The 69093-nt window shown below is 44.3% G+C and overlaps 5 protein-coding genes and 1 non-coding gene across 9 annotated transcripts; 2 read left to right on the top strand and 4 right to left on the bottom strand.

The window, feature by feature from the left end:
* Positions 1–9388: 9388 nt before the first annotated feature.
* On the bottom strand, positions 9389–10378 carry MAS1 (MAS1 proto-oncogene, G protein-coupled receptor). The gene has a single exon (XM_072857956.1). The coding sequence runs from the start codon at positions 10376–10378 to the stop codon at positions 9389–9391; it is 990 nt and encodes a 329-aa protein (XP_072714057.1).
* Positions 10379–34684: 24306 nt separating this feature from the next.
* PNLDC1 (PARN like ribonuclease domain containing exonuclease 1) lies at positions 34685–46829 on the bottom strand. Of its 3 annotated transcripts, none has more exons than XM_072856198.1 (19): positions 46712–46829; positions 46106–46163; positions 45916–45989; positions 44924–44957; positions 44678–44801; positions 43868–43956; positions 43474–43574; positions 42045–42124; positions 40909–41046; positions 39910–39979; positions 39620–39705; positions 39337–39392; positions 38193–38257; positions 37267–37320; positions 37008–37050; positions 36336–36435; positions 35662–35837; positions 35391–35489; positions 34685–34824 (listed from the first exon to the last, which is right to left on the bottom strand). In XM_072856198.1, the coding sequence occupies exons 1-19, from the start codon at positions 46785–46787 to the stop codon at positions 34752–34754; spliced, it is 1596 nt and encodes a 531-aa protein (XP_072712299.1). In that variant the 5' UTR covers positions 46788–46829; the 3' UTR covers positions 34685–34751. The 3 variants fall into 3 exon arrangements, with proteins under 3 accessions (XP_072712299.1, XP_072712301.1, XP_072712302.1); XM_072856200.1 differs by lacking the exon at positions 46712–46829 and adding an exon at positions 46579–46695; XM_072856201.1 differs by lacking the exon at positions 46712–46829 and having other exon boundaries at positions 44678–44751; positions 46106–46627.
* A 1029-nt stretch (positions 46830–47858) lies between these two features.
* On the bottom strand, positions 47859–51240 carry MRPL18 (mitochondrial ribosomal protein L18). 2 transcript variants are annotated; one of them, XM_072856204.1, is made up of 5 exons: positions 50476–51240; positions 49584–49764; positions 48328–48562; positions 48207–48251; positions 47859–48061 (listed from the first exon to the last, which is right to left on the bottom strand). In XM_072856204.1, exons 1-5 carry the CDS (start codon positions 50537–50539, stop codon positions 47990–47992), a joined length of 597 nt encoding a protein of 198 aa, XP_072712305.1. In that variant the 5' UTR covers positions 50540–51240; the 3' UTR covers positions 47859–47989. The 2 variants fall into 2 exon arrangements, with proteins under 2 accessions (XP_072712305.1, XP_072712306.1); XM_072856205.1 differs by lacking the exon at positions 48207–48251 and having other exon boundaries at positions 50476–51227.
* Positions 51241–51574: 334 nt separating this feature from the next.
* On the top strand, positions 51575–60801 carry TCP1 (t-complex 1). Its single transcript, XM_072856197.1, has 12 exons — positions 51575–51736; positions 53313–53398; positions 54143–54271; positions 54874–54971; positions 55287–55397; positions 56088–56269; positions 56901–57027; positions 57359–57534; positions 58320–58443; positions 59598–59790; positions 60104–60267; positions 60507–60801. Exons 1-12 carry the CDS (start codon positions 51664–51666, stop codon positions 60718–60720), a joined length of 1677 nt encoding a protein of 558 aa, XP_072712298.1. The 5' UTR covers positions 51575–51663; the 3' UTR covers positions 60721–60801.
* Positions 52610–52745, top strand: LOC140650418 (small nucleolar RNA SNORA29). The gene has a single exon (XR_012041985.1). It is a non-coding gene; the product is annotated as a small nucleolar RNA SNORA29 (small nucleolar RNA).
* A 186-nt stretch (positions 60802–60987) lies between the features above and the next one.
* Positions 60988–68855, bottom strand: ACAT2 (acetyl-CoA acetyltransferase 2). The gene is made up of 9 exons (XM_072856203.1): positions 68689–68855; positions 68410–68544; positions 67015–67196; positions 65991–66108; positions 65078–65221; positions 64019–64141; positions 63109–63263; positions 61829–61939; positions 60988–61224 (listed from the first exon to the last, which is right to left on the bottom strand). The coding sequence occupies exons 1-9, from the start codon at positions 68735–68737 to the stop codon at positions 61057–61059; spliced, it is 1185 nt and encodes a 394-aa protein (XP_072712304.1). The 5' UTR covers positions 68738–68855; the 3' UTR covers positions 60988–61056.
* Positions 68856–69093: the final 238 nt, after the last annotated feature.

Genomic DNA, 69093 nt, shown 5'->3' with positions numbered 1-69093 from the left:
AGACAACAAAAAATACTTCTTCAAATACAGTAGCAGCAAAAGGAGAGCTAAGGAGAATCTCCAGCCCCTAGTAGATGGGGGAGGGAACACAGTGACCGAGGATGAGGAAGAGGCTGAGGTACTTAATGCCTTCTTTGCCTCAGTCTTTAATAGCAGGGCCAATTGTTCTCTGGGTACCCAGCCCCCAGAGTTGGAAGACAGGGACGGGGACCAGAATGGAGCCCCCATAATCCAGGGGGAAATGGTTAGTGACCTGCTGCACCACTTAGACACTCACAAGTCTATGGGGCCGGATGGGATCCACCCGAGAGTACTGAAGGAACTGGCAGAAGTGCTCACCAAGCCCCTTTCCATCATTTACCAGCAGTCCTGGCTAACCAGGGAGGTCCCAGCTGACTGGAGATTAGCAAATGGGACACCCCTCTTCAAGAAGGGTCAGAAGGAGGACCCGGGGAACTACAGGCCTGTCAGCCTGACCTCGGTACCAGGGAAGCTGATGGAGCAGATCATCCTGAGTGCTATCACATGGCATGTAGAGGATAACCAAGGGATCAAGCCCAGCCAGCATGGGTTTAGGAAAGGCAGGTCCTGCTTGACCAACCTGTTCTCCTTCTATGACAAGGTGACCTGCCTGGATGAGGGGAAGGCTGTGGATGTTGTCTATCTAGACTTCAGTAAAGCCTTTGACACGGTTTCCCACAGCATTCTCCTGGAGAAACTGGCTGCTCATGGCTTGGACGGGTGTACTCTTCGCTGGGTAAAGAACTGGCTGGACGGCTGGGCCCAAAGAGTGGTGGTGAATGGAGTTAAATCCAGTTGGCGGCTGGTCACAAGTGGCGTCCCCCAGGGCTCTGTGCTGGGGCCAGTTCTGTTTAATATCTTTATCAGTGGTCTGGACGAGGGGATCGAGTGCACCCTCAGTAAGTTTGCGGATGACACCAAGTTGTGCGGGAGTGTTGATCTGCTTGAGGGTAGGAAGGGTCTACAGAGGGACCTGGACAGGCTGGATCGATGGGCCAAGGCCAATTGTATGAGGTTCAACAAGGCCAAGTGCAAGGTCCTGCACTTGGGTCACAACAACCCCATGCAATGCTACAGGCTTGGGGAAGAGTGGCTGGAAAGCTGCCCAGTGGAAAAGGACCTGGGGGTGTTGGTTGACAGCCGACTGAATATGAGCCAGCAGTGTGCCCAGGTGGCCAAGAAAGCCAATGGCATCCTGGCTTGTATCAAAAATAGTGTGGCCAGCAGGAGTAGGGAAGTGATTGCCCCCCTGTACTCGGCACTGGTGAGGCCGCACCTTGAATACTGTGTTCAGTTTTGGGCCCCTCACTACAAGAGAGACATTGAGGTGCTGGAGCGTGTCCAGAGAAGGGCAACGAAGCTGGTGAAGGGTCTAGAGCACAAGTCTTATGGGGAGCGGCTGAGGGACCTGGGGCTGTTTAGCCTGGAGAAAAGGAGGCTGAGGGGAGACCTTATCGCTCTCTACAACTGCCTGAAAGGAGGCTGTAGAGAGGTGGGGGTCGGTCTGTTCTCCCAGGTAACAAGTGATAGGACAAGAGGAAATGGCCTCAAGTTGCACCAGGGGAGGTTTAGACTGGATATTAGGAAATTTTACTTCACTGTAAGGGTTATCAAGCATTGGAAGAGGCTGCCCAGGGAAGTGGTTGAGTCCCCATCCCTGGAGGTATTTAAAAGACATTTGGATGAGGTGCTTAGGGACATGGTGTAGTGGTGGTCTTGGTAGTGTTAGGTTTACGGTTGGACTCGATGATCTTAAAGGTCTTTTCCAACCTATATAATTCTGTGATTCTGTGATTCTCATGTACTAACATGAAATTTAAAGATATGATACATGTTATCATGGGGAAGGAAATTTTACAGTTCACACTTAACTTAAGTGAATAAAAACTGTGGTGGAAAATTTACTAGTGATAAATATTGATATTTCCAGACAGTTATTTCCTTAGCATTTGAAATAAAGTAATATTAGGAAATATCATGTATGTTCTCTCCCAAAATAGGGTGGAAGGTTTGTGCCATACAAGAGAGAAAATAGTTTTCTCTGTGTATTATTTGCCTTAACTTTCATCTTCACAGTGTTCTAATGTGCACTCGAGCCTCAGAGCATGTGCTCTGAAAAAGGTAGTGGAGGACCTGCTGCTTTCTGACATGCTAGCACTAATTAATCTTTGAAGCCTTCAGTAAAACTACTTGGAGTGATTTTCTGCATCTTTTCTTCTTGCCGCTCCACATGAAGCAATGATGAGGAGACTGACACTGTGTTTGATGATGGGCAGCAGTACTGAAAGCTTGTTCAGTCTGTCTGGAAGTGTTTTGTTATCCTAATGCTACAGGAGGTATGTGATCTCATGAGCATGGCCAAGAGAGGAAGGTAATGGCTGCAGTCACTGAAGAGACAGGATGGGACGCATCCGATCTCTGCAGAATTTTACAAGTCTTATGCTGAAGATGAAACTGGAGGGAAGTACGAGTGGAGTACACAGTAGGAAACTCAGGATGGATAGAAAGATGAGAGATGCATGGCATATATTGCACTGTGACTGCCCAAGGACTTAAAATAGCCGTGCTGTAGGCTTAAAGTCTTCTGCTATAGGGATTAAACAAGGGAGAACCCACAGGCTGGCACACGCAGTGGCTGAATGATGCTTTGGGAGGTGACATCAAATCCAGACAGGGAAAAGTACAGATAAAAGTTTCTCAATGCTGAAGGCTGCTAAGAAACAGAGGCCAGTGTTGTGCTCAAAAAGATATATGCTAACACATAAATGAACCAAAAGAGAGCTGATAATAAAGAATATAGCTAGTGAATAGAGCTATTTTTACGGAGGACCTCAGCCATGCCAAGGTTAGCAATAGAGACGTTGTTCCTTGCTCCGACACTGGTCTGACTGGCCCAACCTGTCCCCTGGCTAGGGGCAGGTCCCTTCCAGGCCAAGCCCAGGGAAAAAATTATCAGAATTAGCCAAAACAAAAATTGTTGGTTGTATATATTTATTTTCACCAAAATAATTACACTTTGCTGTAGTATGTAATTTAATATCTTCAGTGACCTTAGAGTAATAAAGAGAACTTTTTTCCTATAAATAATATAAAAAAGTTGTATCTGAAACACATATGTCACTCTCTGAGTCAAAAAATAAATCCAGATAGACCAAAGACAACATAGAATATAAAACACCCTCCTCCAATGCATTTAAGCAAATGTTTTTTTCTTCTGAGATAGAACAGTGACACCAGGGTGTTCAATCCATCTTCTGCATGTAGCTGTTAAAAGTTTTACATCTCTTCATAGACTCCTTATACATAAAAACACTTGCTACTATAAATATTTTATTTTATTCTTTATGTCAACAATTGTTACCTTTTATCATTAATATTTATTTGCTATAATGTCCAATTGTCAAGGCCCATATTTGTCATAAAGTAAATACTTAATGGGATAAATAAATACTTAAAGTTACTCCTATTCCAGAGACACTTTGTGTCCAGCTCTAAAAAAAAAACCAAACCAAAATTAGTTGCTTAGTATCACTTCTTGCTTAGTGGTGTTAGAATGATAGAATCCAAGTAAGAATTTAGTTGTCCTACCCTTGAGGACAATCCTTCAGGGTGACATGAAATACTAAGGTACAGACTATAGAGGAAAGATTACAAGTAGACAGTGTTAGTGGTGGAATAATTATAGCAAGTTGAAGAAAGTTCAGGATAAAAATCACTATAACAAATTAACATGTTAGTATAGATTTCAAACCTATGGACTAAAATTCCAGTTGGAATAAGAAAAATACATTTTTTCTATTTTCTGTATCACTGACTGCCCAGCCAAGCTGCTGGTGGCCATCAAAGATGCTGTGGAGGCAGAGCACAGGGCAGTAATGTGAGGCAGGGGCTACCCCATGGTAGAGTGACTGTCATGCCAGAGCATGGGGCCAAGGCAACTGTTTCAGGTAGTCAATGACTCTCCATGGAGCTGCTGGCGCAGGGGCCGGTGAGGAGAAAAGCATCCCCTGACTTGATTTGACTGAGTAGCATATAGGACCTGGTTCAAAATACCACTGTGAAAACACTGCTGGGCAGTAGCTGCTATAATACATTCAGATCCTTGCAGGAGCAACCAAATTGTGTACAGTTGCACTCAATGTCAAGAAGGGAGCTCCTTAAAAGTGAGGAGATTTTTTTTAAAAAGGAAGCTGAGGGGGAAATAGCTGTTGGGAGGTACAACAGAGATCTGTTAAATCACAAGTGGCACAGAAAGGCTGGCCGGAGCAGATTGTTCATGTTTTTTCCAATACAAGAATTAGGGGCATTAAAAGATCTAGGAAGTGGCAGCTCAAAACAACGTAAAGGAGGATATTTTTCAGGAAACATTTAATTAAGCTGTGAAACAGAGCGTTGAAGACACAAAAAACCTTGTATGGCCTCCCCTGGAGGCCAGATGTATTTGTTGAAGAGAAATCCATTGAAAGTTACCAAATACAAAGATTTCTCGACCAGGAAGTCTCTGAGCTGAAAACTGTTGAAGACTTGAAGAGAATGAGAAGGAAATGTGATAGGTGTTTGCCCCGTTTCTTCTCCTCTGTAGGCATTCACTTGTGACCACTGCTGGAGATAGGATTTGGGGCCAGATGGACACTGCCACATCCATTCCCTCTCCTTTCCTACCCTCCATATTTCTGAAACAACTAAACAACTAAAGCAAGGATTCTAGAAGTATTTACTATACCAGCAGCAGGCCCAGTCTTGTGCATTTAATGAGGCAAGAGTCCAGTTTGGAAAAAAAAAAAAGTTGTCATCATATAATTAAAAATTGAATTATTATGTGCAAGGCAGAAGGATTAGAATCATGCAGGCTATCTCATCTCAGTACCTCTTCTCTGAATTCAGAGTTTTGCACCTACAGTACTTTTCTTTGAATGTGGATCCTGGTGCTTCATCCTTTAGGCTTGCAGGAGTCAACTGGAAAAGCAAAATAATTCCATGTGGACATCACATAAGTGTCCAGGCAACCAAATGGAAACCAAACTGGCCTTCCTGTTGTGTAGGTAGCTGGAAGCTCCGAGTAGTGGATTTTAATAAATGATTTCTATGTGGAGTTAGGAAGGGAGGCAGCAAAGCACACACATGGCAGGCAGCATTTTATGGCAGCTACACTTAAGCTCACACCAATTTTCTGCTTTCCTTTGACCTAGGTACCATCTGAGAATACCCTCTGCTGATCGGTATCATCACGGCAATATCAGCAGGCCATGAATGGCACTGCTTGAACTAAAGGAGTAACTGAAAGCCACAGGCAGCAGCTGTCCTTTCTGCTGGAAACCAGGCAGTGCTGGGGGAGGAGAGGTGGGCACTCAGCTGGGTCTCACCCTGATACCCTCTGGGGGTGCACCCAAGGGGTGCACACCCCACCACAAGGACTGGAGTACACAGCCCAGGTCTAGCATAACAGGCTAAGGGCTGCGGGTATTTGCAGTTCAAGAAAGCAGTGCAGGGAAAGAATTTCAGAATGTAGAGGATGACAGTCAGCTAAGGATTCAAATGGTCTCTCTGGGCACCATCTCATCAGGCATCCATGATACAGGGAACTCAAGGAGTCATATGCGATCTCTTGTACTGAACCTCTCTGCTCACAAAACCCAGTGTGTGGATCACCCTCCCCCTGAGACTTGCAGGGCGGGAGGACTTGGGAAGGAGTCTCTCCCAGGTGCATACAGAGCCAAGCATCACAGGCTCCTGCAGAATGAAATTACCTAGGACCTTGCTGGAAATCTATCTAGGATTTTTTGGAGGACTCTGCAATTGAACTGTCCCTCCTATCCTCCCCCAGAAGGTGACCTGAGGCATTATACCAGGAAATGCTGTGCACTTGCAGATTGTTCTCATGCTAGGAAAATGAGCAAGGGGAGGTTTTGTTCTACATCAGCAACTAGTACAACTGGGAAGTATTTCAGCTTCCCTTAGAGGATTTTCCAGGCTAAGCTACAGGCTAGAAGTAAACCGGGCAGTATGTTCTTTCTCACCCCTCTGCCCGTCACAAGGATCATTCACAAAGTCTGCGAGTTATAGAGGAAAGCTGCTGCATAAACTCATCACATCATTTTGGACCTGAACCCGTACAGCAACCTGCCCCATGTTATCCTCTCCACCCAGGGAGTCGCTATGACAGCAAAAAAACTCTGTGCAGTGCCAAGGGAGGTGACTTCCCTCTCTGCATTTCTGACCACACTTTTATATCCCACAACATTAATTAGTATCAAGTAGAACAGAAGTGTGGTAAAGAGAGTTTTAATAAAGTAAGCACTACACTAGGCATTTCTTCCATGAACTATATTACTATAAAGTAAGCACTATACTAGGCATTTCTTCCTTGTCTTGACTGCACAGCAAAATTGAGTCCTCATTGCCCTGGACATTATAAGAGATAACCAAGAGATAGCTGCTGTTCTGAAGTATCTATAGTGTAAATGTGAAGGCACAACACTGGAAACAAAATAATGTAATCCTCATTTTATAGGCAGGAAAGGGAGGGACAGAAAAATTAGATGCCAAGACTGCATTAAAACAGAACCCACATCTCTCAACTCCATGGCTATTACTTTACCCACAAGATAATCTTTCCTGTTGTGCACCACAGCAAAGTGCTTATTAACACCACCTGATCCACACAGGGTTATTTCACCCTCTCCCACAGGTGCACCTCGATTTTTAAAATGCAGGCTGGTGGAGAATCACATTCTTGTTGTGCAACAAATGAAGTGTCACATTTTCCTTGGGTTTTTTTTGAATCATGGAATAATGTGCTTATCAGTTCCCCTTGTACTGCAGCCTGTCTGCACAGAGAAGAGTCATCAGGCGCTGTGATAAAGAACATCCCTAAGATATTTTTATCTGTGGACTGGGAAATATTAATCATTTTTCAGCTACTAGCTGTTCACTCTTATTCATCCTTCTGGATGTTCATCTCATGATGAATGTTAATTTTGTCTGCTCTGTGAACTGATCTATGGACAGTTGTTCAAATTCTGAAACATTTGAGGGCATGGCCAGACATAGGTGAAAAGAAGTAAGAAGCTAAAAGTCCTAGTGCACCTATTCAGCTCACGAGCACTCAAATTACCCTGCTGTGTATTATTGCCTCTTCAGATCTGCTGCCCTGGCTGCATGCATAGTGATCCTTAACCCAGAACTGTCATAATAATCTGGGTATGTTTAAGCACTGTAAATAATATGCCTTGTCTCACCTGAATCACTTTGAGAGAGCTGCGTTACATGTGGGGTTACAGTGGAAGCATGTTTTGAACATGCTTCCTGCAGATTTGCTCCTCTCTCTGGTTTTCCATGTGATTATTGTAAAGGGTCTTGAGGTATGGGTTGGGAATGGCTTTAGAGAAGAGTCTGGGTTTTTTCCTGGGCTAGATCTCCCCTAGTATTCAAGTTTATGGCATTTATCAGTGTTGACAAATTCCCCGACAGTCCCCCAGCCCCCAGCAGGTGCATGCACACACATGCCACATGTATATGGACATCCCACATACTCATTCCCCATGACCCACCCAGGGTGTCCACAGCCCTGCTTGCTGTATCCTGCACTCACCATCAGCAACGGGAAGCTGCTCTGCTGATTTTTCATTCCAGCAGTACAGTAGATGACTGCCCAAAGAGAGAAGCAGACTGCACTCATCTACTACCTGAAGCAGGAGAGGTGATTGACCTGGGACTAGAGTTTCAAAGAGAAAAACTGGGACAAATAGAGGAGCTGTCATAGATAAAGGTTTCGATGGAGTAAGGGAATTAGGAAGATATAAGGGTAACCTCTTCCTTTTCCTGAGTCTTTTCTGCGGTGACACCCTGCAACACTTCAATGTAAGGAGAAAAGGGCACGTGCGTAGAAGAAATATTTGTCCTTCTGAGATCTCTTCTCTATGTGAATTCCCATCCAATCCTCGGTCTTAACCTACCATCTTCCTTATTCCAGGACTGGCAATCTGTCAACAAAGGAGGGGTAGGTTGTATTTTTCTTTCCCCAGTTAGCTATTAAGTGTGCCAATGGAAACTTGGCGGGAAGCTGAAGATGCTGCTTCTGCCTGTGGCAGGAGGTCTCAGTTCCTGCTGAATTTGGAGCTCCGTGGGGGCCAGAAGCAAATGCATCTCCCAGACACCTCTTTGAAAGTGCCACAGCTCTCTGACTGCCCAGACCCCGCACAGTCTGTGTCTGTGTGATAAACGTGACCTAGTCCTGTCCCCTCCTTGCTGTTGTCTTCCTCTCTTCTCTGCAGCTTGGCTATAGTTGGGCAAGTGGCCCTGGGAATTAAACTCCACAAAATACCACCCCTGGTACCCTGGCATACAAGAGAAGGAGGCAGTCAGCTGGAACAGTGTAGCCCCAGTCGTACACTGTGTGAGGCACCTTTCTTTTTTTCTGTTCATCCAAAACTGGTAGTTATAAAACAGAGAGACCACATGGGGAATATATCTTTTCCAGAGAACAGCTAAGTACTGAATACGTGGCTGGGACAGCAGGTGTTGGGACTGACTTTCTCATAGACTCCTTGAATAACTAAACCTACAGGAACACTGACATTTTGGGGATAAGCCAGCCCCACCCTTCATAATTAGGGCAAAAGCCCTCTGCGAGTTGACAACATCCCTATGTTGCCAGCTACTCCTGTGTGTCAGGTACAGAATTATCCAAGGACCCACAGAAATAATGATGTCACTGGAAATTACGACACATATACTTTGAAAAGAGGCTCTGAAGGAGCCCCTTAACCAGAGAGGAACTTGACCATTTAGTGTATGCTTAAATGTCTTGCTAGACCAAAGCTACACTGTATGTTTGTGGGTATGTATGGGGACTTACTCTCATACGTGGATTTCTTCTTCTGTTCCCCCCGGGGAGCAGCTCTTTTGCGCACTTAAACAAGCTGGAAACAGTTGAAACTAAATCCCAGTATGTAACGTGAATCCTGCATTTAGAGGGTTTGACTTTTAAAAATGCGAATACACACAGGCCCTGATGACTTCAATAGCATTTATGGGTGCTCAGTGCTTGTATAAATGTCACACTATTTATAACATATTTCTGTGTCCTTTTTTTATATTCTCTGTTGGCCTGTCTCTTTTCCACTGTGGTATCTTTGACTGACATAGTCACATCAGGATGTAGCATGTGTTTGAATAATTAAGAAAATACAAATAAAAGTTATCTTTATTCTAGTCCATATTTTTCCATTGCTCAACCACCAAAGATAACAGTATCATTTCACCACTGCTTTTTACATTCTATGGAAGAAAAATACTTTTAGTTTTGCAGTGGTTTATTAAACCTTCCAAGTCCAATTATTTGCCCCTAGAGTCTCCCCCCTAAGCTTTAGAAAATTGTTTCAGCTATATCCAAACTCATGCCAACTTCCTGGCTTCTCGGCCGCAACCCATCAGCAAGTGCTCTACTAAGAACCACTTTGAGGCTTTCCTTGAACCTCTTCTTCTTGCTGCTTCCTACAAAGAAGTAAACAAGGGGGTTGATGCTACTGTTAACAGTGGAGAGAACAACGGTGACGTGGTTCTGCTGGCTGAGCAAAGACGACCAGTGGTGGTAATTCAGAAGATACAACAGCCTCATAGGCATGGCAAAGATGAGGAAGACAATGACTGTGGCCACAATGATGATGTAGAGCTTTGACGAATGAGGTCTCAGGGAGTTACGATGAATCCTGATAACCAAGATCAGGCTGGACAGAATCATTAGAGGAATGAAGATCATGAAAGTCAGGATCCATGTGAAGATGAGCAGTGCTTGGCAATGGTTGTCATCGTCGAATTGTTCCTTTGTTGAATCATCTTTGCATGTTAAGTATTCGGCTACTGTCATCAGAAAAGACAGAGTCCACAGAATTGCACACACAATTGCCGATTGGTGCTGTGACCGGTGGCATCGGTACCAGATGGGGTAAACAATAGACAGACACCTCTCAATACTGATGGCTGTCAGGAGATAGAGACCAGTATTATATCCAAGAAGGAAGACAATAGATAGTGTGGTGGTTATATAATAGTAAAAACCATATGCGAATCCAAAACCAGCAATGTACTCAATTGACAGAATAAATGTACAAAGCAGTAAGGAGATGTCAGCAATGGACAGGTGTGTGATGTACGCAGTGAATGGGTTTCTTTTGATCTGGAAGCAGAGGCACCAGAGGACAATTCCATTTTCACAAAAACCCAGGAAGGAGATGATCATAATTACCCAAAGTGGGGTCAATATCTCCCAGACCCTTTCCTGTGTAGAAATGTTTCTGTGCATTGAGATGTTCTCTGTGCCTTCGCTGGGATGAAACGTTATGTTTGACTCATCCATGGGGAAAGCTCAAGTTTGGATAGCACAGCTCTTCCTTCTGTAAATATGTATAAAAATATACTGTGAGCATTGTGTGCTCCTCCCCTCCCCTTTTTCTTTCATTTTGTGGACTCTCATTTTCTGGTCATATCTGAAAGCCTTAGCAAAAGGAAAACCAGCTTTGATATACTGATGCTACCTGAAACCCAGCTGGAACTACTCTTGGCAATGCTAAAGATTGCTAAGCCCATCGTGCTAGCAGAGGTCCTGAGCTTTCTTCTCTATGGGGTTCAGCATACAAGTCCTAAACCACAGCTAAAGAGATACCCTCAAAGAGCTCTTGGACAAGCAACGTCTTCATCACATTGCAAAGTTTCATGATATAGTGGTCACAGATAGCATTGGTGGTTCTTGTTAGAGCCCTAGATTGTTCCCAGACAGGTCTATTCATCTCCCATTGAAGCTAATGACATTAATCTTAAGTTAAACATATGTATTTCAAGTGAATTTGTTTCATAAGTTTTTTGTTTTAAAAAATAAAAATTATACCAATAGCTCTTTTCCAGGAAGGGCTTTAATTAAGTAAGTAAAAAGATGTAGTTACTCAGCATTGTATTCCCTCCGAGTACAGAGGTGGAGGGAAAGCAAAATGCCACTGTTTTGAGACAGTAATTTTTGACCAGCTTTAAGTGTCATTTATCATAGCATAACATAATTTAACCATGTTTACACACTCTGAACACTTAGCACAACTGCAATATCCTGCAAACATTACAAATCCAACCCATCGCAAGGAGAAGTAGTTGTTCAGGTTCCCTGTCATTGTTATAATGGTTATAACTGTTGTTTTGCTGAGTTATGGAACAAGTTCTCCTTTTGTATGTCTTCTATCTCATGACAGAGACTTAGTAGCATTGGCTTCAGCTGATTTTCATATGAATATTTCATGCCCCCTTCCCTGTTAACTTCCCACAGCCCCTGTGATGATAGAGAGTCACATTCAGGACCATTGCTGATTTACGATGTTAACAGGCGCTAACTGTTGGCAATAAGCTTGCCGAGCTGACTTGGTTCACCCATATAAGCAGCCTTGTTCATTAACATGCCATAATGGGAATTTACGCATATCGTCAAGCAGTTAAGAACATCAAATGCAAACTAAAGAAGTTTTACTGGGGCTAACTTTTGCAATGATTATTTAAACAGAGCCATTCACCCCAGTCATAAATTTTCTCTCATGAGCCCTGGGTTTCGTGGGTTCAAAAGAGCTTCTTAAGACACAATATCACAGTCTAAAAAAGAGCATTCAGTAAACAACCTGGGAAGCCTCAGGGCTTGCTGGCATTTAAACCTGCACAAAAATGTTAATGATGATCCCACCTGGATGTTGGCCATGCCACCATCTGAGACTCAGTCAAAGGGAACAAACAATATAGCTGTAAATGTGGTAGAGAAGTGAGTGTGAATGCAATAAGTAAATGCAGTGACCAGAATGAATGGCAAGCCTCCCAAAAGCAGTGTTCTGCAAAAACCGCAGAGGGAAGGTGCTCAGACACTGTGCTGCTGGAAGTGTAGTAAAGCTTCACAGGAGAAACGGACAGGAGAAGCTATCTACTTCAAGTGTTAAAACAAATAGGAAAGGGAAAAAAGAACAGTACGAAAAGACTCAATAAAGTTCTTCATTCATATGTCTGTATAAATGGGGTATTTCTGTCTGGAGAGTAAAACTAAGAGGAAAAAGTTCTGTACTTACTAAGGTCATTCCCACGTGAGAGCATTCAGAGACGAGAATGGAAAGAGTCCTCTCCTTCCAGATACATCCATGGTCTGTTCAGATTTCCCTGAAGCTGTTGAAGAACTTCTTTGAAGAAGCTGAAGATTACCTTCTCCAACCATTTGCCTTTGGTAAGGAGGGGGAGCAAATAGTGACTGTGACCATGACTCCCTCAAAAAGAAGTGTGCAGTTCTCCCATTGCTCCAAATGTCTGAGGCATGCCAAGCAAAGGGCCCCAGGCTCATCATCTGAGGCTGTGCTTCAAATGGCATCACTCAGTAACTGGTAAGCCATCTAGCTGAAAGCCTGGGAGTTAACTCTTGTGGGAACTGAATGGCAGTATATGGAAAGTTGTGCTGAGCTGCTACAATACCAAGAGACATAGTTTAAACAAACAAACACAAAGTGAGTAGGAAATCTATTTGGGGATGATAAGATCTGAAGAAGGAAAAATCTCAAATTTAGAACTGTGCCACCAAATGCCATGTAAAATAATACAAGATGATTCGTAAATTTGTCTTATATTTTTTAATACGAGAAAACAAGAAAGCAAGAAAGACAGGGAGAATGAAAGAGAAGAAAGACAGAAAGAAAGAGAAAAAAGTAGGTGGGAAAAAAGAGAAGGAAAGGAAGGAGAGGAGAACTAATTCACAGAATGAAGAAAACAGGCAGAAAGGAAGAAACTACAGAGCAAAGAAAATAGCCACATCGTTGTGGTAGTCTCATACATCCATTCCTCTTGGTAAAAACTGTATGTTGAGATTATTCTACCAAAAAAATCCCAGCCATGCAAAGTGAAAATCTGTTCTTGAGATTTAAACAGTCTCCCCTGAAAAGTTCAAACTGGCCTAGGAGCAGATAAACTCTTTGAAAAGTCCCCTGAGGATGGCCCCTGCTTTTGCCCCAAGTATTAGGTTGTTTTTATATTCAAATATTAGCAGAACAAACATTCTTAGCCAAAAAAGGAGAGAGTTTGCTTGGTCTTCTTTAGATGTTTCACTAAAACTACCAAATCCCCAAACGGGAGGAACTACTAACTAGTGTGAGAAATAAATGACCCCAAAGGGAGGGTCAGAATAAAGTTAGGAAAGAAACAGAGTGAAATAAAAACAACTTCTAATTGCTTTTGTTGGCTTAAGCTGTAATCCACCTTACGTTCAACAGCTATGGGACGAAAAATTTCAAGCTACCTCTGAAAAAGATAAAAAACTGTTCCTTTCCCAAATGAGATACGCGTATGAGTAATGAGAAGGGTCATTGTAGGAACACATTAACATGTCAAGATTGAGCAGGTACTTGGGTTCATAGCCCACTCAGTCTGCTGCGCAAACGCAATCCAAAATCAGGGGTGCCCTGCCCCAGTGTCTCCACGGGGCGGGTGGTTTGTGACACCTCTCTCACGCACACAGCACCTCCTTCATGACTGCTCCCTGGGGCACCATCGATCATCATCTACGTGGCCAGGGCAGCAGAGTGAAACCTGGTCTTGGGGGGAATAGATCACAAACACAGCTTATCCTTGGCGACTTCAGGAGTAACAGGAAGGTTGAATAGCACAGGGGGACCCCATGCCTGCTGACCACTGGAGTGTTTGTATCAGATGCTGCCAAGAGATGGAGCAGCTATTTCTGAAGCAGTTTAATTATTCAGATATTGAACAAGGGGACTACAATAACAAAGCATGGAACCCCAACAGATCTTGGGACTAGAAATTAGTATCAACAATAAAGACACGATGGACAACATAGATACTCTGTTAATTTAAATCTAAACTGAATATACAGCAAGATGTGGCATGAATGATAATTTATCCTAAAAAATTTTTCTCATACACTAACCTGGTGGGACGGAGCAGCCTTGCAGTGGATGTAAATTGAATGTACTAACACTTTCAAATATCCTGTATGTACGAAGCTAGCAGTGTTACCTTTTTATCATTTTGCTATGAGCCTTTGAATAATTTCATGTTCTTATATCTCCAATTTCTGGAAGCAGAAGGCAACCTGCAAAGACCAAACTCAACAACCTAGGATTTATAAACCAAATTAGAGGGGTTTATGTGGTTGATACAGGTGCCAGTATATAAAAGAGCCTCTGTGTCCCTGGGGGTCAGATCTCCTAATTATATACTTACAGGAGCCATGACAAAAACCCCTAAGGGATGAGCTTTGGCAATACTTTCAGGCAGTGCCATTTTTCCTGATGGTCATTGAGTCATTACTACTTTCCAGCTGAAATTCATTCTATAATTATTCATCTCAAACAAACGTTAGGAGTTGGGCTTAGGTTTCAGAGGAGTGTGGACTGAAGAGCTGGGCTCAAACAACTAACAGAGGGGCACACCGGAAAACTGAGGGGTTGTAAGATGACCAAAGCCCAAACAGAGGGCTCTAGGGTGCTAGGGAGAGCAAACAGAGGACTCTGGGACACACTGGGGACAAATGCATGGGTCTTAGGTGTCTTAAGATCCATTAAGGCTCACAGATACTAGAAGAGCCAGAATGACTTATGGTTACTCCTCAATAGGTGATATGAGAATATCGTTAAAGTAGGAGTTAGGCTTAGGGTAAACCTTAGGGTTAAGGTTACACTAACCCAACACCCACCACAGAACTTGCCAGACATCTTTATCCTACTCGTACCAGCCATCATCCTAGCGTATGCTCAGTTCCCGAAAGGGTGGTAATTGGTGGGTTGTGTTTTTTGGACAACAGGCGTGAGAGCTGGCTTTATTGTTGGCTTCTGCAAAGCAAGGTGAAAGTATGTGTCACCAGCTAGTTTTGAGGCCAGCAGGGATCATCTGTTCATAGTTGAAAGGAAGGTTATGGTAGGAGTTAAGATTCAAGAAAACAGAAGATAAAGACTAAGAAGACTAAATCCAGAATCAGGGTTAGGATGAAGACTCCTTGGTGGCTGGTCAGTTGTTATAAGGCCGGTTGTAAAATCCTGTTAATGGCAATCATAGGGTTGTGGTTTTATGAGAACAGTATGGAACAGCAGGCTCCAAAAGCAAGGATTGCTGCTTAATCCTGAAATCCTACTGAGAGATTTTGACAACTAAAGTTGGTAGGGGTGAATTAATCATATTTTTTTCTGGGTGGATAAGACCCACTGCATGTTGTTTATGAAAGTGGATTTAGGGCCTGTGGCAGAGGGCCTGACAACTAGGTGTACTCTGAGAACCTCTGAAGAGCCTTACCTGAGGTAAGAGTAGGGCAGCTAGTGAGAGATGGGCAGTTCATGGTTACTGTTGGGACCATACAGGCCCCTAAAATAGTTTGGTAAAGCTATTTTTAGATTACTTTTCTATTCTTTGTTAGAGATGGTTTTGGATGATTCATGCATTTTAGGTTCTGCTCTGAAATGGCTGATGAGAAAAGGGTAGTTAATAGCGGCTAGAAAGCGAGGGGTAGACGGGCCCAAAAACGGTGTGCAGGGCTCTGGAAATCTCTGGAAGCAAAGTGAGGTGTCTGGCCCATTGCCGCGTTGCCCAGACCGGTGGCTGGTTAAAGGAATTGTTTACATCTAACTTGGTGGACTGACTGTCGTGTGAGCATGGGAGGATTCGGAGATGTTCCTGCTCCTGACTGAGCCGTGCCTCCTTCTTTCCCGCCTGCCCAGCTGCGGGCGGCATGCCAGGGCCCGGCACCCAGGGGCCATGCCAGTGCAGGAGGAGCAGAGCTCCAGCTCCGCAGGGCCAGGGTGAGGTGTGGGCTGCCCGGGCACCTTTCTGCTGGGGGGGAGGGCAACTCCAGGCTGACTCCACTTGTGCAGCCCCACAACCAGAGGGGAAATTGGCCAGTTTGGGTATGTGTTCCCGCTCTCTGCCTCCCTCCCACCAGGTCATGGACAGGGAGGAACCTGGGCCTTAATGAAGTACAGGGCAGCTGTCTTCTTTCTTCACAAACCAGCCTCTCATCTTTCTGTACTCTGATCCACTCTTGGTTATGCTACGCCTATCCGAGTCTTTGGTCATTAGCAGTCAGTCCCCTGCAAAGCCTCACCAGCATGTTGTTCCGTATCTCCCTCTTCATGAGAAATCACCATGAGTCTTTCACAAAACCTTGCTTAGTCAGACAGCTCCTATCTTCAGCCACACTGAATGTGAGGAGGTCTCCTCTATCCTTGGGTTTCAGAGGCTCTTCAACTGTCCGTAGACCTACCCTTTAGTCCTAACATGTGTAGCAGGTGGCAGCTCTTACCTTAGGGACAGTGGGATCTGTCCCCAGCAGAAATCTACCCTTGCTAAAATCATTCTGAGTCTTACTTCCCTCTTGGGCCAGTCACTGATAGCACAAACGCTGGCACCAAACCCAGCGTCGTCACACATCAGGGGATAAAACACACTGCACCTTGCTGGCAGCCCCACCAGCTCCCAAGCATTAGGGCCACCACTGCTGTGTAGTGTAATACAGGAAACAGTATTTTCATTCTACATTTTCATTTGATATATGTAAGACAATACAGGAAACCATTGGGGAGAGAATAGGATAAGAATGGAAGTAATAACTTGGCATATAAGATTAACTAGTATAGGCAGTTTAGACCATTTTAGCTTTAGTTGTGCAAAGCAGAAGTTACAGGATTAGAAAATATGAGAGACGCATGACAGAGATGAGTCAGAGCGTTCCATGATAAAAGGTTGGAAGAAAAAGTTTGAGTGCCAAGTAGCCAGTAAACTTAGCATTTACTTTGTTTAGGTTGAGATAAGATGGTTTGGTTATATCCAGTTGCCTCATATAGACCAAGACATTTTGTATTACTGGTAAAGATCATGAAAAAAGGGTCTGGTACCATGGTGCTCTATCCTTCAACCTGTGTTGTTTCTGGAGGTTCCAATGAACAGGTGTCCAAATATTTCTTGAAACGGAGTTGGTGGTCGGACTAAGTTAGATGTGAAGTGCCTGCCCTAGTAAGAAAGACTGCCCCGAAATAATCTTTACTCCTGATTGTACTAATCTGCCTGTCTTCTTTCTTTTACCCCTCTTTTTATTTTTATTCTGTATCACATATTCATCATTTACATGCATTTCCAACCTATCACAGAAGTTAGCCATTATTCTTTATTTGCTCTCTGCACTGCAGGAATAGGTGGTTAAGTAAAATCCTTGATGCCTGTTATTGTGAAACCTTAGTCTCCTTGGCTGGGTTCACTGAACACTCATGATTTTTCAGCTGAAGTCTGGTGGTTCACCTCTCTCCCTGCACTCTGCTCCTACACACAAAGGAAATAGCTACAGTGCTGAGTATCCCTTGTATTGGAAAATTATTTAAAAGGCTGATAACTGCTGTATGGAGGCACCAGTACTTCAAAAAATCAAGGTAGATGACATAGGAATTGTTGACAGCCTTTTCTGAACACTCTTTGGACTCAGCCAGGATAGGTCTGTGACTCCTTAGGGCAACAGCTTTACAAGTCACCTAATGGCATGCTTGCAAATGTAACTACTGTGTATGGATGTAATTAGATAATAAGCAGTAAATAACAAGAGCCTTGTAGTGACATGACTGAAAGAGCTGTGTATTGCTATGTGATGCTGGGATTTAATAAAGGAATTTCCATCTGAACTGTGAAAGTGGTCTAAAAGTCCATGGATTAATTCAGTATTTTAAAATCAAAATTTCATTGTGGATATCACATTGTGGTTCTGCAGCCAGAAAACTGTAGCCCAGTTTTCTCATGTCTCATTTCTGCTTTATTGGACTGAACCTCCCACAGTGCGTGATGGAATAGGACTTTGTCATACAATCCTCTTTTCTCTTACTGTCTAACTGGGAGCCTGACTGACAGAGATGAACCAGAGCACAGTGCATCAAAACATCATGTCAGAAGGGAAATACTTCTTTCTACTTTAGGATTTTTCCCAAGTGTTGAATTTTTAAAATGAAGAATCTCAAGTAGCCAAACATTTTCCTTTGAGTAAAGTTTTTCTATTATTTTTAAACTGCTTCTAATACTAGTCTCTTTTCAAAGACAAAATATAGAGTCAGAGATAATCTGTATTTTTCAAGGTGATCCAGCTTGAGCACAAGTGCAAAACAAGCTCATGCAGTAGGTTTACTGCATCAAGCCAGAAGGTCACTGAATGAAAACACTGAACTGTCTGTCTCTTCTATCAAGCATATATACCTGGAGTGGATCTAGAATCCTAAAATATCAAAAAAAGCCATTACATTTTCTGCAAAAGGATATTTTTAAAGTGTAGCAAGAGTACAAAACAATTATTCTGAGAGTAGAAATAATGAGGCCTGTGTTTACTCTGTCTTAGATTTCCTCATCCTCATCAAAATTCCTCCTCTGCAAAATGGGAGTAACATGGGAGCACTGGGAGGATAACTTCAAATCTGTGAGATGCTTAGATAGCATAGTAGTATAAATATTAAAAATACAAGGAGTTCATCTACTACTTCAACCTCACTAACACAATAAGAACAGAGTTGGATTCTATTACAGTAAAAACAAGTAGTCTTGGCTTTTTTTATTTTTCCACCTTTTCCAACTTTCTCCTTTATACCTGCGACAGAAATGGGACAAGATGCTCAGCTATGGTAAGTCATCACAAAGCCATGGAAATCCGTGTCAGTAAACGAGGTAACAGTTCAGCCCCTGCACATCAACAAAGGCTGCTCTTGAGGACTCCAGGTTCAGGATTTCTAGCTCCCAGAGTGATGTGGTGGTACATCTTGCCAAAGCTTCAGCATGAACATCTATATTGGCTGTGTCATCAGTTTGCTTCCAGAAACAGTACTGACTTGTCCTCTTCTATTCATAAGTTGGTTTGATAACAGCATTTGCTCTGCAGAGTTAAGATAACACAAAATAAGTTAGGTAGTGAACAACAACCAACTGAATTGCAGCTGGAGATAAAGAAACTGAAGTTCTGCATTTTTTAGGAATTCCACTTCTTCCTGCATCAAAATGTCAGGTTCCTTCTTCCTCTGAGGTGGAGAGGTTAAAGACACCACTGCATTCTCCCTCCCCTTAACAGGTACTTCCAGCAACTAAAATGTGCTCAGACTCACTTGAAGTCTCAGTCTTTTGTTAATAAAAAATATTTTCCTCAGAATTTAGATGCTCCAGGGACTATTGCTGCCTCTATTTCCTGCTGAACACAGTTCCTAGGACTATGTTTTTTCTTCCTTGTTATGCTTTCTCTTTAACTTCTGATGTCAAGGACACATGATTTTTCTTGCCCTATGAGCAACATGCCAGCATTTCTGTGTGGCTCTTGGCCATGCAATATGTGCCGCTGGCCACAGTGGAGCCAGCCTCAGGAAGGGCTTCAGGGCATGTCCCAGGTGAGCAGTCGTGTCTGCTTGTGCACCCACGGTGGGATGGAGTAGGGCTGAGCTGGCTGTGCAGAGGAGAGCCAGGCTAGCACAGAAACGTTCAGGTTACCACCAGTCCCTAGCCAGCACAGTCCCAGTAAAAACCACGGCAGGTAGCCCTGGCGAGGAAGTACTTAACTGCACTTCAACTGCTCATGAGGCACTTAGGTTAAAAAGCTAGAACGTTGGCAGCTCTGTATCATCTGTCCTGTTTCTCTGCCTCACTGTCCTGTATTTTTTTCTCCCAGTTTCTGGCCTAATCTTTTAATACCTTGTTGTGGTTTACATGTACCCACGTTCCCATTGATAGGAATATACATTCTCATTTAGGAGCAGAGTTTACACGCATGACTCAAGGCACACTTAATACCCATAGCAGATTGAGTTTTCTCCACCTACGTTGTCAGGCGGACTGTTCTGCTGTGGTACAAAGAAATCAGACTCTGATCTGAGATATGTTCTCAGCAAAGCTATTTCCTTAGTACTCCTCCAAATATGTATTGATGGAAGGAGATAACGAGGTGTCAGTCACAGAGCAAGGCAACGCCTCCTCATCAGGCTGAATGTACCAATACTCCAGATGACTGTATAGTATATAATATGCATAATATTTATACACATACACATATCATGCCAAAATTAAACTTACTACTCTCCCGGGTGAAGAATGGCTTAGTTTCTGGTGTTGGTTTTTTGGGGACAGGGATGGCAGAAGGAATAATCAGTAAGAGACTAGAATATAGTTGTTGGTGTAGAAACCATATTAGTCAGAAGAAAAAAAGCAGGTAAAGAGGTTAGTAAAATAACTAGATGGACTGTATCTCTTTCTTTAATTGGAAAGTTTTGGAGAGAGTGTGATGGCTGAAGACCAAAACCAGAGCTGTCTTTTGACACTGCGTAGAGATCGAAGGCCATCCTTCGGAGCTGCCAGGTGACTCCAGGGACAGAGTCCTGAAACAGGTGCCGGAGGGGTGATAGGCTGCCCCCTCCTTTTCACATAAATTATATACTGGAATTAATAGGGGAGGAGCAGAACTGCAAAAGCACAGAGCAAGGAAATGGTCTGAAAGTGGTCAGCCACCAGCAGGTCACCACTGTTCTGGGCCAGCAGCGCCCCGTTGTCCCTGCAGACAAGGTGCCAGATGTCCAGCGCCAGCGCAGAGCTGCTGTGGCATCCTTGGTGTGCGCTACCTGCCCTGCCTGCTACCGCCACAGCTTGCCTTGGTGCCAGGGAATGTGCAGATGAATGAATTTCTGAAGCGGGTGCTAAAGGGCATGCCAGCAGTCATACCCCTGCACAGTGATGATGAGGGAGGTCATGGCACTCACCCTCTCCTGCCTCCATACGCCGATAATCTGTGCGTGATGGGGAGCTCCAGGAGAGCTGTGGAGACAGTGGCCGGTTACCCCAAGAGCCACACACAGCACCATGTCAGGATGACGAGGCAGTGGGGTTCATCCCTCATGTGGCAGACGAGTCAGTGGAGTCTGTGTCTCTTGGATCATGAGCATCGGTTTGATGACTGCGCTGTGACAGAGGCAATATGGGAGGATGCTGGCCAGGACCTGTAAACATGCATTTTTTGTTCCTATCACCTGTGATCGTCTCCATGTGCATCTACTAATCCTGTTTTGGCAGAGTTAAACTACAGTACAGAATTTGTGAGCCCAGCAACAGGGAATGAGCCCCAGGCTATAGGGTGCTTCCTGATCCCAGCTAACTAGTTTTACAGGGGTTTCTTGCATCTTCTCAGCTATTTAAGCAAGCTGGTATGTGTACCTAAGGATGGGATCGGGGTGGAGCCTCTGAATACAAAGGCTTTGTATGGTATACAAACCACTAACTCTTCTGAAAGGCAAGATCAATTCAACATGGCATGAGCGCATGGCTTAAATCACAGCACCTAAATTCAAGCCTGTGATCAGGCACTTTATTCAATCAAGGCTTAAATGCTTCAGTCTTCATGTTTTCATTAGCTGGGAAGAAACAGCTGAGGGGGTGGCACTGTCTGTCCCAAAATTGCAAATGCAAATCTTTCTCGTGATGATCATTAAACTGTAGGTGCAAGTTTCCTGAAGGCATGTCGTGCCAGGCAAAACAAGGCCAGGCTTTTCAAGCATTCATCCCCTTGTGTCAGTGGTGAAACAGACTTCCCCGGTGGAAACATGTGATTAAGTAAGCCTAATTATACCCTCTGGCTTCCAAGAACAGGCCTTTATTCTAATGCAAGAGATGATAGATACATTCTCTGCCCTAATTCACAGCCGAGAGCACTCCCCAACTGCAGTAACCGGCACAATCTTCCAGAGTGGCAATACTCACATTTTCACTTGTTCCTCACATATCTCAAATACACCCTTGTATCACAAGCAGATCAGCCCCTTGTATCGCTCTCAGACATGGCTGTTGTAGCACCAACGAGGCAACTTACATGTTTGTTCTTTGAAAAGCCTTTCTTTCCATACAAAACCTTGCATAAGAGTCAAAATCCTTCTGGAATAGGCACAGGTGGCCCCTCCCTTCTAGGGTAATTTCTTTCTCGTATGCCAAAGCCAAGCTGTTTCTCTCAGATGAGGATTTGGAAACACTTCTGGGGAAAGGAGGGGAAGCATTTCCTTTTTGGGCCTCTGCCCTGGTCCCTTCTGCTCTTGGATAACTTCACAATCTGATGGATGTAGAAGCCAGAGATGCCCTCCTGGGGCTAGGCAAAGGCCTGGGCTGCCAAATCGTCTGTTTGACAGCTGATTTGAAAACAAACAGACCTTAAAATAGTATTTCTGACATTGCATTGGCTTCAAACTTTCAGCCCTGTGTTGAATTGGACTAAGCAGCAGGAGCAGAATAAGTGGCGCTAAAATGACTGTTGTGCTTCCTTTGTCCTCCATACTACTCCAATGTCCACAGCTTTTTTTTAAATTTCCTCTCTTCTTCCTTTATGATTATTGTTTTGATTGATTAGGTTTTGATTATTTTTTTTTGCTCTGCCCTTTCTCTCATCACCTACATGCTCTGCGACTCTCCCTTGAGATGTTAACTTCCTAACTTGCTTCTTGTCACCACTTGAAGTGCCAGACAAGGCTTGAGAGATTGGGAAAATGAAAAGAGAAGAATGATGGAAAGGAAAAAAACTAAGGAAAAAAGTCATGTGACTTTTTCATTTCAGTGCAGACAGAGCCCTCAAAGTGTGAGTAAAATTCGTATGGAGAGCGCGAATCTTCAGTATCTCCGTGCGACATCCCCTCATCGCGTTTCTACCCAGCAGGTCTCCATGCTCAGTCTAATCATAACCTGCTTCATGCCCTTCTCCTGTCACACCACTGGCGATAAAAGCTCTTCTCTCTCTACACGCTGATTCCAAAATCACCCGCTGGCTCCAGGGGGCTGCCTTCACCCCCTCTTACAATGTGCTCCTTCTACCTCAGACACACAATCTATTTTTGTCCGATTGTTCACATGAAGTCTTTATTTGGTACAGGTCTTCTAGGACACAGACATACACATGAAACAGGGAATCTCACGTTTCTCTGCTTTCCTGATTTAGGCAGAAAAGAAAACCTTCTCTTTCACCTTAACCCTTTAGATTCACTGAGCATTGAGGAAATGTTACCTTTTTGGAGGCTTTGTGCTGTCCCTCCAGTTAGAACATCAAGCCTGGAGCTTGTCTGAGCGCACACGGTGACCTGCCTCGGCTTTGCCTTTCGCTCTTCCTCCCACATGGCTCAGGTACAGACCGTGGGACGTCACTAACCCGCTTGGCGAAGAAGTCATGAGCTGGATTAGCTGGCGTTCCCCTCAGCACAAGCATGGTGGCTGCCACTGAACCTGTGCAATTCTTCACATGCACAACTACCCATTTTCTGCAAGAATTAGCACGCTGACATTATTCAAGATAATTATTTTTAAGCATGTATCTTAAGCATTTTAATTACCACAGCAGCTCCCATTGAAACCTCCAGCAAAGCTCACCCCTTGGCTTGACTGAGAACAGGACCCAGCCTGAAACTTACTTGATTCTTGACTTATATTTTTGTTCTGAAAAACTGAGGAAAACTGCCTGTGAAGCACATGTTTTTCCTTCAGTTAGGAAATGACATGGTTACTTATGTCAGGCATTATCTAAAAGTGTCAGAGCACCTTGGCCTGGCTGACAAGAGCATATCACCTCTAACATGACAGCGCATCCGGGCTGGAAACTGATCTGGTCATCAGAGGACCGCGGTTTCTGGACAAGATGGGAGAAGAATGGGCAGAAAATCCTGAATACTTTTAGGAAGGAGTATGATCAGCTTAAATACGGGAATTTTTTTTTTTAATGTAATAACAAGAAATTGGGCTTTGGAAAGTAAGACCTCCCTTCTAGTCCTGCGTTCCCACTTACTTCAGCACATTAATGATCTCACTTTAATGATCTCAGTTTAGTGCAAATGATCTCAGTTTAGTGCAAAAAAAAAAAATCAGTATATTCTCCTTTGCATCTGTTCTGCTCTTGGGAATTCTGGATTCAAGCGGTGTGTCTGCAGCAGTGGTACTAATAAAGTCTGCTTTTTTAGCTTTAATCTAGTTCATGGGTATGTCTGGGACTTTCCATTCCTGTATGACCAGTGGAGCCTTCAGCATCCCATTTGCTTTGTTTTGCAAGTCTTGCAAGCAAGAGAGTTGTCTGAGAAAGAAGGCAGCCATCTCCTGCAATTCCTTGGAGACCAGAGCAGCCTTAAACAATTGCAATAGCAAGTGCAATAGCAAAGGGCAATTGCAATAGCCCTTGTGCCCGCAGTTTCTCCTTCAAGGGAGCTGAAAAAGCATGTGAGGCTGCCACAAGGCTCACGTTCTGCCCCAGCAAGGACAACATGGGGATGGGAGGTGTGGGAGCTGTAAGCATCAAACAAGAGTCTTAGCAAATGCCTCCTGGCCTACTTTGCTTACCAAAGAAGAAAAGTAATTTGAATTGTAATATTGGTTGGCTTATTGTTTTAAATCAATGCCATCTAGTACTCAAATTTTTCTGAGTCTTTTTAATTAACGGAGTATACAAAGAAGTATTTACACAGCCTAAAGGGTTTTTGCCATTTCATTCAAAACTCAGAGATCAAATGCACCAGAATAAAGATTTCATCCCAAACTTAAAATCTTTTTTTTTTTCCCAGTTCTCATAGTCTCAGTTTTAAAGAGCAACGGTAGGGTTTTATTCTTATTTATATACTTTTAAAATGCCCCTGGGCATTCCCTGTTAGCTCTCTAAAAGCAGACTGATACAGCGGTGCTTCGCCTTTGTTGACAGGAGATAACCCAGGACACACTGGGGAAGGTCGTGGTGACAGGGCTGAGTACCCAGCCCTTCCTCACAACAGACATATTGAGGCTGTGTCTCAAGGCAAGGAGACACAGCCTCAGGGGGCACAAGCCTATAAAACAAACAAGCTCTCCCCTTTTCTGTTGGATATAGAGGACGGTTGAAATCAACACACCAGAGCTGGAGGGATCAGTGTTGCACCCCCGGTTAGATCCTTGGAGACAAATTACAACAAAGTTCATGACTTGTGGAAAAAGTAGGCCCTAGTCCCACAAAGCATGGAACATTATCAGCTGTTATTACCATAAATGGGGTAAAAGATGCTTGGTACTTTGTGCTTGGTACTTTTACTTGGTACTTTTTTCCCAAGCCTATATAAATATGAGGAAACTACACTAAATAGCAAAAGGCGCAAGATCAAATGGTACCATGAGTTATGTACTTGTACTCGTGCATATTTATGTATTAACACAATGTATTAATTGCCATTTTAACACAGAGGGACACAAATAATTTTGAACGATGACTTTGCGTGCTCTAAAAAATTACAAACTTTTCGGTTACATAAACAAGACTTCATCTAGCTGTGGTGATATTTTTCTTTGATGATAGTTATGATTTTATCAGATTGGTTTCCATGAAAAGTACTTAGTAGCTGACGAAGTGCATTGTAATACAGATAATTTGCTAACATGGTCACATTTGCTGGGTGTTTATCACAAGAGAAGAAGCATCCTTCATTGCTTCGGGGCTCTGGATTCCTAATACTAATCCACAAAAGTAAGATCAGTAGGCCCACATCGTATTTATTTTTTTCTAGTTATTTCTTTGCATGCAGTGCTATTTAAAAGAGAATCTCTGCTGTGCCATCAGCTCAATACTGTCAGCTTGGATGTCTGTATAACTTGCAGAATTTTATTTCTAACCTTTGCAGAAGTCCTCTCCAATGAGCAGCTTTCTCTCTGCAAGAAACTATTTTTACCTTCCGCTTTTCCTGCCTGAGATGAGATCTTTGTAACCCTGCTGTAACAGGAACTGGGAATCACTCGGTAAGACAGCTGTGATAGAATATGCAGTACAAAATATGTATCGGCTTTAACTCTGAGGTGCTTGATAAACCCATTTCTCCTTTGGTGAAGTAATTTGTTTAATTAAAGTAACATTCAGAGACTATTCCGTTCCTAATACGTTGGACTCATGAGAAATTGTTTGGAATCTCTCTGAATTATAATACCTATGAACTTTTAAACTATTTGATAATAAGATGATTATATTTTTCTGTCAGCTTCAGTAATGCAAACTGATGGCAGAATATCCCCCCCCTTGCTGACAGAGAAAACAGCTCTTGGTTCAAGTGACACCATGACAGAGTCAAACACCGTGTTGTCCCTCATTACAGACCCAACAAAGCCTAATGAGACTGAATCCAAGGACTGAGAAGACGGCATGTTATTTCTGAAGGCAGTCTTTGTCAGATGAGTGCTTCCCACTGCCACTTTGGGATTCAGTGGGAATGGTATCATCCTCTGCTTTCTGTGCTCCAGGATGAAGAGGAGCAAATTTACTGTGTATGTCCTAAATCCGGCCATCGCCAGTGTGACCTCCATGCCAACACTAATGGACCTGCAGTCACCTGCAGTTTCAGGGGAGCTTCTCAGCTATCTTGATGTGATGCTGGGCATTGTTTTCTCTGCTGGGTACAATGCTGGTCCCTTCCTTTTGACAGCTGCCAGTGCAGCACGGTGCCTGAGGGTCCTGCCCCCGCATGGCACCAGCACAGTCGGCCTGAGCCCCTCTCTTCCCGTGCATGTGCTCTTCTTCGGAGTCTGTCCCGCCTGCTCAGTGGGACAGGGGTTTTCACCAAGTGAAGGACTCACAAGCTCTGCTCAGCAAGGGCTCTGGGAGCAGCAATGCAATAATTATCTTCACTTCTGTCAGTAATTACCTCATTTTTACCCCTCTCATGGTTCTCTCCAGTTTGATCTCATTCATCGCTGTCCAAAAGAGGCCTCCACAGCAGGGTTCCCAAATGAGGCTTGACCTTGCCATCGTTGTCGCTGTCATGGCATTCCTCATCTTTGCCGTGCCTGTCAGACTCGCGAGCACTGTGAAACGCAGCCTTCCGACATTGCTGCCGTTCAGGCTCCTTCACGTTTCTGCTTTGTTCAACATCACCAACAGCAGTGCAGCCCCCCCAGTCTCCTTCTGTATCAGGGGACAGAGGAAGATGAGACTCGGAGAAGCTATGCAGAGAGCACTTCAGAGAGCCTTAAAGGATGGGACAGGGAGGGCAAGGTGAAAGCAGAAACAGCCAGGACGGGTTGGAAACCCAGGAGTTTAGTTACAAGACCCTCTTGAGGGGATGCACTCTGCAGGTGGACGAGTTTTTCAGACTTGTGAAGACTATAAAGACAGTGAGTCACTACATGACATTACCGAGGAAGACTTCGCAGTCTTCAGCACAAGTGGATCTGAAGGGGAGATGAAAGAAGCAGTGGGCGGTGTTGTCAGACCTGCAGTGTGACAAAAAGAAAACATTTTTCCGTTGGCAAAGAAAAGCAGTTTTTGAAAAGTTAAAGTGAACTCTTCTTTTTTCTTTTTTTTTTTTTTCCCCAAAAATTGCCCCATTTTTGTGGTGAAAACTCCATTTGTAGGTGAATTTGGGATTTCTTGGAAAAAAAAACCAACACTAAATCCTCAAAACTTTAATGAGACAGAGCATTTCACATCTCACAAAATGGAACGCAGAACAGGAAGCTGCTGCTCAGGTATTGCAGAGGTAAGGAGTGAAGGAAGCAAAAAACTTTCAACCACCCTCCCGGGTAGGCACGCTTCCCCTGGCTGGAAAATTAAAATCACACGGGGTCCCTGCCAGAGTCATTCGAGGGAAATTTCCTCCCAGCCCCCCTACTGCACAAGCCAGCTGAGGAGACTAAAGGGGGCAGGGAAACCAGCTCCAGCGCAGAGGGCCGAGGATGGGTGGGCTGCCCAGCGCCGGGGCACCGGCATGGGTCCAGGCTGGCTCTGGTGCCTGTGGGGAGCTGGGTGCAGAGTGAGGCAACCATGGCTGTATTCAGCTGGCCCGGGACACTTGCCTGGGGATAAGAGTCCTGCGAACACAGAGCAGAGCACCATGCCTGAGCACCATCCCCATGCTAGAAAAAGTGTTGGGGGCAGGGGAAATCCATACTTATGAAGAAAGCTGCAGTCATTTTTATACTTCAGAGCTGGAGGAGGAGAGTAGCAGGAAAGAAACACTGACCCTTGCTGCAGGTTGCCAGCTCCTCACGTCAGCTGCTCCAGCCCTCTTGCCTGTCTCTGGTGGGCCGGGTGGGCTTTGTGCTGATGTGGCAGATTAGAGGGTGAATGTGCAAAACCCTGAGAGAAGTGGTAACCTTCAGCGAGGAGGAAGTGATGTGCAGGTGAAGGTGCCAAAATCTCCAGCCTTGGGCTGGAGCCCAGTTTCACCCTGCATATCAGCAGTAGCAAACCCTTTCAAATCACCTCCAGCTCCCAGTCACCTATTCCTGCCTGTCCTCTCCAAATCCAACTTCTCCCAGCCCCTCTCTCCCGCTGAGGAGAGGCAAAGCCCATCTCTCTCCTACACTTGCTGACCCCGGGACCTGGTGGGGGCCAACAACTGGGAAGAAAGGGTGGGACCAGGGTCCTCTTGTACTCTTGCCTTGCCAGCAATGAGGCTGCTAATCCTGGCACGTGTGCCAGGAGTTCATGACCACTGCTCAAGCACAAATACTAATAAAAATAGCTGACAAGCAAGCACATCCTCCCTGGGAACTGCCTGCAGCAAGGGGATGGAGCAGTGCTTTGTGCAGCAGCAGCCCTACCTCCTGCTTGATGCGACCCCACCATGGGCCACCAACAGGCAGGATTTGTTCCTCCAGGTGCCTCCTCCAGCAGTAATGCCACTGGAAGCACACAGGTAAAGGAGGCTAAGCTCAGTAGGGAGGGGGTGTGGAATCGGAGGCGCCAGCCAGACTGTACAAGTATTTGAGAGTGTGAAGGTGGCAACAGGTACCTATGGGATTAGGAAGAGCTCCGGCTGCGTTTCTGTCCGCCATCACCATGCTCTTCTCTTGTGCCAAGTTATGGTACGTGTAGGATATTCATCAATGCAAGCTGTGGAGCAAGAGCATCCCCCCTCCACAGGGATGCCTCTGGCTGGACGCCCCTCGCTGAGCAGCCAGCCCCAGCCCATCCCCTGGAGGCTGCCCAGCTGCTGGAGGCTGCAGGACTACAGGGGAGGCCCAGGAGCCCCGCACGTCTCCTGTGGCATCGGTTCCCATGACCCAGCAGCCCTATGGAACAGTTACATCAAGCTGCTTCAGTCCCGCATCCCAAGGGAGGGGGCAAACTTTGAGCACTGGAGGCAGCTGTGGGAGCCTGTGGGTTTGCAAATTCTCCTATTTCTGTAGGAATGGTAAAGTCCGTTGTACGTGTTTCACGCACAGGACAGATGAGTTCCAGTGAGTGAACAACTGCCTGTTCTGGTTACGCTGGCTGCACTTGTAAGCAGGCAGCTTGTTAAACAATGAGAAATTATAGACAGCATGACCTTTGGTAACCAAAAGCTGGAGGCAAAGCAGAAATTTCTAGCACCATCTTTTAGAGCAAGCTCAGAACATGCCACAGCTCTGTCCCACCACTAGTGACAAGTTTTATGGGACAAATAAAATAGTTTGTATTACTTAAAAATACAGAATAAGGATTGCTGATTACTCTTCCACTGCTTAGAAACCCAGGTGAACTCCAGGGATGTCAGTGGGTTGGACCAGGTCCAGATTTAGAACTACTTTAGGATTTCCTCAATTTGTGTGTGCCCGGGTGGTGTTGAATAACCTATTTTCATGTTTTAAATAATGCTTTTTTTTTTCTTTTTAACTGGATGTGTTTCTGCCAGGACACTTTAGGATTTCCTCAATTTGTGTGTGCCTGGGTGGTGTTGAATAACCTATTTTCATGTTTTAAATAATGCCTTTTTTTTTTTCTTTTTAACTGGATGTGTTTCTGCCAGGACACCATGTGTTTCTCCTGCGTCATAACCATTACCTCTTGCAGATATTCATCTCATAGGTATTTTAAAAGCAAGCCTAACTTACAGCACTGGCATTAGGTTCTTTGCCAACAGACTTGCTGTTGCCATTTTCTTTTAAAGCTTGGCTGCAGGTCTTGTATAGGTCTATGGGTTAGCACACTTGCTCCAGAAACAGGAGAACCAGTGTCAATCACTCCTGTGTCTGGAGGGGGCCCTTGGCTGTCCTATGCGGGGAGGAGGGGGTGCAGGAGCCCCATCTCCATCTTGTCTTTGGTGAAACATCTGTCTGTTCATCTCTATATGCTCGCCTGGCTGGGGAGAAGTTGCAAGAGGATTCGACTACTCACATCTTTGTTAGGATGCCAACGGGAAAGGCACATTTGAATCTGCACATGCCAATGATCTGGGTCTTGTCCCCTGCCCAAGCTGCAGGGCACGGGTCTGAATGTCAGGCAGAAGCACTTTTGTGCGCAGTGCCTGTGCTTAAAAGCGAGCAACCCCCGCCCAGGTACCCCTCAGAGCTGGGGCTGCCCCCTGCTCTTTCCCTGAAGGTGAGCCCAAAGGTGCTCACACAATACTTGCAGTACTGGTTTTGTTGAAACCGGTTAAAACCACAAACTTGAACAAGGTAGTTTCTGCAGCAAGAGAAAGCACAGATGACCTGGGTGAGACACTGGGCATACACTCTCCCTCATCCCCCACGCATCCTGGCAGAACGACTCCTCCACTTTTCACGGCCTCCTGCCTTGCAACAAACTCAGAGCTCCTCAGGGACCTCCAGAAGAAAATCTTCCTTTCCATCACCTCTGCCTGCATGTGTTCTCCTTCCAGTCTCCATCCTTGCTGAGCCTCCTCTTTCTGCTTGCCCCAGCCTGTGCCCTGCAGCCACCCTCGGCCATCTTCTGCCCCATGAACTCCATGTGTCTCTGGGGCACAGGCAGGGCTTGGAGGCAGCTTGCCTCCCTCCCTGCTGCTCAGCCACCGCCTTTGTAACAAAATACGCAGTGCTTACATATGCTCACATGGGTAGCTTTCCACCAGTGCTCCTGGGGATGTGTGGGCTAGCCCTGGCGACAGCTCTGCGAGCCAGCCATCCCCACCACGCGACACGCCACACCTCCAGCGCAGCTCTAATCCGTTGCTTTTGGGCTCCTCCGGCAAACCAAGAGATAGAGAGATTTGTGCTCTCCCCAGCATCACTGGTCTGCATCTCCTTAACACACCTGCCTTACAGAGGGGACTGGGCCAACACAACACTCCCCTTCTGAGGGTCCTTTGTGTCAGACTGGGTATATTCATCCCTTTTCCTTAAGCATAAGGGTTGTTGGAAGAAATATGGCCACAGCATTTCACGCACTGCCCCCTCAATTAGTCTTCTGGGGCAGGTTCTCCAGCGGTGGAGACTACAGGAACCAGTGGAGGGGGGCTGTTGGGAAAAGCCATGGGAAAAAGGGAGATAAAACCAGAAAATAAAAGTCAGATCTGCTGCTGCGTATGGAGAACACCACAAAAATGTGTTAACGGAGCAGTTGTACAGCAGGGCTTTCCCACGTCTAAGGCATATAGAAATTTCCTCAGTCGCTTCATCAGCACACAAAGTTCTGACCCAGCTGCAGTGCTGCGATACAGACAAAGCCATTCTGGCTTGTTAGGCTACCTCGCATCAAGGGGGTGAGCGATGCTGGCACTTAGCACCGGGTTGTTTCACTTGATTCATCCAGCATATTTGCAACATCACCATTCCAAGACGCACCAAGGTTTTCAGCTATGATGTATTGTGAATGAATGCATAATAATAATGTTGTTGACTCACAACATTAGAAAACATAGGAGTATATAAAATTTTCTTCTATATAGAAAGAATACCTTGACTTTTAAGAGAGGTAAATCCTGCTCTCCTCCAATGCCAGTGTGTATCTGGCATATCAGCACTGAAGCCACGAGCAGTTAAGAATGATGTTTTAAGGAATATTTAGAGATAGTTTTGCCTTTTCCATGTATGGATCCATAGACACATTTGCATAATTAAACAGTGTTGTTTGTGCATTTGGTTTTTTCAAAATTAATGATAAAAATAAAATTTCTCAACAACAGTCTGGTGTGACAGTATTTCTTTTAATCTGAAACAATGCTGAGCTCCTGCATTGCAAGACTTCTACTCTGGGTGTTCAGCAACAGCTGTGCCCTGAGAGGCTTCCCACCAGAGTAGAGATGTTATCTCAAAAACCACATATTTAATCTTGAACATGTAAAAAAAAAAGTCAATGTATCAAAAATCAAATTGTTCTTGGAAACAGATATATTCTGATCTGCAATGCTCCATTTGCAGGGCTATACTTTTAATGTGCACCTTCACAACTTGAATTCTAACGTCTTGTTTCATTGAGGGTTGGCATTATCCTTTCAAGCCTTACAGCTAAAGTACAAGTTTCTCATAGTACTGAGAAGCAGGTGTGCTATAACTGCTGCTAGGGACTTCACTGTGGTTTTATCACTGTCTTAGGGAGACAGGTTTGATTTTCTGGGCTGCCAGCCCTCAGAGCCACTCAGCAATTTTGACATGCACCTCTTCAGAGCCAGAGTTACAAGGCAGGTTGCACCATCCTGAATTGGCTTCACAAGAATCAAAAGTAACCCCCACTTCTTGCAGAACACACATAGGAACAGGCATAACCTGAACTACTTTTGATACTTCCAACATCAATTAATAACAATTCCCTACTCTGGAGCAAAAGCAACAGCTGAGGTTGGAATGGCCAGACTGGCCTGTTCAGGGAGATTTTGTCTTTATCCACAGCCACTCAGAAAAAATCGTAAATCTGTTCCCACAGCTAAAAGTTGCTGCTCTGATTTGTCAGACTAGCCCCCAGCTAACCCGTTTCATGGGAATTGACTACTACATCTGTACATCTGATTGATGTCTTTAAAAGGCTCTGAGCAGTGAGTGACCCTAGGTTATTACAGACAGGCAACTTGTTTCTGTAAGTTCTCCCCTAGGAGGGAGATCAGAATATACTCAGCCTGCTCTCATTTCTTCTTTATGTATTTACCCTGCATGTAAACTTAACTGATTTATAGTAGGAATATCTAGCAGATCTACGGCAATTGTTATTTATAAGTTGTCCTAGCTCTAATGCAGGAAAGCTAAGTCTCTTGATTCACTACATTATGTTGCTACACGAGGTATGTCTGTCCCTTGGGAAGGGAGAAGTCATAGTCAGACCCATGGGCTATTTCTCAAAAAGGAGTGAAAGGATCTCTGCTTTCTTCCACAGGGAAGCATGTTTCTCTAAAGGGTGAACCAAGAAAGAGAATAGTACTGCAAGAACTAATTCATTATTTGTCTGTGTGCCACTTGGAGAAGAAAATGGGAGGAAGGGAACAAAATTTGAAGACGGAACGAACAATTTCTTTGTTCCTTCAAAGTGCACAGTCCCTTAAAAACTGGTGTGTTTCTCAAAGGTAACAGCATCTCTCTCTTCATGATTCCTGGACTGTGAAGATTAGATGCAAGGGAGGTTACATCTCCCCATGTTTAAGGAGCTGGCTGAATCCGGACCCCAGAGAACAAGGGTATTATGCTTCCCAGATCATAAGCCAAGAAGAGTGTTTTTATGGGAAAATGCATGCTACTGCATGTAACACCCAGTGAAAGTTTTCCCAAGTCTACACAACACACAGAACCTGTGCTCTCCTTGACACAAGGGGGGTGTCTAGTGATGCTAAAAGACAAGAAAACATTACAGAACAAACAGGGAGATACTTACACTGGTATTTGAAGGAACACTGCGACAGAGAACCCCATCAGTGAGGGGGTTACAAAAAAAAAAGTCATCAAGAAGTCAGTTACTTGTCTGGCTACAAGCAGGCTTATGAAGTAAGAGCTGTAAGAGCTGTAAACCACAAGCTGTGCAGAACTTGAGAACCACATCTGCAGATACACTGCCCTTTTCTCCTAAAGAGCAGCCAAGCAGCAAACCGTTAGCAGCAGAGCGCACGTGATCTTCAGGCACAGTGCAATACCGAGCTGCTGCTTTAAGGTCCCCTGCAGCAACTCCCATTTTACAGTCAATTAAAGGCAGATTGTACGTATTAGATGATCATGGGCCCCATCCAATTAGGTCTGACTGATGAAATCTAGGGACCATTATTCGGAAACCATGGATCAACAGGTTGTTTTTAAGAAGAGAAGAAAATTAGTATGAAAAATTTCTAAAGACCACAGTCCCTGGACTGACAAATACTCCAGCTATATCAGAGAAACTGATCAACAAAGCATGTCTCGTGATATTTTTGGATAAAGGACTGCTCACATGCTGTGCACTAGAAGCAAACAGAAATGCATGCCAACTCACCTGACCTGTGTATATTCTACAAATTGGAAGCTAATAAATTCCACTTATCTGTGTCTATCCCCAGCTCCACTGACACTGAAAGTACCACTACACGACACTGACAGCACTGCAAATTACTTCGTATTCTCCAGAATCCTTCATGAGCCCCAAGAGTGATTTCTCCATCACCTCTGCCTGTTTTCATTTGGTAAACAGTGACATTTCCCCTGCTTTACAACTGAAGCTAAAAATAGCCCCTTTCATTTCATAACTTCCCAAACTTCATCAGAAGTGTGTTTTATGTAGCAGCACAAGCACTGGGAACAAACTGGGGGTTATGACTAGCTGTGAAGAACCAACAGAGGATCAAAGTAAATCAGGCACTGAAAGAACCATCTCTCCCTCTTCAGGAATGGACTGTGCTCTGAACAGATACCACAAATTGGAAACCAACACATCCTCTTTAAAAACACATTTCCAATAAAGCAATTAAAAACACAATTCATAGCACTTTTTTTTTTGCTCATAGTTTATTGAATGAAACAAAACAAAACATAGACAAACACAAAAAATAAGACCTGTGTTCGTCATGTCTCATCTGTAGGGCAGTCGTCTAGAATGAATAGCAAGGAGCTCCCCCGAGTACAAAAGCCAAGAGAGACCACAGTGCCACAATACCAGAGACTCTGAAGGGCAAGAGTAATAAAATGCCGTTAGGCTACTTAGATTTAGGGCTTAATTTTGCTCTTATTAAGCACTGAGATTCTTTTCCAAACGTGTCAGGCCAGAAATTCACCCTTCATGAGCATCACTGTCACTGCCTAATGAGAGGGGTGCACTTTGAATCTGGAATTCTCTCCTACTACCAAGCTTTTGACTCTGCTGCAGAAAAAACACATCCATCCCACACCTGGGAGACTCTGCCTCTCTCTCCTCAAGCTTATTAGAGCTAGCACTACAGCTCATTAAAGTAACCCTCTGTTACAATAGCACATACATAGTTTTGTGCTATGCATGGGGTAACATTCCCCAGTTAATCAGGATCAAGGTTAAAGTCCAGTTGCCCAGGGCTGAAAGCTCACAAGTAGCCACCCAGCAGTCGGCAAGTGAACCTGCTTCTGAACCCCTTGTTCTCCTGAAGGGCTGGCAGAAGGACACTGCAAAAGAGCAGCAGACTGCTGCTGTGACAGGGCCAGGCACCCTAAGAGGACTGCCTTTCCCCCTCCCCATTCCTGTGATTTCTGTAACTCACTGCAGCACGCAGTTCACGCGTGGAGAGTGCCTCCAGTGGCGATAGACGGAAATCTGCAGATGAGGGTGATGCTTATAATCTCGCAGAACACGCCTGACGCTGTAATGAAAGCAGATGTCATGAGCTGTGGCTTGCAGGCTGCTTACAGCATCCCACAGCTCAGGACAGGAACCTCTTTATCTAAGACTTGTCACAGCAGAGGCAGGGTGGGATGAAGACTTGGATCAAAGAGGATCAAGGGACAAAAAATTAAGACTTTCCGGTCACTTACTGCTTAAATTTGTTGGAGAGCAGAATGAACTGGTTCTTTGAAAGCCGTCTGACATCAAAGCGACAAAGAGCTTTAAACTCTTGGTAAATCTGCCTTTCATTCAGCCCTGGCCAGCCTCGGACACGGACAACCAAGAGAGGGGGATGTTGGCAGGGAGCATCTTCCCCAGAAAAATTCTGGAAAATGTACAATACTGAGAGATATCCGAGTTCGGAAATACTACAGAAGCACTACTAATATAATCAGAAAATATGCAAAACACGACACATAAATAAGACAGGTTGTACAACACAACTGTTGGTGTAAAATTATTTTTCTTTTGTCCCAAAATTCTTCTAAACATGAGTCATAAAAGCAAACTGTCATGTTTACCATGGAGAAACCACCGGAGAAACTACCAGAGAAACAGCAAACTCTCTTGCAGAGCAGAGAGAATTAGGGCAGCGTAAACTGACTAATGCCATCTTACAGGATAACAATATTAAAACATGTCACAAAGCAGAAATTCAACTCATTTGCCATTTTGAAAGGTCAATTGTATCATTTGTATGACGGCAACTTCTGCCAAGGTGGGCCCAGGCACTGGTGGATTTTTCTCCTCTAATGAAGCCATCAACTAGGCTACTGACCTACGCACCCCACAAAATGGTCACAGACGTGCAATTCATACGCACAATGCTTGAAACACCACCTCGGATGAAATTCACTTTGTTCAGATACTCGGCTAACACGGTGAGATACTGAGAGAAAGAAGGATCAGCCTCCACTGCATCACTACATCAGAAAACAAAATGGAACAAAGTTTTGTTTCTCCAGTGCTGCACTGCTGCACAGTATCTCTGGAGCACAGAACTCCTGAAGAAGCTCTTTAACTAGTGACAAAATAGGTATTTCAGATCTTGGTATCTTCTACAGAAGTCGAAAAGCTGCAAGCAAAGGGAAGGGATTTGAACAGTTGCCTCTTAGGAACTTAACTGAAGGCACTGAATCACACAGATTTCAAAAATGGAAACTAATGGAAAATGATTTGACCCTTACCCAAGTGAACTGAACTTGAGAGAGCTTGTTCAAGGATAAAGGAGTCACAATGCCATTTCCCAACCTCTGAGCCATCGCATGGCCCCTGATTTCATTTTTTAAATGTCAGCTTTGACATAAAGCTACTACTTTCAGATTTATAAAATAAAAATCTAATTAGAACAGTGACATTTCCAATAACACTTTCTCTTATCCAAAAGGAAGGGCAGCCTGCAAAACAAAAAGTCAGCCAGAGCGAACTGACGACTGTTTTCCATAGAACCCATCCATGTAATGCAATTTTCAGTAAACATTTAAACATCACTCACTCTGTGGATCTGCACAGTAGCAAATGAGCTGACTTCAGAAGAACTAGAAGGAGGAATAATGAGGTGGCATTAGAACAAAGCTAAAGAAACATAACTAAACAAATGGAAAGCAAAAACTCGCTGAAGTGCAGCTAAGTTTCTAAGAGCAACAGACTGTATATAAACAAGTATTTCTTAGCATCAGATAGAGCTACAGAGCAGGAAAGGGATTGCCAAGTCCCAGTGCAAACTCTGAAGAGGTGTTTAAGAAGCATTTTACCTGAACCACAGAGAAATGCATCATAGCCTGCCTCGTGAGGAGATTTCTTCTCAGCTGTAAGTGTCCAACAAAATCAAAAAGGAGTGAACACCTTTAGCACACTGTGGAAACTGCTCCACTGCAGAATCCTAACATTCATAAGATCCACTGTTCTGGAGTTTTTTTCCCCCCACCCTCAGCTCTGTTTCCTTCCTCACCCTGAAACCTTTACACCCCATAGAAAGTCCATGCTTCTACCTTGCATTTTAAAACAATACCAACAAAAAGGCAGTAGTTACACAAATGGCTTAAAAGCTTAGTGAGATGTACATTTAAAAAAATCTTAACTTTCATGAAGATCTAAACCAAATTGTCTTGCATATGTTATTGGTGGCATGGGAACTATTTCAAAACACAGGAGGCCCTGCACTGCAGGACACCATGCTGCCAGGAGAAGCCAGGAAACGTCTGCCTTGCAGCCAGTATCACACCATGTAGTGAACACAACCTCCTGCACATGCAGCACCACTAACCCTGCACATGAGCCACCAAGCTCCTGCTACTTTCTGGGATGTTCCTGCCATTAGCTCCACTATTTTCCATTCTAGGACCGCCAGTTCCCACTTCCCCTTGCCCCTTCCAAGGGCTACCAACTCTTCACAGCCCCATGTCAGGCTCAGTTCAGCCCAACTTAGTTTTAAGTGCCATTTGTGCTAGCAGCATGATGCAAACCTGCCCTGCATTACCCTCAGCAGCTACCAGGGACATGCAGAACACGTGATGTTTTGGGAGCCCAGGCTTCGGGTCTGGACAAAAATGTGTATCAGCAGCTCTGTGCAAATTCAGTAGACCCACTGGCACTCAGTCGTGCTTTGCATGTAGACATCCACAGAGTAAAACAAAACCCTTTTTGCTACCTGACTTTGAAGATTTGCTTAAGAACATACCGTATCTTGAGCAGTCACTTGCAAGAGTTATCACTGGGCATGCTGGATCTTTGGGATTTAGGTTGCTGTTGAAGACAAGTGGATGTGTAAGATTTTTGTCTTTCCTCATTAAGTTAGAGACAAGTTACTGTTCTCAAGTGACCTGTGGCTTCATTTCAGAAAAAGCTACTGAAGACTTTAAAAGGAACTTTGGTAGTATTCTATGAAAAGGCTAAGATACTTAGCTGAATAATATCTACCAGTTTTCTTCCTGAAAACTAACTCCTAAATACCTCATCAGCCTCTTCCCCCAATCAAACCTTCTAAGCAGCAAGTCTGCTCTAATTGCATACAAAAAATGTGAACAGAACTAAAAATCAATGGAAAACTCCAAGGAAAGGGGTTGACTAGATGATTCTATTTGAATGGGGAACTCTGGAGGACAGATTAATAAACAGATACCCATGGAATGACTGAAATATAAGGAAGAACAAACAAGCATAAAAACTTGTAAGAATCTGCAGTCTGAAATTGCTAAAACAAACAAACAAAAAAACCAGAATCCCAGTACTGTTTTTATAAGCACTAATTTTGCATCTCCTTCTTGGGAGTGGGGGTACAGCAAAAGAGGCAAAATTTTCCTTTTCTTAGCAAAATTGACATGAAAACAATTTATCCACAAAACAAGTGTAAAAAAGAGAACTCTTCTACCACATCACGGCTAGGCTCATGAGATATGGTATCTACTCACGTGCTCCATTTGAACATTGTATTTAGTTACCGCTTTGGGCTCAGTGCACCTCTTTCTTGGGAGCTGGCATTTGAAATTAGGGTGTATTTTCACTGAGAACTGAAACTCACTCATTTCATAACACGACACAAGTAACATACAACTCTGAAGTTGTATGTAAGGCTGTCTGCAAGCCAAACTTGTGACCAATGAAGTAATGGTGGTACGATATAAGTGACTTAGAACAAATAATTTACTGCACAATTACTTTATAAGAAAGATGAGCAAATCTTTTACTCTTAAATTTAGAAAGACAAGAAACAAGCTGAAAAACATTTGGGAGGAGGGAAAGTATGAACATGAAATGACTGACTTTGAAATATCTTTTCCAAGAAAACAAAGGGATTGCTGAAGGCTTTAAAGCCCTCCACTTACCTGCACAAAACCTCATACACCTCCAAAAGATTAGAAACTCGAGGAAACGGACATTTCTATAAAAGAAGAACATGTTAGAAAACCAACCAAGACAGGCTTCGTGGTAAGCAAGCTCATTTACTGGTACTGCTGATTCATTAAATGAGATCTAAAATCAGAATGTCTCAGGGCAACACTGAGACCTGGTCACAGTTCTGTAACCACAGGGCACTGAGGAAAGATATTGTCTCTTTTGGGTGAAAGACAAGCTTTAACTCCAAACAAAAAGACCTTTGCATCTCACCTTCCAGATGGATTTTGTTACAGTCTTGGTGTCTATTAGCACAGGAAACAGGTTGTGAATGTTCCTTTTAAACTCCTCATAGCTTTCTGAAAGCAACACATGTGGAGAAAGACATTGTAAAACTGAGGAAAAGCCAATGGTATTTCAAATGAATAAGAAAGGTGAAGTCAGAGGAATGATGCACCGCTCCAGCAGTTAGAGCTCAGAAGAGGCAACTAGCACTGCTGCTTACTGTCCCATCGCCATTGCAAAGGCAGCAGCCTGGGAACAGCAGCTATGTACAGCATTACCTGGAAGGGGCTTGTAGAACTTGTCATGAAGATGCATAAGGTCCATAAGCATGTTGTGTCCCACCAGGGGCTACAGGAAGAATATAAACATAACAGCCCATTGGAGCATATTTTTGAAGAGAGCTCAGAGATAACTAATTTTAGGCATGCTCAACAGCTGTAATCCCTTCCTCTGGTGGACAGCACCCACACTTGCTCACCCAAAAGTCATTCAGGCTGCAAATCTCACAGGAGAACTACTGCTTTCAGGAAATCAGACTTGTGGACTCTCTGAGGAGGGTATTTTTTCATCAGCATTCTAGTTTGAGTGTACCTAAGGAGCTAAGTGGATTCTCAGTTCAGCTGAACACTGGTAAAATCTTCCAGTGATCAGATTTATAGGCTCACTTATAAGGGGAGGGACAGCCTTTGCCTGCACATCACCCATAGTCTTCTGAAGCTGAAATTCATTCACGAATCTGCATACAGAACACAAGAATTTCCACACATAATCAGACTAATGGTCCACATGGTCCAATAAACTGGTCTGTCACATGCTGAAAAGCATAACTTGCCCAAAAGGCAAGAATCTGCCCAGCTTTCTTAGATGGTGACTCATGCCGTGTAACACAAGGATTTTCAACATTGCGGACTCCTGCATTTTCTCAAGTGACATAAGAAACGCATTGCAGAATGGGTTCTGGCTCCCCCTCCCCTGGCTGCACTTGGTTTGCAAGAGTAATAGAAAAGTAACACAGGGAAATCTAGTGTTTGGATCCATAATTCTGAGCATGCTTTGGGAGTGGGACCTAGTCAGTAAGAAGAAGTAATGTTTAACGCTCATTTTTTCTAACCATGACTGCAGTCTAAGAATTCATCTCAGTTTTACTGACAACTAAACAGGATGATCACACTGAATGAGTTGAGTCATTTTACTACTTTATCTTTTATCATCCCTCTACATCCAGTGTAGCAAATCAAAAAGAAATGAAAAATGAGAGCAGAGATGAGGCTTTTTACCTTCTTGGCTTTAACAAGTGTCTGGAAGAGGTTGGTGAAGCCCCGGGCAGACAGGAGAATCAGCTCCTTCTGGCAGTAGTCATAAGGAGAGTTCTCCAGAAGCTGACGATGCTGTGGACTCACTTTTTTCACCATTACCTGAAAAGAATAGTCATTGGGTATCTCAGCCTCCCATGCTAGTTGTATGTACATTGCTTACTGGGGTTCAGTAATGCTGAGGACAAGTTCAGCTTCTAGGCTATGAAGGATGGAGAAATAGTGCATCCCCTCGGACCTCAGGACTGTCTCACTTCTCTTCCATATGGAGATCAGTGCTCCAGCAACAAAAAGAGATCTGCTCTAAGGGTGTCTTATTAATGCTTCTCTTGTTAAGAGGGTGGTTCCTACCACAGGTTTTTTGGAGCACAAATGAACATAATTCAATTTAACTTGATACCAATATGGTAAGTTCATGACACTGAAAAACAGAAACAAACAGCAATCACACAAACTGAGTCCCCAAAGGCTATGCTTCAGGTGAGAAGGCTGGGTAAATCTGTCACTCTGACACTGGTTATCAGACCAAAATAGTACTAATGAAAAAAAAAAAAAAAAAGACTTCTGTAATCTACTTCTAAGCAACTGACTGGTATCATACTCATGTTTTGAGAAGTCCACAGCCATAGGTTTAATTCAGAAAATATTGCACCAAATACAAAATAGCAAAACAGCAAGCCATATAACAGATAGAGTAAAAGCCTGCAAAGCAACTACATGGCAAAAGTCAGCAAAGGAAAACCACAAAAAAAGGCTAAAAACTGTACATTCTTGTGGAAGTACTGAAGGAGAGATCTAAAAAAGTCTGGAGACACAGAGAAGGTCCCTCCAGAAGTGCCCCACGGACAAGCGCTTCCAGCTCAAGGTATTTTGTGGCTACAGGGCAAACAGAAACCAAAGTTACTCAGTTTTCTGGATCCCTTTTCTTGGGATCCCACAATCAACACTTCCCAGAACATTCCTTTGTCATTGTAATCTTCTCCTCCTCCTGGACCCTATCATTAAAAGTACAAGCAACATTTCAGAGTCCCTGCAAGAATGCCAGTCCTACCTGTCTAGATAGAAACCCTCTTTTCAAAAGGTCCACATTCCCACCTCACCTTCTTGTCTCCAAGAGGCTGTGTCCAAGCATTTTGGAGAGCCTGTCTCAGAACCAGCTGAACTTCAAATATCTGATAGTCTGAGACAAAAAAAAAAAAAGGAGAAAAAGGAGTAGTTAAAACTTCAGAGGTGCAGACAAGCCTATTTAGGAAAACACATTTTTCTAGACAGAAGGACTGACCAGATGTTTCTCCCCTAGTGTACAGAAAATATTCCTGAATGTATGAACTTGGTACATTACCATACATGATGGCAGGGAAAACAAAACAAAACAGAAAAAAAAACCAACAAAAACAAAAAAAGGTCACAGTGAGAATTTCAGGCAAATAAGCTTTTGTGAGAACACAGAGGAAAGGAAAAGACTGACTGAAAAGAAGAGGGAGGAAGGCTACTACTCTGAAAAAGACTGTCTGTGGTTTTGGAAGGTTTCAGAGCAACACGCCCAGAAGCCAAGCACAGATGAGAGGTACCAATGCATTCTCCCCTCACAGCTGATAAGGAACTAACCCGGTCCTCTTCTGAACAGCATGCAAAAAGACACCTTAATCAGTTTTACTGCTTACTTAAATAACTGTCTTTCTTGTCACAGGTGCCCACCATTGCCAGACCCTATTAAAGTATCAGTATCATATCTACTACAGCTGACGTAGCAGATACAGGGGGTGGGGAGTGTGCTGTGTTTTGTATTTCACACTCTGCAAAAAAGCATCAACAGACAAAGCCTTAAATACTTTCTGTCCTTTCTAACCTTTTATGTATTTTATTCCCTGACCTAAAGGATTAAGATTTGGTTTCTGTAAGCAAATGTACAAACCTTCTCTGCTACAATTCCCTGTCCCTCAACTCCTCCAAAACAGCACAGAAATTCCTCAGCTCTGCTACAGTGCTCCCAAAAGCTAACGCAGGTGGTAAGTGGCCTGTTTATCCCCACTGACATATATATGTGTCTCCATGGGGCTCCTTGTTGCTCTACATGAGAAGCAACAAACTCTGAAAGGAGACCCACCTTTCCCTTTTCCAAGGGGAAGACAACAAAAACCAGATCACCCAGGATTTAAAACAAGTCAAAAGTTGTCCTGATCCAGAGCAACTGCAAATTCTCCAGTTGCTGCTCTGAAGCAGCACAAAATGGAAGTCAGTTACCACAAAGCGTGCTCCAAGCACCTAGACATACAATTCCACTACAGAAAGACCCACCACACCAATGGAGCAGAAAAGCAAGAGTCCAGAGATGAATGCCTGACAGGAACTGAGGCGTAGACTGGGGCAAAGAGTTGTAAAGGCAGGATGGGCACAGATGCTTTCACTCTCAACAGAGCAGTTTAACAGAACAGGCAGCAAAGGACAGCAGCAGCCCCAGAGGTTCAGGAGAAGTGATGAAGCCACTCAGAGCCCACAGGTGCCTAAGGGAGGCACCCTGTTTCATACCACTCAGATCCTGCAGAATCATAGTCTCCTCTTCCTCTGCTGCAGCTATCCAACAGGTCACTTCATCAATAGCCTTCTTCAGCACATCCCTGTCCAGGGCACTAAAGCAGGATCAGGGAGAAAGAGGCAGAGTATGAGGAAAACCTCTTTACAAGATGGAGCCTTGTGCCTTGCTGTGGGAATGCAAAAGCATCACTTCCCAACATTCACCCAACTCTCCAGATTGTATCCTGTGATCTCAGTCTTCCTTCAGACAGACCACAGCATGCTGGAACAGCTGGAAGTGAGGCATTCAGACCAATAGGCTTTAATATTTCTACAAAACGTGATCTGAGTGAAGGTGAGCTGTCAATACAGTCAGTACTGAGGATCCACCTCTCTGAATAGCGCTCACCTGCTGACCTTCCAGCTACCCGCTAAGACATGCTGGCTAAGGATCTTCTCCTGTACCTTATTCATGTACGGGATTCCATCTTTGAGGAACTGAGGGGGGAAAAAAACAATGCCAGGTTGGTTACTCTCCCCTGGACTTCCTTGCAGCAAATTAGAGAATAACATGTTAGCCAGGTCCAAAACTGGCATATACTTGGAAGATGTTGGTGTTCCTCATTCTCAGAATATCCTCTTCAAAAATACAAACTGTAGCTAATCCAAGATGCATTCTTACATAAAGAAAGACATGTTTATGTATGGAGGAAAGAAAAGTATTTTTGTCAGCTATAATCAATTTTTTTTGCTCTGCTTTTACCTTTCCTTTAATGAGATACTTCAAGTATCAAGATATCACGATGCTTCCTGTCCATAATTGCTAAACAGTGCTCTTATGTGATGTCATAGCCTGAATTTTATGGAAAATGTGACAATACTTAAGATGTAGGTAAGCTGAGACTTCCCCGTCTTCATGGCTAGTAAAGACTCCCACTGGGGTCTGTTTAGTAACCCTCAGCTCACCAGAGACAGATTTTCTTTTTTTGAGGTGGGGAAATCTGTCTTAGGCTGACAAAGACATGGTTATTGCCTCTATGGCACTTCAGAAAAAAACAGCACTCACTCTCCCTGTTGATAATGAACCATATGATGCATTTATACTTCAGCAAGATGCTATTTACCCCAGAAATGTAGCATTTAGGGATATTAATCCTAATTTCTCCTGTAAATGCACAGACTTCCTCTGTTCTAGATTGCTGGCAGAGAGATTACATACCTTATTATAGTCAAAGCCATAATGAGACAGGAACTGAATGCTAGATGCAGAGAGGGTGAATTCGACATCCGTAACTCCCAATGTTGAGGGAAAGAGAAAAAAATTGTATGAATGCACCACATACCTACAATGAAAAGAAAGATCTCTCTAGAAGATAATTACAAGAAATAACTCCTCCCAAGAGAATTCTGCATAAAACCTCAGTGGCACTGTCCGTTACAACAGAAAACTGCTTTTTTTACTTACTTGTTTGAATTTTCATTTGAGAATATTGCCAGCCCTGCAAGAGAGAGAAAACTCCGTTGAAATGGCAATGTTTAGCTGGATGTCTACAGATTAAAATTAGATGAGGGATGTGGGGATGTCCTGATGGAGTGCATGTTTTCCATTCTCTAATGCCACAGTGCAGATCTTAACAGCAACTGCCAGGCCACTCCCCAGCTCCCCGAGAGCTGAACAGGGACAAGCTTTTAGTGCGAAGTGGGAAAAGCAGTCAAGTCCGATTAAATAGCAAATAGATTGAGCAATGAGTGAGAAGAGGTGAGCTGGTGACACAAATCTCCAGCTATGCATACACAGGTTTGTGGGTCCAACTACACTACAAAAGCATTTGGAAAGAGCTAGGCACCACAGAGGACTGAAACATGTTTTTTACTTCTTAGGTTCTTTTTTTTCTATTAATCCCTAAGAAGCACATTAAGATCTTACATAGCCTAAGGCTTTGAACAGTATTTTAAACAGTTTTGGAGCTGGTTTCTTGACCTCTAACTGGCTCTTAACCATCAATAGCCCTCCACCACCACCACAGGCCCTTTCTTGTGTTGTTTTTTTATTATGATTTTAGGAGTATCAGAAATACTGGCCTTCGTTTCCCTGTGATAGTCCCCTTACTCATACACTATATCAAATGACAGAGCCTTGAATAGGAGCTGCTGTCACCTACTTCTTGCTTGCATTCTCTGTTTTAGAAGCCCTGTATTTGTACCTGCAATCTTTAAATATGAACAACTTTAGATCAGTAAAAAGTATATAGCAGACCTGACTTTATATTATTTAAAATATTAAAGAGCTGACAGTATTAAACATCAGAAGGGGGAAAAAAAAACCTACCACAGCAAACAAATGTGTCTCTGGCGAGTGAATTAAGACCAGAGCTACCTGCAAGGCCCGCAGCTGGCAAAAGGACAGTTACCACTAAGACCTGGGGAGATTATTGTTTGTGTCAGACCAGCACTTACCAAGCTGAGGAACAGTGAAGCGCTGAACGCTCTGCCTGGCCTTCAGGTACCGCTCCGCAGGGGAATCAAACAGGCTATAAACAAAACCAGAATTGGGGGGAGTGGAAACAAGGAGGTTTGCAATGCATAGGTTGTTCTCACAGAGCTAGAGCAGCAAGTCTCCCTCATGTTTCAAGTCCAACAGCTTTACCTGGGCTCGTTATTTTGTGGGAAAGTTGAATGTAAGCCAGTAAACTCCATATCAAGGGCTGTCAAGGTGGAAAGAACACAAAAAAGTCTGAAACATGAAGAATGCATTTCACCAGCATGAGGACCAGCATCTCTGAAACACCTCTCTTCACCGTAACCTCTGTGTCAAACCCACCGCTAGCAAGCTCAAGAGAAAAGGCAACCGACTGCTGTGGAAGTGAAGCCTCCTGCCCCCTCATCCCTGTGGCAGGATGAGGAACGGAGACAGACATCACACCCCGGGAGGGGCCTGCCCCACCCTTTGGAGTATGTCCGTCCTCCCCGTAACGAACACCCTGAGCCCCCGGCCCACGGAGCCGAGGCCAGCGCCGCAGAGAAGGCTCGCTTCCCAACCTCTGCTGCCTGTTTCAAAACCCAGCGTCTCAGCGTTCGCTGTTCGAGTACACGCCAGCGCCATTATCTGCTAAAATACACCTCAATGCCCGCGTCGCTACGGCCTCGCGGGGCAAGGGCCTGCCGCCCCCTCAGCGGGCGGCCGAAGGCGAGGGCCGGGCAGGCAGCGAGGAGGCCGCTGAGGGCCGGCGGGTCGCCCCCCGCCGCGGCTCACCCAGGAAGGCGGCGCGGCGGACGCGGCCCCGCAGGCGCGGCAGGCGCCGCTGGAAGCCCTCCGCCCCCAGCTCCATCGCGGGCCGCCGCACTGCCCTCGGCCCGGCGCGCCTGCGTGCCCGGCGCGCCCCGCGCGGCTCCGGCGGGGGCGGCTCTTACCCGGCTTTAAAAAAATAAAAAAGGCAGAACCGATCGGAACGCGAGGTGGACCCGAGAGCGGCGGGGGGGTCTGGCAGCGCGCGGGGACGCGGAATAAAAGACGGGGAGGGTTAGGCTCGAGACGTAGAAGGCTGAGGAGGCGCTGCGCGGGGCCTTCGCTCACGCAGAAGGCAGCGGCGGCCGCTGTTGCGCCCCTTACCTTCTGGAAATAGAGATCGCACAAAGGCTAGCGTGATCTCTGAGTTATCAGATATTATGAAACGGCACCGACTACTAGATGAAAACTCGGTAAAACACTGGCGGTTTTTTTAAGAACGATGTCAGTTGAACGCGAAGGATTTAGTACGTGCTCCGGGACGGGGCCGGTCTCGCACTGCCGGCGGCGGTGCCCTGGGGCACGGGCCCGGCCTTCCTGCCGCCCCTCCCGACGTTCCGAGCGCTTGGCAGGAGGCGCAGCGCCAGCTGACCGGTACGCAGGGAGCCGCGCTGCCGGGCCCGGGGCAGCCGCACCGTGCTGCTGGTCGCGGCGGGCGGCGCGCTGCGGGGTGCCGTGCTCTGCCCAGCGCCAGGCAGGCACAGCAAGAGGGAAAGAGGCTTCTCACTCCCTACGGCTGGCATTTGCGCAGCTTCCCTCCTAGAGCCGCGAGGCTTAAGTAGTTAGAATCTAAGGGTTGCAAGAAAGCTGCAAAGATGAGTTAGGGGAATTCACTCTTTTTACCAAGTTTAGCACGTAACTTTATTACAGTTCTAAACATTCACATAATGACTGCATTTTGCTAAATTAGACTGGCCCTGTACATGGATCGAGCATTTCAAGGAGTTCAGGTTAGAACAAACACAGAATCAAACACAAAAAATAAAATATACTTTAAAATTATTGAATTCAGAAGTAAATTAGGTTACTCTGTCAGGCTGAACTCTAACAGTTTATTCTAGCCCTAAAAGAAAGGTGTTGATTATTTTAGAATCAAGGATGTGACACACTTCCATGCGTTTAAAAATATTTTATTATAAGATGCCACATTCCCACTTTTTCCAGCTCCGGACCTTCACTGTGCCGGTACACACACCTGAAGAAGCGATTGTTGTTCCTTGGAAAGTCTTCCCAACCGTCTCCATTTTACCGATAGATTCTTCGTGGCTCACGCAGAATGACACCACCCTCCTCCATAGCTTTTTCGAACTCCTGAATCTTGTTTAAAAGACAGAGAGACATGAGTAAGTACAAAGAAACGCCATCAGCACCGACGTATCAGTGGGGACATGTTAAATGGAGGGGCAGAGGTTAACAGCCTCACTGAAACATAACGCCAGGAACTGCAGCTTCTCAAAGTTACCTTTCTGAGTGCGGCAAGAAGGGACGGCCAAGCCACATAAGAAAACTAATGGTGAAGAAGAGTAAAATTAACGCTTAAAAAGGAAAAAAGGCCAAACGAGTGTCAGGAGATGAGTACTTGCCGAGTCACAACGATGTTCCCAGGGGATAACAGCTTTGAAGTTCACAAAGTTGATTCCTGCTTCCAAACAGCGCTGTGCCATTACGCGTCCGAGGTTTTTGCATGCTGCTACTCCCTTGGGACTGTAAAGGTGTCTCTTTATGGCCCACTCCCGGGTAGAGGCAGATACCACAACGTCCCCATTACAGCGTTCAACGAAGGCTTCTACATAATGCTGTGTCCGCTCAAGCCGTAATCTGAGTGAAGGAAAGAAGTAACATAGGATTATGATGTCTTTTCCAGATCTAAAGAGAGAACACATTCAAATGCTTAAATGCATGAGTGACTCACTTTAAATAAAACAACGTCCTGGAGCTATTAATACAATCATGATTTCTTAGTATTGCTTTTATTATCTCATCTAGGTTTTTGCTTACTTTATTAGGACATCAACTAGGACTCATTTTACCAGTTCAACAGTGAAAGAGCAACTTGTCACCAGTTATGCAGGTGACGGTCCTACGCTGCCTCACGGCAGCACTCACTCCAAAGCAAGCATTGCACACCTGCCCAGCGTGGTACGGGTGCTTAGGAACTACAACAGGGGAACTGCTCCAGCAGAAATGTAACTTTAGGTTTGCTATGCAGTCTCTTAAAGGCTTCTGCTTACACAGCGGGTAACAACTCGTCAGGATCGGCAAGTGGTCAAGCAGTACGTCATAAGCCATAACGCACAACCACAGAGTATTAGCAGCAGCTATTTTCTATTGCACTGAGACAATATCAAATTTCCAGGTATGAACAGACTGGGCGTGGTTCTCCCCTCAAGAGCAAAATAATGATTTTGAATCCCCAGCTTAAAATGAACTTATTTTCCAGAGGACAAGCGATCAGCATTTTCTAAAAACAAACAAACAAAAAACTAAACAAACAAACAAACAAAAAACGAAACCAAAACAATCCCAGACTACTATGGTGCATCAAATAAAACAACGATGCATGGTCAGCACAGGACTAGGAGAATCCTAAGTTAAACAGCAGTTACTTAAGCAATATTACTGCTACTTAACAATAGATGAAAAGATCTTCAATGCATATGTTAACTTTCACATGATGATAGCCTACTGCTCTCTTAACACAGAAGATACCTGTTAATTAAGAACAACTAAGGGGGCGAGTGATTCGACAACCCAAAAAGCGCATTTTGTAGAAATTCCACCTGGTGGGGTGTTTATTTCTTTTGGAGTCTTCATTTCTGCTGGTGACTTTCTGACTCACCTATGCCAGAATTCACGCTTTGGCCATGTTGTCTTCCAGCCACGCTCCTTCCTAGCCAGGGCCAACTGCTCCAAGTTCCGAGGATTCCTGTTAGTGAAGTCTGGGGCAACAACCTCATTTTCGCTTGTGTCCACTTCGGTCTCAGTTCTGAGACTGGCTGTAGTTGATGCAAAATGAAGACCTTGAGGGAAAGTAGGAAATAAAACCCCACAGAATTAAAAAAATATATAGTGCAGACAGTAGAATTAATATGATACAGAACAATGCAGCTTGTAAAAGTTAGCAGGGCAAAATCAGCTTTTTTTTTTTTTTAAACACTAAATAGATAGATTACCAGAGCTCAACCTGTGGCTCCAATTTATGAGGTGAACTGTAGGCTAAAACTGAAAAGTTTAGTAAGTTTTTAACAGTGGTTCAAAACCCATGCAGAAAATAAATTCACACATGGCTAGAAGATCTCTAGGGTTAAGGCTTTACAAAATACTGAAAGTGAAGTACATCAAAAACCAATTACAGTGCTACCAAGTAACAAGGTAAAAATCCTCAGTCCTGTCAGGCTAATCGTCACTAATTAAGGTAACAAACGCGAATTCGGAATTAGGCTTGTAAACTCAAGCTGCTACACAACTTTTCGGTCCAGAGAGGCAGCGGGAACCTCTCACCAGAGTGACAGGCAGGGCTTCTCCTTGTCAGACCGCCCGCTCCGGCCGGAGACGCACCAGCAGCGCCCCCGTCCCACAGCAGCCCGAATGGCCCTTGCATGCGGGAGCCCGCCACAGAACCGGGCCTGCGCACGGCGGAGCAGCCCCGCCAAGACACCCGGCCGCCGGATCACCCTGGGAGAGGTCACCGCACGCGGAGCCCCCCCTACCGGGACAGGGGCTGAGCTTACCCGCTCCACGTGCCTGGAGCCTGCCGGCCGCCAGCAGCAGACAGCTGCGGCTGCTCAACGCCATGGGGAGCCGGTGCCCGCCACAGCCTCGGGCGGCAGTCACCTCCGCTCCGCTCAGGGGCACCTGGGCGCCGCCATCTTGGCGAAGCCGGCACCTTCCCCCGGAAGCCGGCGTCGAAAGGACTTCCGCCCACAGTTGATGTCACGCGGAAGCGCCGCCTTATTGCCCCTCCCCCCGAGGAGGTGCGGCTCCCGTTCCGCTGGGTAAGGACCCGCCGTGCAAGCTGGCTGCGGGAGTGCGTGGTTGTGTCAGTCACGTCTTACAGAATAAAGCAGAAAACTCTTCCCCGACTTGGAGAACCTCTTTCATTTTTCCTCTTGGAAAAAGGGCGCGAGGAGACACCCATCTCCAGAGATGGGGGCTGCACTTCCTAGAGCGGGGGGTCTAAGAACAGGGAGCTGGGCCCAGGAAGCGGACGCGCCCGCATGGCAAAGCGAGGAAGTAGGCTCTAGTCCTCTCCCAGCGCCTATCAAAGCCACGGGACAGAGACCAGACCCGCTACAAAAAACGCCTACCAGTATTAAACGCAAACCCGGTTATTTTGCGCTGCAGACTTCGGATCTACCGCTACCGAGTCAAGCGCAAGCGGCGGCGGGAGGCGTGCGATAGCGCCTACCCGCGGCAGCGGCTGCTCAGCCGCTTCGAGGCGCCCATCCCGCTCCCCGGCCGCTGCAGGGTTATCCTGAGCTCTTACAAGCCCCGCACCGTTTGCGGGGACCCGGAGCGCCCGCCCCGCCCGAGGCGGCCAGCCCTCACCGAGTGGAAGGCTCCGCCAGCGGCATCACCCCGCCCGCTACCGCGCCGCACCCCAAGAGGCGAGGGAGCCAGTGCGCATGCGCGGGAGGCCGCGCTACCTTCTAGAACCTCCTGGAAGCCCTCCTGCCCCTCCCTCGGCGTGGCGGCTTTGTTCATCCACACGCACCAATCGCGGCTTGAGGCTGGGCCGTACTGCGCCTCTGGATTGGGCAGACAGGGCGTGGCCCCGCCCCTCACGCACGCGGGGCTGTCCCCTGTCCCTCCGCCCTCTCCCGGGGGGGTGTACCCAGGATTCCTGGCGGCGCTCTGGCCATTCCGCTGTTCCGCGCGCTCCCGTCCCTCTCCGTCTCGCGCCGCGGCCGGGCGGGAAGATGGCGGCGATGGAGGGACCCCTGGCCGTCTTCGGCGAGCGGACCAGCGGCGACACGATCCGCACGCAAAACGGTAACGGCCGCGCTCTGCCGGCAGGGGCTTGAGGAGCGGTGGGGGAAGGAGCAAAAGGAGGTAACATGGCGCGGCCGTTACCGCCGCCATGTGCTTACCCGCCTCTGCCCCCACCCGGGAAGGGCCTCGCCCTGCCGCCAGCTTCCCTCAGTCCCGGGCCGCTAGGAGCCGCTGGGAGGGCCGCTGCCGCTGGAAGGGAAGGCAGGTAGCACTACTGCTTTTCCATAGCCTCCACGAGGAGACGAGAGGGTGGCGCGATCCCGCGCCGCTCCCAGGCGTCTCAGTGGCGAAGTGATCCCGCGTCCCTCTTCCTTCCTTGTTAGAAGCACACACCGGGAGGGGGGCGGCTGCTGACTGGAGATGGGCTCGGTTCCACCCCGAGCTGGTAGGGTGTGAGCCGGCAAGGGCTGCAGACTGGCCATGGAGCCTTGATGGGGAAGGGGCCTGTGGGGAAGCTTACTGCTCCCCAGCACGGGGAAATAACCTGCTTCTGAAAGTGGGGACCGCCCTCAAGATGAGCGTCTTTAACTGTAGTTTTCAAAAACGTTCCGTGTTTCTCGGGATTTTATTCCAAGTCTTGAGAAAAGGCTGCAAATTCCGAGGCTGTTCTCAATTTCTGAGTAGGTAAAAGACAAAGGAAGAAGCTGAAGATCTGCTTCCTGATGATCGTGAGAGTCATGCAGTTCTGATGATACTTTAGGCAGAACAGTTAGAATGAGAATTACCTTAATCTGTGACTGAGATACTTGATAATGGCGACTTTAATGATGCAACGGTCATTTCTTTCAGAAAGCTGCCCATTACTAGTCCAAAGCAAACAAAAAAAACACGTTATATTGTTTGAAGTTCAAAGTGAAGGTCTGAGTTGTCACTATTCCCATTATACTACCACTTTTTCAATTTCCAGATCAAGTGGCTATGCTTGTGGGATAGAGAAAAACTTGCCATGGTCTGAAGGAAAAGGTTGATTGTATCTTTTTCCTACATGAAGTTGGCAGAACATCCTTTAAACAAGCCACTATGTTAGAGGTTTCATGTTACTTTAGGTCTAAAAGGTCACTCTTGACTTTCTTGACTTAGTTACAGAATAAGTGTTTTGTTTCAGTCACAGACCTAAGCGGGGCAAAAAGATGTGTTACTAATTCATATATGGTGATACCATTGTGCTGTATCTGCCTAGAACTGAGAAGTAGACAAGAGTGAAGTTTCATGGTGTGACTTGCTGCTGCCAAAGGAAACAGTGCTACCAGCCTCTGCTAAGCTACCACCACTGCTGTTCTGACCTCAGTAGTGTCCTCCATCTTACCAAGCCAGCAGAAAACGATTCTTTTTCTGATCGGTTAGTTTTGCCAGGTTAGTTAGCTGAACCAGCTTGGAGGGAAGAGTGAGGTTTGGCACAGATGGTATTTTTTAGTAGCAGCAAGCCATTACTAGCTTAGCTAGGCTGAAACCTAATCCTAAATTAGGCCACTTTATCTCAGATTTCTGACTTGCAGGTTCTTCGCACATTTTCTTGTAAACCTGAATCACCCTGAAGTTGGAAAGATAAAACACTTTTTTTCTTTAATTTATTCAGTCACTGCTGCATCTGCTATTGCCAACATTGTGAAGAGTTCTCTTGGGCCAGTTGGTCTGGATAAGATGCTGGTGGATGATATCGGGGTAAGTGAGCTTTCTTTAAGAAGTGTCAGGAAGACTTCTATTCCTGTGTAAAAGTGCTTCCACTTAGTGTGCTTCATAGGTCTAATGTGCACGTGCCTGTTTTTTTCCATGGTTCTGAGAGGGGAGACCTATGGTAAAATTGAGCATCAGGTAATGTATGCTACATCATTTTAGTTTAATCTAGTACTGTAGTTTATATGGCACAGGTGTCTCCTTTCTACATATAAGTTATTGTCACCACTTACAAGTATTGGTCAAATTCACAGGAATGAAAATCACCATTAAAGTTAGGCCTTGTGATGGTGTTGACTTGTGTACCCTGGTCTCTACATTAGGAGAAAGAACAAAAAATAATTCAAATAATCCCATAACAATTTTAAAGCAATGTTTCATATTTTAAAATATTTCAAGCAAATGAGTAAAGTTTGCCATTTTACAGGCTGCTGTAATAAAATACTGTATTGGAGGGTACTCACTGCACTACTAGTAATCCAGCATGTGCAAAATGTTTGATGAGTTTCTGTAATGTAAAGACTTTTCTGATAAAAAGAAAGTGCAGATACTGCACTGGTAACATTTCTGTTAGAATGGGAGTCTTGGTTAGAAAGAAGCAGTAAACATTTGGTATAATTAGTTATCTTATGGGCATTCACAAAGAATAATTAACTTGCATTTGCAGAAACATTATGAAACACAACAGTAAATAGTAATACCTCGTATTAATATTTTATCTCTGAAAATTAGGATGTGACCATTACTAATGATGGTGCAACCATTCTGAAACTGTTAGAAGTGGAACACCCTGCTGCAAAAGTTCTTTGTGAGCTGGCAGACTTGCAAGACAAAGAAGTTGGTGATGGGACAACCTCAGTGGTATGTAGAAAGTTTTACAGGCAGATACACCAAAAGTCAGTGTTCCATTATCACAGTGCAGCTTTTGATTTATCCATTACAAATCTTAATGTAATGTGGATCAGCTATACAGTATGAAAAACCTTGCGGTTGACTGAATATAAACAGTTTTTTAAAGTAGGCTACAGAATAAAGAAGTTAGACTTGTGGGTTTTTTAGAGATGCTAGTTTCCATACGCAGCTGGTGCTCTGGAATGGAATTTGCTTACTGCAGTTTCTTTTTTTTTATTTTTGGGGTTTTTTTTCCTTTCTTGAAGGTTGAGGATAGATTCTGAATTAAGGTTCTTAATTTTTAACAACCATGAGAAATTAAAGTGTTAGGACTAATAAGGATGCTGAGTGGTGAAAACTTGCCTGAGACTTTTGACAGCTGGGGGGGGGAGAGTGGAATCATGTGGCTTTTACCTGATGTCAGAGACTGTTTATCATTCTGGGTTGCAAGTGCTTGTTTCCACTGAGTAGACATTGGAAAACTATTTGTGATTCTCCTTTCCACTTAGTGGCAACCAGTAGTTATTTGGCTTGTATGGAATACATGTATTTAGAGTTTGTATTTCAAACAGGTAATTATTGCTGCAGAACTTCTAAAAAATGCAGATGAACTAGTGAAACAGAAAATTCATCCTACCTCCATTATTGGTGGATATCGGCTTGCTTGCAAGTAAGAAACTAATACGGTTGAAGTGCATTGCATTTTTTTTAAGGTACAATAACTGCATGCTTTTCGTTTATTTCTGTATTTGTGACTGCATTAATACAGACTTCTTGGTGCAAAGTGGATACGGCATTTGGGTGTGTATTTTAATTTATTTTGAATTTCTGTAGTCTCACATTAAAATGTCACTTACTGTCCTAGAAGATTATTTGATTTCATCCCTGTGTTCTTTGAGATAACATTTAGAAGGGCTGAAAACATGTACAATTTTTGTCTTTGTGGGGGTGGAATTCTTTACCAGTATTTGTCTTTATTCTACAGGGAAGCAGTTCGCTACATCAATGAAAATCTTATTATTAACACAGATGAATTGGGCAGGGAGTGCCTCATTAATGCTGCTAAAACATCAATGTCCTCTAAAATTATAGGAATGTATCCTTTAACTTGATCAAGTTACTTAAGTGAGAGTGATTGATTGGAGAGCTTGAGTAGCTAGGCTAGTTTCCTTTGAAGCAGTTTTTATGAATGGGGTATAAAATTCAAGCTGTCTTTTTTATAACAGGGCTGTGAAAAACGTTTCACAGATGCTATTATCTGGCATGGGAAAACATGTTCAGACTCTTCAAATTAACCTAAACCTGGTTAGGCACATCACAATAGCTTTAACAGTGTATTGTTTCCTTAGGACATGTTAGTGCCACTAGATACGGAATTGTGTGAATGGAAGAATGTGTTACAGAAGTCAAGTACCTGGGGAGTAAAGGTAGAGGAAAGAAGATTGCATTTTACTTCATAGTCATAGGAAAACCTGCATTTTTAGCCTTTGTGCTAACAAAGAAATGCAGACTCACTGTAGGATAGGTATTTTTGTTAAGGAACAACAGGTGCGTAAAATGCAAGCATCACACTAGCCTGTCCTAATTTTCTTACCAGTGTTTCAGCTTTAAGAATGACTCATTCTTTTAAGGGAATGGTAAAGAAAGGTAGCACTTCTATACCTTTCTGGAATTCTTTTTTGGTAACAGTTTTTGTCTCTTACTTTGGGCACTGTCAGTGACTTTTTTTTTTTCTTAAGCGTAATACTAGTTTTCTTCTTCAGTTTTAACCTTAACAGCATTGTAGTGATGGTGATTTCTTTGCTAATATGGTGGTGGATGCTGCACTGGCAGTTAAATATACAGACCAGAAGGGTCAGGCTCGGTATCCAATCAATTCAGTTAATGTTTTGAAGGCACATGGCCGCAGCCAAAAAGAGAGCATACTTGTGAACGGTTACGCTCTGAACTGCGTGGTGGGCTCACAGGGTAAGAACATGCTGTGTTTCATAAAGCTTTTGTGTGAACTCAGTCCTCTTAGTCTTTCTGCATGGATCTTCTTACTGACTGCGTTAGCTGCAAAGCATGTGGATTTTCAGTTCCAGAACAATTAAAACAAGAACACAAAAAAACCTTACCACTTCACCAGTGGTTTCTAGGCTAGGGTCTGCCAGCTACTAGTGATCCACAAAGTGTTGGTAAGTTACTGTAGTTTCCCTAGCTCACTGTCAGCATGGTAACACTGTGATCTTCTGGAGTGTAAGCACCTCCCTTGTGGGGAGACAATATCAGGTTTGTAGGGAACTGTTACATTTAGCAGAGCTGTGTTGTGATTAGGTAACGTAAAGGATGCAAGACTGATGGGTCAGCTTTTCATGGTCATTCACGTTTTGGGGATGGGGTCTGTAAAAAGAGAGGTTATAGTGGAGGTTTTTTTAAAAAAAGTCTCTTTTTGAAAGCCTTCTTTAGCATTTTTCTGTACCAGGGCAGAACTGGAGGCAGAGAAGCAAACTGAATAGAAATCTGAAATGTGAAAGTAGCATTAGTTTTAATCTCTAATGCTGACTTGATGATGTTAACTCGATTTGACAAAATCCTTTTTCTTGTTCTCTCTCGTCAGGTATGACCAAGAGAATAGTTAATGCAAAGATTGCGTGCCTTGACTTCAGCCTGCAGAAAGCAAAAATGAAGCTTGGTGTTCAGGTTGTTATCTCAGACCCTGAGAAGCTGGACCAGATAAGGCAGAGGTGTGTGGAAGCTTGAATAACTGAGACAGTGGGGTTTCACAGGCTTGTTTTGGTCTCTTCAGTTGAGATGGTTCAATGTAATTTTGGCTGAGCACAAGAGGTAAAAATGTTTTAAATGTTAACATTTCCCAACGATAGCAAACATTAATGGTAAAAGCCTTCACTTTTGGAGGCAGAACTAGTACAGTCAGTTTTAGAGAAATCCAAGTATGTTTGTGCAATGGTTCCTTCTCCTTGCAGAGATCTACATTAAGACTTCAGGAAATTGGTTAACAGAATGTGATTGTAGACTTTTAAATCCATTTTTATAACTTGGACATTATCCTTGTAGAGAATCAGATATTACCAAAGAAAGGATCCAGAAGATTTTGGCCACTGGTGCCAATGTTATTCTCACTACTGGAGGTATTGATGATATGTGTCTGAAATACTTTGTTGATGCTGGTGCTATGGCAGTACGAAGAGTTGTAAAAAAGGACCTTAAGCGGATTGCTAAGGCATCAGGAGGTATGTGTATATAAAAATCTCTGTCTTTTTTCTTTTTTTAAAGTAAAAGCTGCTGTTAGGGTATTAGTAACTAATTTCCAAAACATGGCTTCTTAACATGCAAGCCATGCAAGGAGAGGATTAGTAGAGCTGAGCCACTCCTGTTAGGTTTTAACTTTACTGTTGCTTTTAAGTGCCCATTCTGTCAGAAGTAGATGAGTACCGTAAGAGCCGACTGAAGATTTACAGTGGGGGAAAAAAATGCTGCCTTGCACTGAGAAGACTGTCGTCTTGTGGAAATGGGAGCCAGAATCTGTATTTATTTGTCTTTATTAAACACACATTCATTAAGCCTCTGTTTGGGGAGTTGTGTTAAGTCTTGTTTAGATAGTTCAAGACAAATGAAGAATTCCTGAATCATTAAATACATACTGAAAAAAAATTCTGGTCCAATACAGATTTTATCTGTCAGTTCTTAAATTTTCAAGAAACTGTTTTCATTATGGTAAAACACAGAAACTTGTACTAGCTGTGGAAAAGTAAGGGCCATAAAAGTTGAGCAAAAAGAGCAGTATCAATTATAATCTCTGGAATATTGAATTGCTACATGAGAATTAGAAGTGCTGTTGAATTTAAGAAAAATTTACTTATGCTGCTTTTATTTCTGTTTTCCATTTCTGTGGGTGGTTTGGTTTGGTTTGGGGGGGGTGGGGTTGTTTTTTTTTCCTGTATGCCTGTTCTGGGAAGTTGGCAAAGGATGTGCTGGAATTGAATGCTAATGTTACTTTTTTGTTTGTTTGTTAAAGCAACCATATGTTCAACCCTTGCAAACCTTGAAGGTGAGGAGAGTTTTGAGGCATTAATGCTGGGACAGGCAGAAGAGGTGATTCAAGAGAGAATCTGTGATGATGAGCTGATTTTAATCAAGAAGTAAGGATCTGTTTTAAAATACTCAATTTTGTGTACAGTTTCTACTAAGTTTGAGATAAAATCACATTTATTTACTTCCATGCTGTCTCAGTGGTGTGAGTAGTTGTACGCATGGGAAAGAGTATACAAGTCCACTGCAAATTAGAGGTGAAAGTATCGGTATTTAATCTCTTCTGCTGGGGATGGACACCTGTTTCATCAACGATAATGTGAGACAATCAGATTGCTAGATAGACTTAAAATTTTGTTTATAAACATTTTTCTAAAATTTACATTAAAATTCTATTCAATTGCTAGAGACATTATTATAGCATTCGTATCACGTTCCTTTACATGGCTTTTAGCAGTATAGTCACACTGGCTTCCCTTCCTAGTAAAGGGAAATAGGTACCATGTGAATAATTTCATATGAATAAGGAGGTGCAAGCTAGATCTTACCATTTATAGTGGAATACAGGGGTTACTTGTGCTGGTTTCATTGAATCAGTCATCCACTTGGTAGTATGGAATGGACCACACTGTTAAAAGGGTATTTTTTTAGTGTTTTTTTAATGGGTAAGAAGAGCAACAATTATTAACTGTCCACACACATGGTATTTTCCCTTGAAGTCTTTAGTATGCCACTGCTTTCTGGTACCTGAAGACTCGAGTATCAGTTTGTTTAACAAGAACATACCTTGGAGATTCTTTTCCACTGCTTCAGTATCCCTTCTCAGTGTTCAAATTCTTGTAGTCTCATTTGTTTGTGAATTAAATATTCTGACCGTGGCACTTGTGTGGCAGTTACATGACTGCTTATACTGTAATGTTGGCAGTCATTAGCTCACTTGATGGCTATGCAAAAGAGAACCTTCCTAATATCTAATTGCATTTTCTCTGTATTTGATGGGAAAACATCTTGTCTGTCATACTTCTGTCAGGTAGCTTTCTCTGAAGGACTAAAACTCAAACTAGGTTCTTGCATATTAGAACTTAAAATACAATGTTGCAATGTGCATATCCTGCAAGGGGGGACAACAATGTTAAGATTTTCTTTTAAACATTGAAAGAATCTGGCTCAACTGAACTTGGCTTTAGAAGAAAAACTTCAGCAAGAAGAGTTTTAATTTATATTCTGTTCAACACAGCTGACTTCCGATTCCTTTTTTCCCTAGTACAAAGGCTCGTACTTCAGCATCAATTATCTTACGAGGAGCTAATGACTTCATGTGTGATGAAATGGAACGATCTATACATGATGCTCTCTGTGTTGTTAAAAGGGTGTTGGAATCCAAGTCTGTTGTCCCAGGTGGTGGTGCTGTAGAGGCAGCACTTTCAATATATCTTGAAAATTATGCAACCAGCATGGTAAGTCTTGCATGAAGAAGTAACTATGTGTCTGTGTTAAACTAGGACAATGTGCTTTTTCAAGCATTTTTCTTCTTCTACTAGAAGTCAGTTCCATGGTTCATGAAAACCTAATGTTACAGAATGTAAGAAGCTTCTTTAAAATGGAGGATAGAAGTTACTCTTTCTCTGATAATTAGGCTATGTGGTTCTTTGGCCTAAAAATGGGTTTTGCATGTGAAAACCCCTGCCTACTATTGACGCTCTTGATCATGGCTGCATTTTTTCCTCTTTTGTTGCAGCAATTGGTTTAAAAACTTTTTCTGCTTTCTAGGGATCACGTGAACAACTTGCAATAGCGGAATTTGCAAGATCCCTCTTAATAATTCCAAATACATTGGCAGTAAATGCCGCTCAAGATGCGACAGATCTCGTTGCGAAGTTGAGAGCATTCCACAACGAGGCTCAGGTTAACCCAGATCGCAAAAACCTGAAATGGCAAGTATCTACCTCTAGGAAGGTGGTTGAAAGTGAAGTGGGTTGGTGACTTAGATGGAAAATTGTTCTCCCAGTTTACTGAACCATGATTCACATGTTAAAAAAGGGTGTAGGTTATCACTGACTTTTCTTTCTCTGTCCTTCAATCCTATGTATGTGTCACTGGGACCTAGTCATAGTTAAACAGCATGCTCCCAACCATATTTCTACCTCTCCATCTGACTATGTATTCTTTTCAGGATTGGTCTTGACTTGATCAATGGAAAACCTCGTGATAACAAGCAAGCTGGTGTCTTTGAACCAACCATGGTCAAAACTAAGAGCCTGAAGTTTGCAACAGAAGCTGCAATTACTATTCTTCGAATTGATGATCTTATTAAGCTGCACCCTGAAACTAAAGAAGAGAGAGGGTGCTATGAGGATGCAGTTCACTCTGGAGCACTTGAAGAATAACTTAGGTTTTATTTATGTTTGTCTAACTTACACTTCCCACTCTTGTAACTAAAATGTTAATAAAACAAGTGGTTGAACGCTGCTGCCATTTTCCTGTGAACAAATTAATTTTTGAAAGTGAGGTTGGTCCTTGCATTGGGAATTTAAGCTCAGCATGTGTTAATCATTGCTGTGACAAGGCTGGTGGCTACTGCAGGCACTCTAGTTATTGAGTGGCAGAAAGCAATGGCGTAAGCTTATTTAATTTTAGGCAAAATAAACATAAGCTCCATGATTAGAAGTTTATTAGTGAACTGTTTCAAAGCTAGTTAGCACTAGCTATTAATTCATTCACATTCATCTCTCGATGCACATGGCTATTCCCATTCCTCCTCCTATACAGAGAGCAGCAACACCACGTTTTCCGCCTGTTCGTTCCAGTGCGTGTAGAAGAGTAACAAGGATGCGGCAACCAGAGGCACCAAGAGGGTGGCCAAGAGCAATAGCTCCACCTTGGATGTTAATCTAAAAAAAAAAAATACAGAAAGTCAAGTTAAGAGATCATTTAACTAACTTAGTTGAGTTTCAACATGAATTACTTCACTGGATATAGTCCTTGATTGTGAGTAAGCCTGAAACTGCTACCACCCTTTCAAGGAGAAATTGAACATGAATACAATAGCTGTCATTAGTATTTCTTCTGGAAGGAGCCCATCTTTACTCTCTGAAGATAATTAAGGTGATAATTGAGGTGAATTTAGGGAGGGTAGAGTAATACCTGCACTTTTTGCCATCACTGGAAGAATATGGCAGCAAATACACTTCCAGCAGCAAGTTTAGATTCTGAAGTTAATTACAGGTCTGTTCAAGCAGTTCTCTAGAGGTGCATGTCCATCCACTGTAATACAGTTGCCTGTTCAGCTGGGAAACAGTGTGCCTGCTAGCAAAGCAAGCCTACAGCAGAGTAGCCTATGGAAGTGCCCACTGGGGTTCCCATCCTTTTTGCTTAGGGCACAGTGATTGCAAAAGGACTGTTCTCACCTCTTTGGAATACAATCCAGATGCACAGAATGGAATAACTTTGAATTACAGGAGGCAAACTAATTATGGCCTCAAATATGTTCATTACCTTTTCTGGATTTACTTTCAGTTCTTTTGCTATTGCAACAGATAGCGATGCAAAGGCTTCATTAATTTCAAACAGGTCAACTTGTTCCAGAGTCCAGCTGGCTTTGTCAATCTGAGAAAACAAAATAAATTGAGGCTTTATTATCTTTTAGGTTTCTCTCAGCACCAGAGAAAGCTTTTCATAAGACATAAATTGGGTGATTTGAAGTCACCACTTCTAAGAAGTTGAAGGAAGCTTTTTTTTTTTAATAGCCAGGGTCGATGACAGAATTCTTGAAGACAACAGACAAAATTTCAGTGTTAGCAAAAGTCACTATGATGTGCTATAACATGCTGGCTGCTCTTAAAAAATCTTGACTAATTTTACATACATAGCGGTGGTGGTGCAATTGTGGGAATCAAACAGAACAAGCACTGTTTGCAAAAGTAGGTTTTAGCAGATTAAAAGCAAGTTTTTCCAGTACATAAGTCTGATTCCATTAGAGATTCTCTGCTTAATACAGATTTTTACATAGGAAATAGTGAAATGACCATTAGCAATGTGTCTCAAGTGTAATTCATCCAGTCTCTCCTGCCTTTAAGTTGAAAGTTGCCACCTGAAGTTCTTCATTGGTGGCTATTTTGGAAGATTAACATTTGAGAACCTTGTCTTGTTAACTGAACACAGAGCGCATCCGTGGGTGCAATAATGGTTTCAGCACATTAGATGTGGTTCTGGAGTGCACCTTCTTGTTTAGTTTCACCTGAAAGGAATCAAATTTGCATGCTCCAACCCTTTCGCAGGGCAAACCAAAACACAAAGGGTGCCATTACATTTACTAATGCAGATGCGCTCACTGGCCCTTCTCCAAGTGGTGTACTATTGCAAACACAATCATGCAGTGATCTGAAAATTAACCTGGCCAGACGTAGCATCAGAACCATATCGTGGCAGAAACAAAGCATCCCCCGATTAGGTTAGTATACACATCCATTAAATTTTATATTTAGCCTCCTAGGTTATCTAGGTGGCCTTTCACAAACCTGACTGACTCATTTATGTTCTGAACTCTGTTCATATACCTATACATTTTTTTTCTCCCAGTGAGTAGGCACTAGTCTGGTAGCACTAGAAATCTCAATCTTATATACTCTCCACTATTTTAAGTCTTGTTTTCACTCAGTTTATTTTTTCTACTAAGTTTTCCTTAGAAAATAGAAAAACCAAGACATGGGCAGAAAATGAAAAGCGATTACAAGTTTTTAAATAATAGATACATAGATAGATAGATAACTACTTACAGCTTGCTTTATTGCTGAAATGGGCCCTACTCCCATTATAGATGGATCTATACCTGTCTGAGCCCAAGATACAACCCGAGCCAAGGGCATTAGACCTCTCCTAGCAGCTTCCGATTTCTTCATTAGAATTACAGCTGCAGCTCCATCATTTATACCTGTGGAATGACAAACAACTTCTATGTATTTGTTGGGTTTTATGGCTTTAACTGTACCACCTTTTCCTGCTTGCATAAGTTCACAATCTAGACAAAACAAACAAACAAAAAAATCACAAATTTTTTCTTGGTTTAGGTCAGTATTTTTTTCAGATCAGACAAGTCTGGCCCTTGACACAAACACTTAATATGGGTAACACAGCTATACTGCTGTAAATGTGACACATTTATGATTTCTATTTGGAAAGCAGCAGGTGGAAGAGTTGAGACACAATCTGAAAAAGGAGCCCATCAGATTTATCGGGTAGACTTTGGAAGAGGCAGCATAAGGACCAAGGAAGAAGTTTCAAAGCTGCTGGTGGCAGGAGAGTTAGTCCCACAGGAGTAACGTTTTCAAACATGAATTGTTAAATTTTCCTTTGTCCAGACCTGCATCATTAGAAACCACTAGACAATAGTTTTAAAAAGAGAGGATGTAGTCTCTCTTTGTTCCAGCCTATCAAATATTGCTGTTATTGTCCAAACACTTGTATTGCTTCATAGAAAGTAAGCAAACCAAAGACAACACATCTGTAAAGAAATCCTCCACCACAGTTATATTCTAGTCCTACCTACGTTGTCAAACACATTGCCATTTTCTGCAAAATAAATTCAGCAGTAACCACACGGCAGCCAACCCCTCGCAGAGTCCCTCTGCCTTGAGCCACAGGCAGCTACGATTCTCTTCCATTTCAGTTTTAGCCAGATGGACCAACCTGAAGCATTAGCTGCTGTTACTGTCCCAGTTCCGTCCGTCAGGAAACAGGGCTTTAATTTTGCCATTGTTTCCAAGTTGCTCCCATGTCGAGGGTGTTCATCTGTTTTAACTTCTATAGGACCTGAAAAACAGAGCATTATACTCACAGGAGGGTCTAATGGCACGCACTTGTCTCGAACAGATATCTGGCACAAACAAGAGGCTGATTGGGAACATATGCCACATTCCTTTAACCAAAAAGCCATTCTGTTGGTGCTGCTCAGTGCAATGTGTTAAAGCTCCCTCCAGCTGCTTCTAGCAGGACAGACAGCAGGGTTTTCTGAGACAAACACTAACAACTAAAATACTGTTGTATACTGTTGTAGTTGTACAAAAGCAGATCTTGTTCTTGCTGTTCCTCCTCTTGCAAAAAGTAGTCAAGCGTCATTAAATATTACTATCTAAACTGGTATCAGGAAAGCCCATCATTAGTTTGTAACTGGCCTAATGCCAGACCTTTTCCCACAGGGTCTATTCAATGCAAATGTTAAACAACTGATTCTTGATTTCTGTTTGGAAAATTCAGGTTTTGTACCCACCTCACAAAGAGCTAGGGGAATTCCCCTGCTCTAGAAACAGACCTTTGGCTCAAGCACCATTATAGGTCTGTTTATATCCCTGTCACTGTGTATTTTACTAGGTGGGCAAGGTTTGCCAGATCAACATGACTGTTTTAAGTTTGGTGCAGCAGGAGCCTAACGAAACAAAAATACTGATTTTGGTACCGTATCCGAGCCTATGTTAAGTCAGCGGTTTGCCTGAGTAGTAATTACATCCCCAATAAACAGATAGTAGTAGTATTTGCAGAAAGCTACATTTAGATATTCCACATTTGCATTGTTTCTCTCTTACTTCAAAAAATAACCACTGGAGGTTGAAAAAGAGAGCAACAGGCTACATGCTTACAGAACAGCTTACAGAAAAGGCTGTATAGCTGGGAAACCATCCACTGATCATAGCAGACATAGCAGAAAACATTTTTCTTTGAAACCAGCTGCCATTATCCATTCACACCTACCTTTTTTAGAAGGTACAAGAACAGGAACAATTTCTTTTGTAAAATAGCCAGCTTTCTGTGCTGCCTCTGCCCTGTTTTGTGACTGTACAGCAAGTTGGTCTTGTTCCCCTCTGCTGACTTGCCACTGATTGGCCACATTTTCAGCTGAAATAGGAACAAAATGCAAACTGCCATCAGGAAACACTGAAATTTGAAGTTATAAAATTGTAAGCACAAAGGTAGTCATTAATGTTTGCTGTAGAAAGCAGCTAAGCTTGTTGAACAGTTTTCATTATGATTTCCTCGTTTTGTTTGCTCGTGATTCTCTATTTTCTTTTGAGTGTGAAAATTTCTGTGCGGGATCTCCTCCCAGGTGGTATATCAAGTTTAATACAAATGCAAGCAAGCTTTTCTAGTTTAGTGCTTCTCTGGATTATTATGCTCAGATCTCTCTACAGCTACTTCAGGGGAGGGAACAGTTCTGAAGTTCATCTGTTTCATAAGCAGGGTCTGAAAAAGCAGTTGGCTGACTATCCCATCCAGGATGCAATAACCTGAAGTTGCAGAACCATGTGTATCCACAGTACACTTTACATAATTTCCCCCCACTGTAAATCTGTGCTGCTGAGTGCTTCAGTTACATACAGGGATTATTTTGTTTATTTTTCCTGAAATTAAATTAAATTGCTCGGATGTAAAAAAGATGCAGTGAGATTAGCTCAGACAGAAAAAAAAAACCCAGTAGCTTTACAAACAAAGCAGAAAATGCCTTCAATGCCTTTCAATATTAGGGATTTCTTTCTTTTTCACGACTACAACTTAAGGACAGCTTGAAACACCTTATTTGAAACTTCAGATTTCTGAAATTTCTTGTCAGTGAATTCTTCCCCCGTCCCCAGTTAATCATTTCATTTCCTGGACTGTCACCACTTACCTGTTATACCCATATGATACTGATAAAAAGCATCTGTAAGGCCATCAAGGATTATAGTGTCCTGCAAAGAAGCCTCTCCCATTTTCACCCCAGCTCGCATGTGAATTACATGAGGAGCCTGCAAGAAGGTATTTCAAAAGGAGTTAGATGTTTTGTATCTCCAGTGCACAATACAGCCAGACAGCTGAAGAGACAGACCCCTGCCTTGCAGCTGCAGTAGCTACCTCAAATCCCAGCAGTCTCCCCGGCTGCCTGCTCCATCTCTCCCTCCGGAATCTGCCAGCTAGCATGCTCTGTTTGGGCTGTGCATTTCCCCAGCAGCGGATCACCAAGCATCAAATGTTTTCTCTCCACAGATCGAATCAATCGTACCTGGGGCTGATTCGATTGATCAGTCGAATCAACTGATCAATCAAATCAATATGGCTGTGGGTCCCCCATCCTACCAGTCTGCTCTAGGTGGTTCCCGATCGCACTCTGCTGCCAGCCAACACCAACATCACTCTCAGCGCAGGCAGTTAGCAAGCCCCAGCAAAAGAGGCCACTCCCTTGTTAGGAATCAGAACACCAGCCCAGCACCATTCCTCGATACAGCCTTGGACTGAAAACTTTGAAATGAAAGCCCTTTGCTTCCTTTCCAAGCTCAAATTGCTTGGTGAACAATAACGTTTCCAGTTATTCCTTCTTTGGGCTTCTTGCAACACAAAAAAACTCTATTGCCAGCTGTCACAAGCAAATCATTCACCACAACAGTGCTAGATGCAAATTAAAATGGAATTTTAAATGTGGTGTGTGTTTGCATGGCATCTTTTCAGTAGCTACAGTATCAAGTCTTTTAAAAAAAAAAAAAAAAGCTACTGAAGCCAATTGTTGCTTGTGTAAATTCATTCCCAAGTGCAGAAACTGAAGCTCCTCTTTCAATCTGCCTCCAGAGCGCTAGCCTAGAAACACAGTGTTTCAACATAACTTAATGCTGTTTACTCCCAGTAAGTCAGCGCAATGCGAGTGCAATCATTTGCTTTACCTTGCTCATACTTTCCATGCCCCCTGCGACCACGATGCTGGAGTCTCCCGTCATTATGGACTGAGCAGCCAGACATACCGCTTTCAAGCCTGACCCACAGATCATCTGGCAGCTCCAGGCGGGCACAGAGTAAGGGATTCCCGCAGCAACACTTGCCTGCCGGACGGGGTTCTGGCCGGCACCTGCAGGAACAGGCAGTGTTTTTCCTTTGTTCTTAAAAAACAAATGTCGGCCTTGTCACTTTTCACAACAGATAGCCCGCTTCCACCAAAATTTAGAGCTCGCTCCTATTTTCAGTAATCTGTAAACAGGAGCTCAGTTACCTCTCTCATTTATACTGTTGATCAATAAAATATCTGCAAGATAAGGGACTTGCTACTGATAGTTTTATATCTGCAACTGTGCTTTTGATGGCAGGTCAGATGAAACACCAACTTCAAATTAGCACTAGCCTGTTGTACATAAGATGAGAGATCATTTAAATTGCTACTCGCCGGAGGGTTTCTTTTTGACATCTTCCGTACATCACCAGCAGACAACTTGCCCTGAAAGTTCCTATGGAAACCAAAAGCAGCATTATGCAAGGACAGTCCCGAAAGCTTCCATTCTTTGCTGTAATCCTGATGGAGAGAATAGGAACACTACATTCAAGGAAAACATTCTTCATCTGCATATCCCCAGGCCAAAGTAATGCCAGCTCTTTGTATGTAAAGAAATGGAAAAGGAGAGCACATCATTCAGGGAGCTAAAAATACACAGCAATCTGGATCAGCTTGAAGTAAGAGAAAAATATGTATTTCCTATATTTTCTTCCTCCCTCTTTAGAATACAAACCTGCCCTATGACTCTGCTGATTAAACATTACCCTGGAAAAAGAAGAGGACCGTTTCAAAACAATCAATTCCCTATCAGCCACGTTTTCATTAAATCGAAATATTTGCCTCCCAGCGAGCGGCATCACAGATCTTGCAGATAAACACAAACGCAGGCCTCGCTCTCAAAGCCTCAGAGTTACCATTACTTATGGTGTTAAATTTATGAGGAGACGACCACCGTGAGAGCAGGGATGCTGTAACAAAGAAGAGAAACTGACTTTCACACATACGCTGTTAGCTACTTCGGGGATTTGGAAAAAAACAAACTATCCCCCACCGCACCCTTTCCAAGGACCCGGCAACGGGTTTGGTCATCCAGGGCGTGCGGAGGAGCAGCCAGGATGCCGCTCGAGTCCTTTGTTAACGAACCGGGTCCTTAACGGCAAGGAATCACGTTCTGAAACGTGAAACCCGAGCTGTTTCAATGGGGCAGCTAAGGAGGGACGTGGCCGTAGGGGCAGAGCCCGTCCAGCACCACCCGGCTGCGGGAAGAGGCCTCCGCCACTGCCCCCCCGCCTACCTGCGGTGAGGACCTGCCCCAGGATCACCTCCGACACCTCCTCGGGGGCCAGCCCGGCCCGCCGCAGCACCTCCCGGATGACGGCGGCCCCCAGCTCGTGTGCCGGCAGCGCGGACAGGCCGCCGTTGAAGGAGCCTGGGCGGACACAGAGGGAGAGAGCTCAGCACCGGCCCCGGGGGGACACCCGGACAAGGCGGGGGGCGGGGGGGGGCGCCCGCCGCCCGGCCCGGCCCGGCCCAGCACCGGGGGGTACGCCCGCCGCCCGGCCCGGCCCCTCACCGACGGCGGTCCTGGCGGCGGAGACGAAGACGACGGGGTCCGCGCTCATGGCGGCAGCAGTGGCGGGCGCGGAGCGGCGGCGGGGAGCGGGAACGGAGCGGGAGCGGCAGCCGCGGCCGGGCCGAAAGCGGAGCCGGCGCCGGGGCCGCCCCTCGCGTGTTGCCGGTCCCGCCCCTCGCCTGCCTCCGGGCGGGGCGGGCCGCTGCCGGCCGCGGGGGCGGGAGGAGGGAGCCCGCACGGGTGATGGTGGCCCGGCCCCTGAGGAGAGGGGGAGGCCGGCGGCAGTGGGGTGGGGGCGTCCTCTGCCATCTGCCCCCCGCAGCCGTGAGGGAACAGCCGCGGCGCCTCCGCCGGCCGGCCCCAGGGCTGCGGGGGCTTTCAGGCACCCCGTCTCGCCCGTCCCGC

Source organism: Ciconia boyciana, chromosome 3 (genome assembly GCF_034638445.1).
Source record: "Ciconia boyciana chromosome 3, ASM3463844v1, whole genome shotgun sequence".
Classification (NCBI taxonomy): Eukaryota; Metazoa; Chordata; class Aves; order Ciconiiformes; family Ciconiidae; genus Ciconia; species Ciconia boyciana.
The sequence above is the reverse complement of the archived record's forward strand: the minus strand, read 5'-3'. Positions and strand labels throughout refer to the sequence as shown.

What these genes read in the sequence shown, in the direction of transcription:
- MAS1 (XM_072857956.1), bottom strand. Translation starts at nt 10,378, where the DNA reads ATGGATGAGTCAAACATAACGTTTCATCCCAGCGAAGGCACAGAGAAC.
- PNLDC1 (XM_072856198.1), bottom strand. Translation starts at nt 46,787, where the DNA reads ATGGAGCTGGGGGCGGAGGGCTTCCAGCGGCGCCTGCCGCGCCTGCGG. An exon ending in AAGTGACTGCTCAAGATACG is followed by an intron (nt 37,321 to 38,192) that starts GTATGTTCTTAA and finishes GGACACTTACAG; the next exon opens with CTGAGAAGAAATCTCCTCAC. An exon ending in CGCGTGAACTGCGTGCTGCA is followed by an intron (nt 34,825 to 35,390) that starts GTGAGTTACAGA and finishes CTTGCCCTTCAG; the next exon opens with AGTCTCTGGTATTGTGGCAC.
- MRPL18 (XM_072856204.1), bottom strand. Translation starts at nt 50,539, where the DNA reads ATGGCGTTGAGCAGCCGCAGCTGTCTGCTGCTGGCGGCCGGCAGGCTC. An exon ending in GCTCCAGGCACGTGGAGCGG is followed by an intron (nt 49,765 to 50,475) that starts GTAAGCTCAGCC and finishes CTTTCCCTCAAG; the next exon opens with GTCTTCATTTTGCATCAACT. An exon ending in TTCTTGCCGCACTCAGAAAG is followed by an intron (nt 48,062 to 48,206) that starts GTAACTTTGAGA and finishes CTTTTAAACAAG; the next exon opens with ATTCAGGAGTTCGAAAAAGC.
- TCP1 (XM_072856197.1), top strand. Translation starts at nt 51,664, where the DNA reads ATGGCGGCGATGGAGGGACCCCTGGCCGTCTTCGGCGAGCGGACCAGC. An exon ending in GGATATCGGCTTGCTTGCAA is followed by an intron (nt 54,972 to 55,286) that starts GTAAGAAACTAA and finishes TTTATTCTACAG; the next exon opens with GGAAGCAGTTCGCTACATCA. An exon ending in CTGCGTGGTGGGCTCACAGG is followed by an intron (nt 56,270 to 56,900) that starts GTAAGAACATGC and finishes CTCTCTCGTCAG; the next exon opens with GTATGACCAAGAGAATAGTT.
- ACAT2 (XM_072856203.1), bottom strand. Translation starts at nt 68,737, where the DNA reads ATGAGCGCGGACCCCGTCGTCTTCGTCTCCGCCGCCAGGACCGCCGTC. An exon ending in CGCCGCCAGGACCGCCGTCG is followed by an intron (nt 68,545 to 68,688) that starts GTGAGGGGCCGG and finishes GTGTCCGCCCAG; the next exon opens with GCTCCTTCAACGGCGGCCTG. An exon ending in GTATCATATGGGTATAACAG is followed by an intron (nt 65,222 to 65,990) that starts GTAAGTGGTGAC and finishes TTCCTATTTCAG; the next exon opens with CTGAAAATGTGGCCAATCAG.